This window comes from Miscanthus floridulus, chromosome 1, assembly GCF_019320115.1.
Source record: "Miscanthus floridulus cultivar M001 chromosome 1, ASM1932011v1, whole genome shotgun sequence".
Lineage (NCBI taxonomy): Eukaryota > Viridiplantae > Streptophyta > Magnoliopsida > Poales > Poaceae > Miscanthus > Miscanthus floridulus.
In genome coordinates this window covers 87,156,858-87,228,050 of record NC_089580.1, presented here as the reverse complement: position 1 = coordinate 87,228,050, position 71,193 = coordinate 87,156,858, and the positions used below count along the sequence as shown (strand labels likewise).

The 71,193-nt window shown below is 43.7% G+C and overlaps 4 protein-coding genes across 7 annotated transcripts; 2 read left to right on the top strand and 2 right to left on the bottom strand.

The window, feature by feature from the left end:
- The first annotated feature begins 16,723 nt into the window (after nt 1–16,723).
- LOC136489119 (IQ domain-containing protein IQM2-like) lies at nt 16,724–20,403 on the top strand. Its single transcript, XM_066485843.1, has 10 exons — nt 16,724–16,844; nt 17,179–17,780; nt 17,899–18,013; nt 18,172–18,237; nt 18,343–18,431; nt 18,524–18,614; nt 18,725–18,871; nt 18,970–19,062; nt 19,150–19,251; nt 19,360–20,403. The coding sequence occupies exons 2-10, from the start codon at nt 17,293–17,295 to the stop codon at nt 20,158–20,160; spliced, it is 1,992 nt and encodes a 663-aa protein (XP_066341940.1). The 5' UTR covers nt 16,724–16,844; nt 17,179–17,292; the 3' UTR covers nt 20,161–20,403.
- A 733-nt stretch (nt 20,404–21,136) lies between these two features.
- On the bottom strand, nt 21,137–25,583 carry LOC136489105 (uncharacterized). 2 transcript variants are annotated; one of them, XM_066485831.1, is made up of 14 exons: nt 25,422–25,583; nt 25,293–25,337; nt 25,115–25,213; nt 24,512–24,622; nt 23,727–23,901; nt 23,540–23,596; nt 23,277–23,413; nt 23,126–23,185; nt 22,977–23,054; nt 22,772–22,842; nt 22,617–22,681; nt 22,228–22,304; nt 22,038–22,124; nt 21,137–21,496 (listed from the first exon to the last, which is right to left on the bottom strand). In XM_066485831.1, exons 1-14 carry the CDS (start codon nt 25,497–25,499, stop codon nt 21,452–21,454), a joined length of 1,185 nt encoding a protein of 394 aa, XP_066341928.1. In that variant the 5' UTR covers nt 25,500–25,583; the 3' UTR covers nt 21,137–21,451. The 2 variants fall into 2 exon arrangements, with proteins under 2 accessions (XP_066341928.1, XP_066341932.1); XM_066485835.1 differs by having other exon boundaries at nt 21,137–21,479.
- A 3,240-nt stretch (nt 25,584–28,823) lies between these two features.
- On the top strand, nt 28,824–30,251 carry LOC136489095 (uncharacterized acetyltransferase At3g50280-like). The gene has a single exon (XM_066485825.1). It carries the CDS (start codon nt 28,824–28,826, stop codon nt 30,249–30,251), a length of 1,428 nt encoding a protein of 475 aa, XP_066341922.1.
- A 23,256-nt stretch (nt 30,252–53,507) lies between these two features.
- On the bottom strand, nt 53,508–70,214 carry LOC136537255 (phospholipid-transporting ATPase 3-like). Of its 3 annotated transcripts, none has more exons than XM_066529293.1 (27): nt 69,681–70,214; nt 68,611–68,676; nt 67,901–67,962; nt 67,706–67,787; nt 67,507–67,617; nt 67,286–67,363; nt 67,075–67,171; nt 66,846–66,952; nt 65,002–65,067; nt 64,781–64,902; nt 63,691–63,775; nt 63,538–63,615; nt 63,338–63,454; nt 61,086–61,241; nt 60,891–60,995; nt 60,599–60,741; nt 58,842–58,943; nt 58,695–58,758; nt 58,405–58,617; nt 57,467–57,632; nt 57,265–57,344; nt 55,919–56,158; nt 55,123–55,344; nt 54,884–55,051; nt 54,455–54,817; nt 54,261–54,367; nt 53,508–54,173 (listed from the first exon to the last, which is right to left on the bottom strand). In XM_066529293.1, exons 1-27 carry the CDS (start codon nt 69,906–69,908, stop codon nt 53,876–53,878), a joined length of 3,726 nt encoding a protein of 1,241 aa, XP_066385390.1. In that variant the 5' UTR covers nt 69,909–70,214; the 3' UTR covers nt 53,508–53,875. The 3 variants fall into 3 exon arrangements, with proteins under 3 accessions (XP_066385390.1, XP_066385400.1, XP_066385394.1); XM_066529303.1 differs by having other exon boundaries at nt 67,901–67,957; nt 69,681–69,754; XM_066529297.1 differs by lacking the exons at nt 63,538–63,615; nt 63,691–63,775 and having other exon boundaries at nt 63,338–63,479.
- Nucleotides 70,215–71,193: the final 979 nt, after the last annotated feature.

Below are 71,193 nucleotides of genomic sequence, written 5' to 3'. Positions count from 1 at the left end.
CCTGCGTGCCAAACTATGATGATCCTATCCACGACTATGTAATTTTCTTCACTGTCTTGCGTTAGTGATAGCTAGTCTTGGTGGACTCATCACTGAAGGATGACATACATGGATCATGGAGATGGAGATCATCATGAGGAACAGTTCGATGGAGATGGAGATCCCCAAAGAAACAATGGGCTATACCATGTCATATCTGTGTTAATGCTGTTCTTACTATGTTCTACATTCACGTGCGATTATATTTTTGTCTACGTGTGATGGTGAAGTAGAATGATCCCTCGGCAATGTTTAAGTTAAAATGCTTCCCCAAACCTTGCACTATCATGTGTCTTGTACAATCAGTGGTGGGTCTATGATATTAGGGTGCCACTGGTTTTCCTTGACTAGACAGGTTCGTATCGGATACTTACAGCAGAAGGATTAGTTACTTGGACAAGGTCATCCTAACGGTTAGGGACCTTGGAGCATGAGTAGTTGGGCACCAAAGCATAGAGATGCTACCCAACAATAAGAGTCATATGTGATATGATTTGCAAAGAGTTGCTTACCAATCTACCATGTCTTCTAGCAGTGATGCTAAAGCTCACTAGTAGACTTGTTAGTTGTGGGTCTTGAATCACTAAGTTTCAAGAGAGGGATATTGATCTTAGTGGGAGTAGATTCTATTAAAGGTTTAATATTGTTTACTCTATCTTGGATACATTATCTTAGTATTTTGCATTACTTTTGTTGTAGATAAATGGCGCCTAGCAATCAACCATTTACTTTGCGTTCAATTCTTGAGAAAGATAAGTTGAATGGAACAAACTATGCGGATTGGATCCGCAACCTAAGAATTGTTCTCAGGGCTGAGAAAAAGGAAGAAATTCTAGACACCCCATTACCAGAAGAGCCTACTGATAATGCACCTGCTATAGAGAAAAATGCATACAAGAGAGCATGTGATGCTGATCTTGAAGTGAGTTGCCTTATGCTTGCTTGTATGGAACTAGATTTGCAGTTGCAGTTTGACAATAACCATGCAGCGCACAATATGATCGTGGCACTCAATGATATATTCTAGACTTAAGCCAGGACTGAAAGGTTCAATGTCTCAAAGGCTTTTGCTGAAACCAAGCTAGCAGAGGGCGCAGCAGTTGGGCCACATGTGATCAAAATGGTTGGTTACACTCAGAGGTTGGAGAAGCTGGGCTTTCCAATTGGCCCTGAATTAGCTACTGATTTTATTCTCGCATTTCTTCCACCCAGCTATGGAAATTTCATCGTGAACTACCATATGCATGGGGCGGAGAAGGGCTTGAATGAATTATGTGGCATACTTAAAACAGCAGAGGCTGATATCAAGAAAGGTGCTGGCAGTAGCCATGTGATGGCAGTCCAAAACAAGCCTAAGTTTAAGAAGAAGGGCAATTCTTGAAAGAAGAAAAAGGGCAAGGCTAAAGATGAGATCTCTAAGCCAAACCCACCTATGCCCAAGGCTGGACCAACTGCAAATGCTGAGTGCTTTCATTGTCATGGGAAAGGTCACTAGAAGAGGAACTACAAGCTATACCTGGAATCCATAAAGGATCACGGCAGTAAAGGTACTCTCGCAGCTTGTACACTTGTTGTTTATGTTATGGACATTTTCCTTGCTAATTCTTATATTAATTCTTGGGTATTTGATATCGGATCGGTTGCTCATATTTGCAATACGATGCAGGGAATGATAAGAAGCAGAAGCGTGGAAAAGGGAGAAGTTGATTTCCGCGTGGGCAATAATGCAAGAGTTGCTGCGTTGAATGTCGGGACAATGCAACTCCACCTCCTGTCAGGATTTATTATGGAGTTGAATAATTGTTATTTTGTTCCTAGTTTAAGTTGAAACATTGTGTCACCTTCATGTTTGATGAAGGATGGTTATTCATTTGCGAGTAAAGACAATGGTTGTGTGATCTCTAAAAATGGCATGTTTGTGGCTTCTGCATCCATTGTGAATGGGTTATTTATTTTAAATCTTGAAGACACTCCTATCTATAATATAAGTGCTAAAAAGGCTCGGCTTAATGAGTTAAGTCCTACCTATATGTGGCATTGTCATTTAGGTTATATAAGTGAGAATCGCATGAAGAGGCTCCATTTTGATGGGCTTTTAACTTTGTTTGATTTTGAATCATACGAGACATGTGAGGCTTGCCTACTGGGCAAGATGACCAAGACGCCCTTCACAGGTTTTCCTAAGAGGGCGGCGGATGTGGCAGAATCTCCTAAACTATAGGACCCACATGCACTTGTCAATAACCCAGTGATGGACTTGGATACTCTAGAGAAATCTAGAATAAAACGACGGTAATACCCCGCCATTCCTAGAAAACTCCAAACCTGATGAACAGTGGTTGGCGGTTTTCAATCAAGCACATCCTTAACTTTGCTCAGATCAACAGCAACTCCTTCAGCTAATAAGACATGTCCAAGAAACTGTACTTCCTTAAGCCAGAAGTCACACTTACTGAATTTGGCATATAATTGATGTTCTCTTAAGTGGGTCTGGACAATTCTGAGATGTTCCGCATATTCCTTCTTGTTCTTGGAATAAACCAGGATATCATCAATAAACACCACCACAAACTTATCTAGCTCAGGCATGAATACTGAATTCATCAGATACAAGAAATAAGCTGGGGCATTTGTCAAACCAAAAGACATTACCAAGTATTCATGTAACCCATATCTTATGGTAAATGCCGTTTTGGGAATATCTTTAGGCTTAATGTTGATTTGGTGATAGCCTGACCTTAAATCAATCTTGAAGAAAACTTTGGCTCTAGCCAGTTGATCAAAAAGCAAGTCTATTCGAGGTAAGGGATACTTATTCTTAATGGTCACTTCATTCAACGGACGATAGTCAACACATAACCTCAGGGTCTCATCTTTCTTTTTCATAAAAATTGCAGGGCATCCCCAAGGTGATGAACTAGGTTGAATAAATCCTTTCTCAATCAACTCTTGCAACTGAGTCTTCAACTCGGCTAATTCCTTGGGAGGCATCCTATAAGCTCTCTGAGAGATCGGAGCTGTTCTAGGCTTTAACTCTATGTTAAACTGAACATCCCTATCTGGTGGTAGACTAGGTAAATCCTTAGGAAAAACATCAGGGAATTCATAAACTACCAGGATATCTCTAACCTCCTTGACAAAAGTTGCACAAACTCTTTCCACTGATCTCCTTAAGGTTGGAAGTTGGATAAGAAGCTGAGAATTACTATTAGGCAAACTCACCCTTAATGTCCTATACCAAGCATCTATAACAACCTTATACTAATACATCCAATTCATTCCCAAGATCACATCTATATCTTGATCCTTAAGAATAATCATGGTAGTGAGAAAAATATGCCCACCTAGGTTTATGGGTACCTGGTATACCATTTCCTTAGTACACAGATGTCCCCCGGGCGACTGTATAAAGAAACTTTCCTTTGTTTCCTCAATTGGAATTGCATGCTTTATGACAAAGGTTCTATTGATGAATGAATGAGATGCACCAGAATAAAAAAGCATAACAGCAGGGTGATCGACGATAGGAAACATACCCATCATCACTGGCTCCCCTTCTAGAATTTCTCCAGCTTAAATATAGAACACCCGTCTTGTCTTCCTTTCATCTTTGCCCTTCTGAGCATTCTGATTATGATTCTTGTTCTATGCTTGACCCTGTTGTTGATTGGCAGGGGTCTGCTGATAATTTTGATTAATCTGCCTAGGATACGGACATTCCGTAGAGAAGTGACCGGTCCTTCCATAATTGTAACACGGATAATTGTGATCCTGGGATGTTTGAGCATTGCCACCAGGAGCATTAGACTGTTGTGAATTCGGGTAGGTTATAGCAGGACGGACATTTGACTGCTGCCCGGCTTGGAACTGCGGCAGACGATAAGGAGGACGATAATGGTTGATTGGATGATAGATTATCTTTTGTCTCTTTTGATTTCCACCAAAAGATCTAGACGGCACATTCTTCTTTTTCTTGATCTCCTTATGCTACTGATACTTTTCCTCAGAAGTAATTGCAATATTCACTGCCTCATGATAAGTAACATTAGCACATGCAATCATCATTGTTTGTAATTTAGTATTCAGTCCCCTCATGAACCATTTCTTTTTCTTGGCATCTGTATTGACATGTTCAGATGCATACTATGACAGGTGGTTGAATCTACCCACATATCGCATAATTGTTTGATCCCCTTGCTTCAAAGCAAGGAACTCATCTAGCTTCATGGCCATCACCCCTTCTGGAATATAATGAGCTCTGAAGGCAGTATGGAACTCAGCCCAAATTATTGGAATGCCAGCTGGTTGCATAGCCACTAAATTTGCCCACTAGGCACCTGCTGCACCTCTAAGTTGCTGGGTAGCAAACACAGGTTTTTGCATCTCCGTGCATGGAATAAGATCAAATTTCTGCTCCATGGTCCGAAGCCAATCATTAGCCTCTAGTGGTTCATCTGCCTTAGTGAACACTAGGGGTCTTGTATCTATAAAATCAACATATGTAGCCTCCTACCTATTATGATTGCGGCCACGGTTTTCTTGCACCATATTCTTATTACTCTGAGCTATCTCTCGAAGCAATTGAGCATTTTCTATGGTCACATGAACCAGTGCTGCTATAGCATCAGCTAAAGTTAGCGGAACTGGTGGTGGATCAAGAACACCACCCTCTTCATGCAAAGAACCAAGAATATCCAAAGCACGAGTATGAGGCATCTATTCATAACAAACCAAACTTTACTCACAAGCTTTTATTGAGATATAAAAGAGCTCACTACAAGCACATTACATTGGGTTTACTTATTTAAACACAAGCCCGCACCTAAACAAAACAACTTAACTTAACTAGATCTCCTATTTTACAACTCTACTCTTCTCCTCGACCACATCAAACCTCGTGATCGGTATCCATTCCGAAAACATTTCTACCTTCATTATCACTTTCATCAACCATCACTAATTCTTCTGGATCTTCTTCTTCAAGTTCATCATCATCAGCAATGATGACACCGGGGTCCATTGCATCAGTTTGAGGTTCATGATTTGGATCCAGGAGGTTGCTCAGCCTATGGACTTCTTCATGCAAAGTAGTATTATGTTCTTCTAAATCTTCTACATAAAATTCTAGCTCATGCGCTCTAGCTCTAGCTACATCTTCCCTATGCCAAGCCTCATTTCTCCCTTCCACCATATGAACTAACATACGCTCGCAGTTCTTATGAGCGGTGGTGCTACACTTCAATTGCTCCTTTAACTTGCCTAGCTGGATGGTATCCAAGGCTCTATCCCTAGTAGCCTATGCTAACTCTGTTGAAAGCCTCTATATCTCTGCCTAGGGATCAGGCCTAGAGCTGCTACTACTATCACCATCATTTCTAGGGGCAAGCTGGTGATGAGGAACTCCTTTAGGTCCAATGGACTTATGGGGTGTTACCTTGGTGCGAGCCATACTATAGGAAGCAAGATTAATCCAATTAAGACCATCAGATCAAAATCTAAAGAGTAACCAGGATGGATTACATAACTCAACCGAAACTCACTACCCAACCCAGACTCAGGGTGAAGGAAGTAACAAGTGAATTAATCATGATGCATGAATTGTTCTTACAAACAAAAACATCAAAGCTTATAAGGTACATAACCATAATTATTTTTATATAGGGCATAATAAGATTACTACTCCACCACACAAACCCTTTTTAATCAATTAAGGAATGGTGAGAATGAAATAAGATAAGCCAGAAGCAATTTGGACCAAATTAACAAGTTATATTTATTTGTCCCAAATCATTTTGAAGTTTTGTAAAACAATACAACAAAGACTTTGTAACGATCGCTCTAATACCATTCTATGGTAGAACCTCCTAAATTATAGGACCCACATGCACTTGTCACTGTCCAATGACCTTTGACAACTATGCATATGTTCCTGGTAACTTAAGAAGTCTGTCGGGTGTCCTCAGGGAACCTCGAATCATCCATGATTTCCGAGCAGGATCACATTACAGAGTCATTGCAGTATTACAACATTTATTTAAATATATACATCAGAGTAAAATAGCGGAAGTCTTATGATAACTTAATTTACAAACCAGTTGTTTCAAACCTTGCAAACTAAGTTCGATAATTATTACAAACCATAGTAGTAGTGGAGTGGCATAATTAACATAAACATAACACACAAAATAAGCATCCTGCCCAAGGATCACACATTCACTTATCGTCATCAACAGGAACAACAGTCATGCAGCAAGGTCCAAAACAGACCTGCTCATGAGGCTCACCTACAACAAGGGTCAACGAACCCTGAGTACAAAAGTACTCAATAAGACTTAACCAAAATAAAAACTAAGAAGACTCAGGAATGCAGGCTTAGGGATTCAAGGTATGGCTTTAACAATACTCAAAGTTCTTTTGCGTAAAAGCTCTTTACAAAATTTTAGTATTTCAACATTTAAACTTCATAAGAACAATATATGAACCTGCCATGATCCGTAATGAGATCATGAACTTCATATCAAACCCTTTCTCAAATCCAGCTCAAGTTTCAGTTATTAACTACGATGATGAACAGTGAGTTGAGTCTCCATAACCGAGGAGCAATGACGATTCGAACCAATTAAACCTAGCTAGGGATTCCAGACCACACGACATATGCAGGTCCCCGACTTACATATATCAACCTACCCTCAGATCTTCTAAAATAAGAATGGGTCCACGCCACCCGAGAATACAATACTCCACCAATCCGGCCCATTGCCATGTGGGTACACGCTATTCCCGCCATCTCTCCACTCCTAGTGCGTGAGTAGCCATTCTCATAATAGAATAGCTGAGTTAAGGCTTACCAGAGTATGTGGTTAGTACTATAAAGTCTCATCTCATGTAATTCAACAATGGACGGACCTTAATCGATATAGGCAGAAAGAAGCCGCTCACAAGACCTCCATGTCTTGTGGCTCTCACACACCGAGTCCGCCCAGTCTAGATTTATTACTTCCATGCTCATATCTCATGATAACATAAGTAACCAAAGATCCATTTAAAATTCTGAGGTGATAGGTAATCACCCGACTAAGCATGACTAAGCATACCTAGATATTTACAAATAAAATAGGTAATCAAGGTAGATATAGAAAAACAAGGTTGGTAATACACCAATTAGGTTTCCACTTGACTCCTAATCACTCGATGCAATATATAAAAGCAAAAGCGATAAAATTTGTAAAACACAAGGTAGGGTTAAATGCATCCGGGGCTTGCCTTCATTGACAGAAAAGTTAGGTTCCTGCGACGTTCCATAATTATTCGATCCGACCTCAACAGACGGATTAACCTCCTCCGCAACTTGATTAACTACCACGTGTTCACCTTCGTTCACTACACGTAGTAACAATGCCATGTTTAACATGATGCGGAATACGAAACATGATGCTTGATGATGGATGCAAAATTAACAATTCAAATACAACTTTCTTTCGCGGTACAGTTGTAAGTCAAACAAAACTAAATCTTTTTCGTAACACATACATCAATTGCCAAGGATCATTACCAACTAATGATTCAAGGTCATCACTCAATCCAAAATTTCAAACAAAACCTAAATTATTAAAGGTTACTATTTGCTTTTATGAATTAATTATTTAATTCAAAATTATGAAATAAATCAACTTATTCCAATTGAGCTCAAAATTTTTACAAATGTTCATCACATGATAACTAAGTGGCAAAACATTTTTTATAATTTTTGGATAATTAATTAAGCCTAGAAAAATCATGGAAACCCATTTATTAATTAATTGAGCAATTTTTATCACATTCAAAAAGTACTGAAAAATAACATTTCATATTTTTCCTAAATAATATTCATCACAGAGAGGTCACACAAAAATGTTCATAATTTTTGGAGCTCTAAATAAATCTACACAAAAATAACAAAAACAGACACTATTCATTCAATTCTAAAAAAGGAAAAATCATTTTCAAACTGCTGAGTCGCTGACATACGGGTCCCACTTGTCATCTTCAACCTCTAGCTTTGACCACAATGGCAACGGCGCTGACCGACGCAAACTCGCCGATGGTGAGTTCAACGGCGACGGCCAAGGTACCAAAACACTCACCAAGACTAGGCGCATCGATTTGAGGCATTACAGAGATTAATTATGACACGAAACAAGTCTGACGCCGGCCATGGCGGATGCGGTGGCTTGGCGACAATACACTGGTGATAGGAGACCGGTAGCAATTAAATAAATGGCTCAGGAAGCATTAGTAGCTCACCCCGAACGCGTTGAAGCAAAGAGCGAGACCGGAGGAGCAATGGTGACGCGGGTCGACGTCCACGGTCATCATAGCAGAGCAAAGCTCGTCGGTGGCGGTGTTTCGGCGACTACAGTGGGCAAAACGACCAAGCAACAAGGGATTAAGCACCACGGCATCGAGACAAAGCTATAGGTACACTGATCAAGGGCAATGGCTCACCGGAGGACGCTGTCCACGGTGAAATAGGATCTCTAGTGAGGTTGCCGGCCACAAGGAAGAAGGGTGCTCACAGCGGTTTCTCGGCGAAATCAGACGACCCAAGCTAGCTGGATGGATGCGCAAGGAGTAGGCAAAGCTAGAACTGGCTTAGCTACGACGGCACAGGCGCTGGTTCGACAATGAGGGCTCGCCGGAGATGAGCAAAGGCGACGGGAAAAATAGAGCAGCGAAATAAAGAACGGCGACGTCGTCTGATCTTTATAGAGCGGCCAAAAGAGCAAGGAGACGACATGCAGTGACTAGCTCATGCCAGCACAAAGCCGAGGGCGGCCACAGACGCGACTGGAAGGCCGGAGAAGGACGTCGGCGGTGGGGCGGTGGTCATGACACTATTCAACTTATTTACAGAATTGCCATCCATTTTAAAATTCAAATTACTCCCAAATTTGTATAACAACTCAAAAATCTCCAAAAATAAAAGTTGCTCAAAATCTAAAGTTCTACAACTTTGCTTTTATAACTACCCCCTAATTCGGTCTACATTTTGAAATGCACTTTTGAATTCAAATAGAGGACATTTAACGAATTACGCCTTTTCAAATTACTTCAAAATTTTCATAACAACTTTGAAAACTCTAAAAACAAACTTTATATAACTTGACAAGATCTACACTTTTACTTTTAGGCTCAACCCCAAAATATGCTTAGATTTTGAAATAAGTTTTCAGGGTAGAATTTAAATACTGAAAATCAGGGTTTTCATGAAAATTCAAATTCAAACCAAATTTTGAACTTGATTCAAACAATATAATTCAACACATACCACATAAAGGTAAACTTGTTTTAGTATATGCATGTCAAAATTTTCACTAAATGCCAAATGCTTTGCAATGCATATGATGACCTGGCAGGTTTTAGTATTTAAACACCCGAGGTGTTACAGCAGACTTGCTAGAACTCATACATACTGATGTGTGCGGATCAATGAGTACGACAGCAAGAGGCGGATTCCAATACTTCATAACCTTCACTAATGACTTTAGTAGATATGGCTATGTCTACTTAATGAGACATAAGTCTGAGACATTTGAAAAGTTCAAGGAGTTTTAGAGTGAAGTAGAGAATCAACGTGGCAAGAAAATTAAGGCTTTGCGATCTGATCATGAAGACGAATATTTGAGCCATGAGTTTAGCAACCATCTAAAGAGTTGCAGAATTATTCCACAGCTTATGCCACCTGGAACGCCTCAAAGAAATAGCGTGTCCGAGCGACGTAGTCGGACTTTGTTGGACATGGTTCGGTCTATGATGAGCCAGTCAAACCTACCGTTATCATTTTGGGGATACGCTCTAGAAACAGCCGCTTTCACATTGAATAGGGTACCGTCTAAGTCCGTAGTAAGACACCACATGAGATGTGGACTGGTAAGAGTCCTAGTTTGTCTTTTCTAAAAATTTGGGGTTGTGAAGTTTATGCCAAACGACTTATGACAGATAAACTAACACCCAAATCAGACAAATGCTTTTTTATGGGATATCCAAAGGAAACTTTAGGGTATTACTTCTACAACCGATCATAGGGCAAAGTGTTTGTTGCTTGAAACGGTATTTTCTTAGAGAAAAGAGTTTCTCAAAAGAGAGAAAAGTGGATAGAAGGTGTATCTTGAAGAAGTTCAAGATGAGCCAGTTGGGAAGGACTCTACGAGTGATGCTAATGTAGCAGAACAAGTTGAGATACCCGTGGTAATAGAAACATCGCCACAACCATGAAGGTCAGCAAGAATCCGTGAGTTGCATGGGGATTTGTTATTGTTAGACGATGATGAACCTACGACTTATGCAGAAGCAATGATGGACCCAGATTCTGAGAAATGGCAAAGTGCCATGAGATCCGAGATAGATTCCATGGGAAACAATCAAGTTTGGAACTTGGTTGACCCGCCTGATGGGGTTAGACCCATAGAGTGCAAATGGATCTATAAAAAGAAAAAGGATATGGATGGAAACGTTCACATCTATAAAGCTCGACTTGTTGCAAAGGGTTTTCGACAAGTTCAAGGAATTGACTACGATGAGACTTTCTCACTGGTAGTGATACTTAAATCTATCTAGATCATTCTAGAAATAGCTGCTTATTTTGATTATGAGATATGGTAGATGGATGTTAAAACAACCTTTCTAAATGGAAATTTGGATGAGGATGTGTATATGATACAACCTGAAGGTTTTGTTGATCCAAACAATGATGGAAAAATTTGCAAGCTTCAGAAATCCATTTATGGGTTAAAGCAAGCATCTCGGAGTTGGAACATTCATTTTGATGAAGTGGTCAAAGGGTTTGGCTTCTGTCAGAATGAAGAAGAACCTTGTGTTTGCAAGAAGGAAAGTGGGAGCGTTGTTGTATTTCTGATCTTGTATGTGGATGACATATTATTGATTGGGAATGACATTCCTATGTTGCAATCCGTAAAGACTTCACTGAATAAAAATTTTTCTATGAAGGATTTAGGAGAAGCAGCATACATTTTGGGCATCAAGATCTATAGAGATAGATCGAAGAGGCTTATAGGATTAAGCCAAGATACGTACATTGACAAGGTGTTGAAATGATTCAACATGGAATAGTCCAAGGGTTCTTGCCTATGTCACATGGTATGCGCTTTAGCGATAAACAGTGTCCTTCGACAGCTAATGAGCGGAAGCGCATGAGTAAGGTTCCATACGCCTCGGCAGTTGGTTCCATCATGTACGCCATGATATGTACTCACCCAGATGTCTCATATGCTCTAAGTGTTGCGAGCAGGTACCAAGCTAATCTAGGAGAGAGTCATTGGACACTTGTTAAAAACATTCTTAAGTACTTGAGAAGGACTAAAGATGTGTTCCTAATCTATGGAGGTGAGGAGGAGCTCATTGTAAATGGTTACACCAATGCTAGCTTCCAAACTGACATGGATGATTCACATTCTTAATCAGGTTTTGTGTTCACAATAAATGGTGGTGCTGTAAGTTGGAAAAGTTCCAAGCAGGAGATGGTGACCGATTCTACAGCAGAGGCTGAGTACATTACAGCTTCTAGAGCTGCGAAGGAAGGTGTTTGGATGAGGAGGTTCCTCATTGAACTTGGTGTGTTTCTGAATGCGTCCGGCCCATTGAATCTACATTGTGACAACAATAGGGCAATTGTGCAGGCTAAGGAGCCAAGGAATCACCAAAAGAACAAACATGTACTACGGAAATTTTACCTTATTCGAGAGTTCGTTAGACGAGATGAGATCTAGATGTGCAAGATACACACGGATTTAAATGTAGCAGATCCTTTGACAAAGGCTCTTCCATAGCCTAAGCATGAGGCGCACATGAGAGCTATGGGTATTAGATATCTTTGAGATTAACTCTAGTGCAAGTGGGAGATTGTTGGGAGTATGCTCTAGAGATAATCATAGAGATGATTATATTGCCTTGTATCCATGATATATTATGAGTTCATTGAATTTCCATTAAAGACAACCTGTATCGATTAGCAATTATGTGAATTGTTTGTGAAACTCTTTTACTTGTATGGTTATTCTAATGTTGTCCCTGGTCAGAGTTCATGTGAGGACACATATGAATAATGGATCAGCACATTATTAGTTGATGACTATGTTTCACAAGTCATAGACATGGAGATGTCAAACTAATAATGTGGGCACATGTATGACATGGGGCTGGACTGACCTAACATGAGATGTTGTTATTATCTCTATTCACATCATGTATGTTATGTCCTTAGACCTAAGATTATTGTATGTATTTGAGATGTGAAACAACCTGCTCAGGGACTATCAAACGCTACTCCATAACAGGGTAGTTATAAAGGTGGTTTTTTGGGTTTATCGGGAAACATGCTATGAGACATAGATAATCAAGAAGGAATTTGCCCCTCTCTATATGAGAGAGATATCACTGGATCACTCTAATCATTAGATCAAGAAATGCATGGCCATGCTTGGGTTAAGTGTTAACCTATGAGTTGGACCAAATATCATGAGGCAAGGGAATAACAAGTATGTGGTTTTGTGGTGGTTCGTCTGATATGATCTTTGTGTACGCATAGGAGTTGACATGCCTTGCTAGAGGCCGCTATCAACTAATGGCCGAGTAGGAGTACTCGGGCCATGTCTATGTGTGCATGAACCCATAGGGTCACACGCTTAAGGGGCTGGAAGCCTAATTCGGATTGGATCTGAGTTAGACAAGGCTTAGGGTTACTAATGGGCCTCCAACTCGGAAGCTCATTAGAGACGCCTATAAATAAGTGGGGTGGGCAACGGGGCTAGGCATCCATGCCATTTTGGCAGCCACCGCCGCCCATCCTATGCCCGTGCTTGCCGCTCCTCACGGACCTAGCAGTCTAGAGGTGCGACGCTTCCTCCCTATACATGTGGATACCTCGGAGGTGCTGCATCTGGAGCACAAGGACGAACCGCACGAAGGGGACGAATGTACGAACGACCTTGCAACTGCACGGCACCGCTACGACGCGTACGACTACATCAAGTCGGTTCCGCTGCACCTACGCGTCTAGTGGTAATCCCGTGATCTATAACTAGCAGTAGATCCTAGTTTATGAGGTCAAATTTTTTTGTTTTTCGGCTAGCATAGCATCCTCATAACCCTACACCTCTCCCGTGCCTAGGCCACAACCTAGGCCTGGGCCGACAAAGTCGCCTGCCTAGGACGTTTTCGGCCCGATGACGTTCCAGTCGTCGGATCAAAACGGCAACGGCAGCTGCTCCCCTAAAACCCTAACACCATTCTATTCTTTCCTCTCTCTCTCTCTCTCTCTTCACCATGCTCCTTTCTTCTCCCCTCAGCGTAGCAACAGCGAGCGATCGAGCGAAGACGAGAGCGAGCAGTGATGGCGCCGTCATCGGTCCCCTCACCGGCATGCACGCTCCCCAGCAGGTGAGCACACCACCATTGAGCGGTCTAGGCGGTGGTGCCCTGATCCCCACATGCGCTGCGGTGAGGAGCTTTTGAAACCCTAGATTTGACCTGACTGCTTCTCCTCCTTCTCTATCTCAGCCCAACGAGCAGCAGCGGCAACCGAGCGAAAGGAGAGACTACGACGCCGTTGCCGGTCCCCTCGCCGCCGCATGCTCTCCCCAGGTGGGTGAGCACACCGCCGTCGAGTGGACTAGCGGCGGCGCCCTTGGCTAGAGCTCGCACTCACCTGACGAGCAATGGCTTGGCCGTCTTCCCGCGCGCTGGTGAAAACAGCAACGCGGTGCAATGATGAGGTAAGCCATCTTCTAAAGCCCTTCCCCTTTCCCCTTCTTCCCTTTGACTGGATTTTTGTTTCTTTTCTTCTCGGATCTATCCAATTTAGGGTTGGGGATGGGGTTAGGATCGAGATTAGGGTTAGGGTTTTCTTACTGTTCATCTTCCCCGAGCGGTTCGCGCGGGTTAGGGTTAGGGTTTGAGTTGATTTTCAAAACCCAAGGCCCTTCTTCACTTCTTTTCTTCCCCAATTTTGGGTTTAGGGTTCGATGAACCCTCTGTTTAGATCCAAAAATGAATGTATCACCTCATTATAAATGCTTCTACTCGGTTTTCTTATCTGATAGGCTAAACCTACACCTAGTTAAGCGTCTGATACCATTGATAGACTTAAAATAGGATCACTAGCTATAGATCTAGCGTGTACATGTATTTGGAGTAAACAACGGGTCCTAAAACATCTACCAATGCATGATTAATAGATAGAGTGAGAAAGAGGCGGTGAAGGGGTGCAAACCATCGGGCGCCTTCGAGGAAGACGGGCTCGGCATTGCTGTGCCTGGGGAAGACCCGGTGGCGGTGCTGAGTCGAAGGGCGTTGGTGCAGTGGCGGCGTTGGTCGGTGGCGGCGTTTCCCATCGCTGGCAGCGCTCCCTCTGTGATCGGTTAGGGTTTAGGACTGTAGGTGGGGTGCTAGGCGGCTCAGGCGAACGTCGTGCTTGGCGCCCCGACCCCCACCTCCTATTTATAGCGCTGTGCGACGAGACCCACCAATCATATTAGGGTTGGACGTCCCTGATCAGGACACAAATCAAGGGCTCAATTGGGCCAATTGGTGAAGATCAACTAACAAGACCCTCTCATGGATACTTTAAGCTAGGTTGTTACAATGGACAGAGATCGACCCAAATTTTTAGTACTATAGCTAATTTTTATTACTAAGGGATCTAAATGCGCTATGCTCTAAAACCCTAGGTGCTATGCATTGCTGCAGGCGATCGAGCTGTATGATCCAGCGTACATTCTTTTTAATGCTAAGAGCGTGTTTAGTTAAAGGAAGTTGGAATTTTGGGCTACTGTAGCACTTTTATTTTTATTTGACAATTAGTGTTCAAATATGGACTAATTAGGCTCAAAACGTTCGTCTCGCAATTTCCCACTAAACTGTGCAATTAGTTTTTTTCGTTTATATTTAATACTCCATGCATGGCCCATAAACATTCGATGTGATAGATACTGTAGTACTTTTTGGGATTTTGTTAAGAAAATCCAAGGACAGCAAAGCGCGTAAACTGGGATGGTTGACCGCAGCATGCTGTACGGCTAGCATGTACGGCCGTGTACGTGCGTGCCGGTGATGGATTGCAGAATCGGATCTGCCTTCCCACGCCTTGCCAGCTTGCCTTGTCTCGCCTTTTGACTCCTGGCCGGCCGGCCATCTCAGTCTGGGCCATTTTTAAATTAATTATTTATTCGTACAAGACTTTGCGAGCTTGTTTGTACAGGAGTGGTTTTCTCTACTTCATTTTTAATAATCTGCCATTACATATGCTCTTTCTTTATATATACGACTTTTCTTCTACGGTGATTACTGCTTACTTTAGCATACGAGCGCCTATATATACTCCCTCCATTTTAAATTATAAATTGTTTTAGCTATTTTTAGATTCATACTAGTATTTACTATGTATCTATACATAATATATAGCTGCTATGAAAAAAATAAAATGACTTATAATTTAAAATGCTAGAGTACTCCAGCACATAACATGTGGATCACTCGTGTGACATAATATATATATCTATGAAAAGCTAGAATGACTTATAATTTAAAATGCTAGAGTATTCCAGGACATAAAGTGTGTGGATCATTCGGTTACTTTGCGGTCTGAGAAGTCGCTGTCCAGTTGTGATGGGCAAAAGTTAACGCCCTGTTTGCTTGCTGAAAGTACTGTTGGCTGATTTGTTGTGGTTGGCTGAAAAAGTACGGCTTATAAGCCATACGAATAGGGCCTAAATTAGCAATGGGCTAAAGTGTTGAGCTGGATCCTTTTTAAAAGGGAATGAGAAAGCTAGGCCTCATGATATTTCAGCCCTGTCATGGAGTTGGTCATGGAGAGCTGGCTGGAGTAGACTTGTGGCCACCTTTTTAATCAGCTTATTATTGTTTTCCCGTGCTAACATTTGGCAAAGGGTTAATGGCTCTCTTCATGAGATTCAACTGCATGCCAACCGAAAGCGACCCCTCTGGTCATTCTGATGTAGACTTGGATAAGAATATGGATCACCAGATCTTGATTTAAATTAACACCATTGGTTAGTCCTAATGTCTGTTGCATGGCATCATGCTATGTGTCGGCAAAATAATGCCTCTGCATGTTTGACTTGGTGTATATATATTTTTTTCAGGTATTATACAGGTATTTATTTGTCAGGTTCTATACAGGTATTTATTTGGACCGAAAATGTACCAGCAAGGTGAAGCAAATGCTAATGTATATCGCCCTGAAATAATGTAGAGACGACTACAGTAGAAGCCTCCACCATTTTCTTTATTATCTACAAGTAAGCAAGCAATAGGATTCATTCACTTGAACCCTTTTTAGTTTTTAGAGAGGAGGAACAAACAGGGCAAAAAAAAAAAAAAAAAACAGAATAGACCGGCCATCTGTTGCCAGCACACTCTTGATCCCCTTTTCAATTCTTTCAGAACGCATTCTTCAAGGCAAGGAGGACCAGCGTGAAAGCTCCTTGTATCAGACAATAACCTGTACTTACATGCATGTTAAGTGTTAACCTGTTTTATGTAGTATTATTTTTTATAACTCATCAAATCTGTCAGTGACAAACTTTTGATCAGGGAACTAGCTAGGATAGGACACCGCAAGTTTTGGTTTGTTATTTATAGAGTGCAGGGGCTTTTGGGCTAGCTCCTGCCACCTACCTTCCCCGTATGGCCACCGCCCCATTTAGATTCTGTTCCTCCTAAATCTGCCCTCTGAGGTGGTTGCAACTTGTTGCTTTGGCACGAGGATTTGGATTTCTCTTGGAGGCAAGGTCTGTTTCTTGATTCTTGGTTTATATATGTTTGTACCATTTAGTTTTCTAGATAGATAATGGGTCCTTCCGATTTTGCAAGGAAGAAACAAAGTTTGAAGGAGATGGAGGTTGTTCTTGTTGAGTTGCATCATGCATGCTCTCTTTCTTCCCTTCTTTGATTGTTGGTTATGCCTTGCATCCTGACCTGCAATCTGTTCCTGAACATGGGAAATTGTTTGCAAAGAGCAGTATGAACGCAACCCCAAAAGGGATTCAAATGTGTTCTTCTGAAACAGTTCTTGCCCATTCACAAAACTTGAACTTGGTGTCAATTCTTTCTTGGCACATGCAGATTGGCTGAGACGGTGAGATCCAACAACCGAATCCAATCTAATCCAATCAGAGAAAAAGGAAAGACGACGAAAGGCCTTTGTCTGTGTGGCACCACATCTTGGCATCAGGGGAAATGGGATTGTCAATCTCATACCCACCGGACGACTACCTGCCAGCAGTGGAGGACAACATGGGGCGGCTCTTCATCCGGTCTCTGAGCTTCGACGACATGGAGGCCGCCGCTGAGTCGCCTTTGTCTTCGCCTTCGACTTCGCCTTCGGCATTGCCCCCCGCCTTTGGCTCCGGGAAGCTCATCATAGAAGGCTCCCTGAGCTTCAAAAGGAGAGAGGCTGACAGCATTCAGATGCAGAATGTGTTGTCCATCAGGAGTCCTAAACCTCCTGATAAAGAAGCTTGCAACATCATCAGTGCCGGTGCTGCTAGTTCTGGGTCATCAAGATTCGGGCCAATCGGGGACCGTCCACCAGATTATGATTACCCTATGGTCGGAATGGACAGCCCCAAGCACCAGGCCGCGGCCGTCAGGCTGCAGAAGGTGTACAAGAGCTTCAGGACAAGGCGGCAGCTTGCGGATTGTGCTGTTCTTGTGGAACAACGATGGTAAGACACTGCCTTGTTCTATGCTAGTATTTATTGGGTTGGGTGAGCTTGTTCTAGTCATCAAGCCATCAAGGTGGTTCTTTTCTGAATTTTATTTATGATCCTATGCAAAATGCAGGTGGAAGTTGCTTGATTTTGCACTGCTCAAGCGGAACTCGGTGTCATTCTTTGACATAGAGAAGCCTGAGACTGCTGTCTCAAAATGGTCCCGGGCAAGAATGAGGGCTGCCAAGGTACCAATTGTATTCTTCTGTTCAGATATACCATCATAACATCAGCAATCAGCATTATGAATCTTGTACAGTGCAATACCAACTTTGTATCAGCAGTTTTTCTTTTCTTGTAATATACTGCATTCCTGACAGAGGTGTAGTGTTGCTGTCGCATTTAGGTTGGCAAAGGTCTCTCCAAGGATGAAAAGGCCCAGAAACTTGCGCTGCAGCACTGGCTCGAGGCGGTATGTTATGTACAAAGAATATAAATGTCTCCATAAATATAATGCTGGTCAGATTATGCCGCTGAGCAATCAAAAACTGCATTTTGATCCATTTCTGCTTGTCAGATTGACCCTCGACATCGGTATGGGCACAACCTGCACTTCTACTACCACCGCTGGCTCCACTGCCAGAGCAAGCAGCCATTCTTCTATTGGTACACACACACACAGCAAAAAGTCATGTGTCTGAACCAATGAACAACATAGCTACTATCGAGTACTGACGGTTCTGTAATTCTTTGGACAGGTTGGATGTAGGAGAAGGGAAAGATGTCAACTTAGAGGAGCATTGCCCTAGATCGAAGTTGCACAAGCAATGTATCAAGTACCTTGGTCCTGTAAGTTCCACTGTTTGTTCCTCCCCAGATTCAAAGTAAAAAAAGAAGAAGAATCATTCAGGCAGAAAGAAAGGGAAAATAACCAAATATGTCGTCTCGTGCTCGTGCAGAAAGAAAGGGAAAATTATGAAGTGATAGTCGAGGATACGAGGCTGATGTACAAGCTGAGCCGTCAGATAGTCGACACGACTGGAAGCGCCACGGGGACCAAGTGGATCTTTGTGCTCAGTACATGCAAGACTCTTTACATAGGCCAGGTGAATGATGATTCCCTGACAAGTTCGGATGGAATTCTTTTGAACACTGAGAGCAATTCAGTGACTGAAGTGAGACCGAAACTTTGACATGTTTGCAGAAGCAGAAGGGCGTATTCCAGCACTCAAGCTTCCTTGCAGGGGGAGCCACATCTGCTGCAGGAAGACTGGTCGTGGAGGATGGAATTCTCAAGGTATGGCATGGAAATTTGTAGGATTCTTCATCCCAACAACACTGTTTTTTTTCTCTCTTGCTCAAGTTAGATATCTGTTCATTTCAGGCTGTGTGGCCTCACAGTGGGCATTACCGGCCGACGGAGCAGAACTTTCAGGAGTTCATGAACTTCCTGAAGGAGAGGAGTGTGGATCTTACCAATGTGATGGTAAGGAACCTGATATACTGTGAATCCTATGTACGTAGATTAGCTAATGATCCCAGACGCTTCAGCTGATACTGGTATCACTTTGCTGGCTTTTCGGTTTTGCTACAGTTGAGCCCATCAGAAGAAGGTGAAGAAGACGGCGACTTCAGCCTCAGGGGCAGCCGCTCTCAGCTGGACCTGACCCAACTCTGCCAGCAAGAAGAGAGCCAAGAACAGGAGGCACAATCTGCGCAACGCCATGGCAAAGACGAAGCCGAGACCTGCAGCCACGAACCCACCGTGCCAACATCTACAGAGACCTGCAGCATGCCGGCGACGACGATCAGGAAGACCTCGTCAGACAACAGGCTGCAAGGGAAGCGGCCGCCCAGGCTGCTGATCAGCTCCAACAACATAGCACCCCTGCCGCCCACCACATTCGGCCACAGCAACGCCAGGGCGCCATCGCCCGGCGTGAAGGACGTGGACCCGGACTCGGCCATGCTGGGCGAGTGCCTCGACTTCTGCAAGCGGAACCTGTTCGCGGAGGACGGGTACGAGGACCACTACCTGGACGATCTCGCGGAGGTGCCGGAGGCGCTGATCCTGAGCCGCATCAACTCCAAGCGGGCCATGCACTCGTACCAGCTCGGCAAGCAGCTGCACTTCCACTGGAGCACCGGTGCCGGGCCCCGGATCGGCTGCGTCCGCGACTACCCCTCCGAGCTCCAGTTCCGGGCGCTGGAGGAGGTCAGCCTGTCGCCCCGCGGTGGCGGCGGCAGGCCGGCGAGGTTCCCGTCGCCCAGGCCGGGCGCGCTCACGCCCAACAGCATCCCTGCCGCCAAGTGTGGCTCCCTTATGGCTGAAGGCGACGGCGTGCACGTTTCGCTCAAGCCTAGGCAGAGGAGTGCCACTTGGACTGCATTTTGATTTGAGATTGCATGCATGCTTCCTTCAGTTTTTTCTTGCTTCTTCACTTTCACGGCAGAATGATAGTGATGCTGAGTGTGCATACTTAACTGAGGGAAATGTGAGACAGCATGCTCCTTCACGTAGACGAGGATAGAAGGATCGGCATTAACATTTGGCAAACACTGGGTAATGCCATTGCAATGGTACTGATAGGTTGATGAGCAAGCTCTTGCTGTTTTATAAGTGCATGGAAAGAGCAAATATGAGGTATCACTTCAGTGAAACCATTCTCAGATTTCACAGAAATCAAAAGCAAATCATGTTAACCAACTGAATGAAAAAAAAGGATTTGTTTTGGCAGTGAAGCAACAATCATGCAGCTAGTCCATTCCAGGGCATAACCAAACAAAATATTTGGATTTGTTGTGACAGTGAAACACATCAATTTGGCTCATGTTGGCAATGCAGCAAGCATTCAAACAACTCATGTAACTAGTTGCCCAATGTGACAGCATATCCTAATTCAGATACAAATGTACCAAAACTGTAACCAGATGAGTACTCACACTACATTTCCATTGCTCTTAACCATACTTCTTAGCCAAATCAAAGATAAAGCAGTGTCGGATAAATTGATAAGCACTACACAACCAAGACCGTTTACATTTTAAAGACAGCAACCTCAGAGGACAGACGGCCAACAGCAGTCTCATGAGACCTCGCTATTTTAGGCCCCTTCGTCTTCTTAATAAAAAGGTTTTAGGCTGAATGTAAACAATTCTATTCCTCTCGAAAGAATCAAAACGAATTTGCCCCCCCCCCCCCCCCCCCTTAAAAAATTCAAGAAAAACTAAATTATCCCGCTCAAAGGAAAATATAATAGTATTGTTCTTATTTTGTTATTTTTTTTCTTTGCAAGGGTTAGAAAGTTGGCAAAAAAAATGTTGCAAAACAAATATTATGCTTGATCTTACAAAATTAAACAAATACTGAACTTATCACCAAATATAAGGTTGACTTAAATTCATATCAATGAAGTTCAACAATTGCAATGTACAATAATACTGTTGACACTTCTCAAGACACCCCAAGTTAACAGAACAAAAACCAAATACACCTTACACTACCTGATCTATCTCTTTAGTGGCTAACTAAACGGGCCATGCAAACAAGGGGGGTGGTCAACTAGGGGTGAGAAAATATGCTCGACGACCAGCCATGGAATCAGTAACTATCCGTATCCGAATTCCAGGTGTGAAGGGATACAAGTTGCATGGTCAGGACTGATTCTCCGTGTCAGGATCAAGATTCAAACAATCTGTCGGTCGTTCAGGACTCTGGGAGATAAACCGCCCTGCAAAAGACCAAGTTCAGTCAACCAGCATAATGTGTTGTATTTTAAAGTTATGACTTATCATGTAAGGAAGATGCTTGGGGGCTTTGGGCTTATAGTGGTTGTTTGGATCTGATGAACAACAAATCTCTTTTGGAATAGTACAATTTAAGAGCAACTTTTGGAAAAGACAGCTTTAGGTGGTTGTTTCGCTGACATGGACACTGTTAGTCACGCCCTAGCCAAGCAGCAGTAGGCCATGCACCTCCCCAGCTCCCCATGTCTCAGTGAAGCAGCAGCACTAATTGAGCGGGCCACCAGCAATATGGCTAAAGCAGTCGTCAGCCTTCAGGAAGAAGCAAAAGTAACCAGTTGTAATCATTTCTCACAAAGTGCACAACTGTTTTTTTTTTTTTTTTTTGGAAAACAGGTTTTCTTTAAATGAGAGTTTCCAAACAACGTTTTTCAGGTAGTTAGGTTAAAATCTGTTTTAGGAATTTTGACTTCCACAAAACCTGTGCTCCAAACAACCCCGCAGTGTAAGGAGCGTAAGATTCCATACCATGTCAATGTCTCCTTTGGGTTCAAGAAGGCTGTCGGCCGTTTCTGTATTCGCAGATACTAGCTCCGGAGATGGCAAGGCACCAGACTACAAGCATGAAGAGAACTCAGTATATGATCACAGAACTATGGAAAATTGGTTTTCTTACCCATGCTAGACTAGACAAACAATGACGTAACAGGCGACTTACCTTGAAGTGCACTGGACTTTGTACTTGCATGCTGCCTGGATCAGTTTCCAACTGGTGGTCTACATTTTGTGTGGTGGCTGTAGAAAATATAGAAATAGATAGTTGACAGTTTGACACACAAGGCACAAAGTAGAAATCAGAAACGTAAAGTGGAAGTAAATTGTCTATGTTAAGATTTGGTCCAACAATGATATGCCAAGTGCAAAACTGGATATGAAGCTGGATAACTTCGATAGTCTATAGTGGAACTTGAACAAAGAAAGATTATTAAGAGTTTTGGAAACCAAGTGTGTGACTGCAGAGTAAATATAAATTATGACAATGACGTCCAGTTCTCGTAAAAGGACGGATTGAAACCAAGCTCTTAAAAGAGGAAAAGGGGGACTTACCTTCTTTGACAACTGCAGTTACTGAGGTATGCTCATTTGCTAGACCACATTGTGAACCTGGAAACCTAATGGTTTCACCACGCACAACATAGAGCATGTTCAGATTTTTTTTCAATTTGTTGACTGGAACAATAAATGTTCAATGAATCACTCACCTTTCAAGCTGCTCATTATTCACATCCTGTACACCCTGACTTTCAGAAATTGCTGAAAAAATCTTCATTCGCTAGTACACAATCAGTTCAAGAACAAATAGTATTTAGCTATAGACATGATGAAGAAATTATAATATAATTCAAGACTCAAAATATGAACAGTAAAGATGTCATTCAACTTTTTACTAAAATATTTGCATCTTACCTCATTCCCAATACTACTGAATAAATCTTGAAATTTCTGTAAAGCATTTTCCATATTATGAAGTTCCAAACGCATTGCCTGCAAAAAAAAGGCATTCAATTTGGATCTTCAAGGCAACTGGAAAGTTGAAATATTGGTAACAGAATCACCTGATTCTCTGAAGTTAATCTCTCAATAATCTCATCCTTCACCAACAAAGTTTTCTTAAGGTAACATCATTAAGGTAGAAAACAACCCACGTGATTTTGATATAAACTGAAGATCAAACTTATGCAATTTATTGACTTAGTTAATGGATATTTCTTCCAGATCAGACTGAAAAACATTGTTAAGCTTCTCAGCCTCAAGGCGATTTTTTAACTCATATATGATCCTTGCCCTACTACAGAGTTCAAGCTGGTATGCACTGATTTTGCTTTCCAGGAAATTAAGTCTCTCTGCATAAATGGAACATGAGAGTTACTGCATAATTGAAGATAAAAAGAAATCATGCATATACAGTAGCGATGATCATCATATAGAAAACACAATCTCATCAAGCAAGACACAAGAAGAGGAAATACCTACAAAATCTTTCTCAAGCACAGAAATCCTTTGGACTTTATCCTTCAAGTCAGCAACTGAAATAACAATACAAGTGAAGGTAAGGAAAGATAATAACCAGAGAAGCAGTGACACATAATAATCAAAATTAAATTGAGCAATCAGATAGCTGGAGAATCCAAGTGTCAAGAGTGATCATAGCCATACCTACATTTTCCTTCTCACCAACCAGACAATGCACATCACCTAGTACTTGTTTCATGGCATCAACTTCCTTTTCTACCGAACTAAACAAAACAAGATGTGAATTCAATTTCTCCGAAATTACAGCAATCTGTTTGTCCTTCATCTGGATTGTCCATTGCATAGAACAAGTAGAGTCCTGCCTATGAACATGGTATATGAGCCAAATGTCAGTTTGTTTCCACGCACACATTGATTCAGAACCAAAGCTAAAATCTCTGAAAAACCGAAATTAAATAATGTGAATTCCATGATAGTAAACAATGTCCGCTTTTCGTCAAATTCTGACCAATAAATGCTTCTACAACACTTATAGTTGGCAATTGCCATTGTACAAAAAAACAAATTGAAGTTGTTATCAAAGATGCAGGCATGTCTGGTTCTCTTGCCTAGCAACTTAGCAAGGTCAGAGAACAAGCAAGCTTGTTCGATCCCTTTGCTTGGTTTGAATTGGGGAAAGGTAGGTGAAATACTCCCTCCTTTCCAAATTATATGATATTTTGACTTTTCTAGATATATTGATTTTACTATGTATCTAGACATAGTGTATTTTGACTTTTCTAGATACATTGATTTTACTATGTATCTAGACATAGTGTATATCTCAGTGCATATCAAAAGCTACATATATAGGAAAACCAAAACGTCTTATAATTTGGAATGGAAGGGGTAATTTATATAAAGAAAGAGAGCGTGCAAATAAACAGTGGCCCAAAATAAACGGGCAAACAAAAAGGGAAGCTACCTGCCTCATAGTGTTTTATGAAAGCCTCCCTTGATTGAAGTAGCACCTCCATGCTTTCTTTCAAGTTGTTTTCGTTTTTCTCCAGCAGCTCATTCTCACTCTCAAGACACTTTATCTGTACAGAAGGGCAATAATTGGAATTACCAACTAGGAGGCCAATAGATCAAAGCGGCATTGGCAACTAGCTTTATCCATATGGTAATGACGACACTGACTTGTAAGCAATGGCACACATATGATGGATACTGTCCAGAATCATGAACTAACGAGGAACACATATCATTGGCGTTTCGCTGAAATTTGGCTTATGCTGATTTGTTGTGAGAGGAAAACGCTGTTTGTTAACTGAAAAGTAGCGCGCGAAGTAGTGCTGTAGAACAGGGTGAAAATGGGCAGCATAACCTAACGAGGAACAGGTCTCCAACAATGCAACCTAAAACTGACAACCATAACACCATATCAAACAAGAAGCTGCAGCCCAGTGACCCAAGTGTGAGTGCACTGCAGGCCTCCGGCAGCTTCACAGGTAAAATCAGTCACAATCCAACAACGACGCCCCCAAGCGGTAAGGACAAAAACTGGAGAGAAATGGTGAGGGAGGACGAACCCTGGCCTCGAGCCTCCGTATCGAGTCGTCCCGCGCGGCCACCTCCGCTCGCAGCTCCCGGGCCTCCCTACGGTGCTCCTCCGCCGCCGCCTCCCACCTCTGCACTAGATTGCCAGAACACACAAACCTCCATCAGCGGACGTGGCACAGGACCCTAAACACCGAGAGAAGCGCTCACCTGGCCGGCGTCGCGGAGCTCCTCGCGGGCGCCGCGCTCCCGCTCCTGCGAACGGGAAACGGGGGCCGATTGTTAGTGCGCGGGTCTGGAAGAGTCTAGAAGGCCAGGCGGGGTGGACGGTTGGCTAACGCGGAGAAGGCGGAACTCAGAGACGAGGGCGAGGAGCTGCAGCTGCAGCTGCGACAGCGCCGCCGCCTCGGGCTCCATTGCCGCCGCGCAGGGCAGTCGCCGGGTTCCCGGCTCCAGATGATCTCCGCTCGGCTCTTGCAGCGCTGATGCCCAGGAAGTTTAGGCCCGCTTAAACGCTGGGCTGGACCGTTAAAAGCAGGCACGACCGCACGAGGGGCGTGTTGAAGCAATTGCAATCCTTCCTAAAAAAATGAAGCAATTGCAAGCCCTGTGGGCCCGGGTTATTCAGCACAACAACCCTCAGCATTTTGCTAATAAGAAAACATTTTTACGCAGATCGGAAAAAACCTCAAAGTTTTGCCTACATTGGTCATTGGCCATTGAACGGGAGAACACCCTTGTATTGTAGGAAACTATAATCGAGCAGCAAGCAAAGGACTTTGCAGTTTAGCCTACAACTGCGAGTAAGTGTGTTCCTAACTCCTATTTTCATTCATCAAGCTTAGGAATAATCTAAAAGGGTTCTTGTAAATGCAGTTATCATTACGTCCTCATTGACACCAATCTGGACAAGAGCAAGATCATGGTTTATACAACTCAAAAAGGTGAAAACATGAACATACTCAACCCCCCGTAGATGTCCCAAGCAAGTAGTTATACACAATCACTCTTTTCCTGATATAGTGGTCCAGTAGGTATTCTTCAATCTGGTTGTACTCACTCTTCGTAATGTCATATAGGGCCTTTGCGAAGTACCATAAGAAAATCAATGTTATCTAGAACTTGCTGTTATACTCCCTTCTCTCTAGAAAAGTGTCATTCTCACTTCTCAAAAAGTCAAATATTTTTATCTTTGATAAAATATATACTCCATCCGTCCTATAAAAAGTGTCATGCTCACTTACCTAGAAGTCAAATATTTTCAACTTTGATTAAATATATATAAGAAAATATTAATATTTATGATACATAATTAGTATCATTATATAGATCATTGAATATATTTCCATATTAAAATTATTTAAAGATATAAATATTACTAATATTTTATATAAACCTAGTGAAACTTAAGAAAGTTTGACCAACACGAATCTCATCAACTTACTCGGTACATATGGCTGCAGTTGTTTAGGCTGCTGCTGTGTAGGTTCATTCTTCCTATTGGCTATTGTAGCTGTTAGGGGAGGCTGTGCAGCAACAGCTACAACGCTCCATGACGACACTTTATGAGACGGAGGGAGTACAATATGTGTGGTGCACAATAAGTATATATCATTAGATTAATGGTTGAATATACTTCATCATAAAATTGAATATACAAATGTTACTAATATTTTGGGGAAATTGGCTGGCGGACACCCACAGTGGTGGTCGTTTGCTGGCGGACACCCAAAGTGGAGCTGTATGCTAGAAGACACTCTGGTTTGTTGTAATTATGCCAGAGGACACCGCGGGCCGGTTTCCCCCGGTTGAGGAGAGAGAAATTTTCAGTTTAGACATCCGGTGCCCCTGAGCCACGTTTGGGTCTGGTTGGACCAGCTAATTACCGACCCGAGCCTGGTCTGCTTAACCGGCCCGTCCCAATCTGCTCGGACTTACTGTGTGACGGTTGTCGCCATGGCCGCCGACCTCGCTGTGCCGAACCGACCTCCTCCTATGTCGTGTCCCGTCGATCGAGCTGGAGCTCGGCCATGGCAAGGAAATATCTACAAGTTGACCTACTATGCCGAACCAGCTTACTCCGGCTACAAAAGGGAGCCGGCGAGCTCGCTGTGGACGCTATGGAGGAAGCGGGGAACCAGATGGATAGGAAGGTGGACGAGGCCGAGCATCGTCGCAACTCGTTCCTTCTCCGTCGCCCTCCTGCCTTCCTTTGCTCCGCACGGGGACGAGAAGACCGAAGTCGGTCCGCCGCTCACCGCCGGAGCACAGACGCTACCTGCGCCGCGGCAGCCCGAGCCCACGCAGGAGCCGCCCTCGGCAGCCCTGCTCTGACTCCTCCCCATCCTCCGCCTTGCCCACCGCCGTGAGCCCTCTGCCCTCTCCGTCTCTCTCTTATCTCCCTCTCTGCTCCACTTTCACCCAACGCCGCCGAAGCCAACCTCCCCACAGTCGGCGTGTCCCTCCCTTTTTGTTCCGCCTCCCTCTCCTCCCTCGCTATCTTCCTCCGCTCTCTCTCTCCTCCGTCGCCGTCCCCTGTGCCCTCCGCCGACCGGTCACCACATCGAAGCCGTGGCCATGAGGCGCCGCCGCCATGTCCTCTCCTCTCTTTCCGTCGCCCTCTCTCTCTTCTTTCTCTCTCTCTCCCTTCCTCTCCTTTCTGACCTCACGGCTTGGCAGCGGATGAGGACGACCAGCGCAAGGCAGCACTCGGCCACATCACTCGGCCCAATAGGGGCAGGCCACGCCTGGCCGCGGGGCCCGCCTGTCATAGGCTCCACTCCCTTTCCCTCCTCTTCTGTAGACAAGGTTCACAAAGACCACTGATACTGAAGGGGCAAGTCCACAGATCGGTGTATAGGTCCACGAGCTCACAGTGCCCCAGTCAGCCCTGACCCATGCGTCAACCACAGGATAAATTGCTACGCATACACGAGGGATGTACACAGAATAGTAAAGAACGACCCAAACATGGCTCAGGGGCACCGGATGTCCAAACTGAAAATTTCTCTCTCCTCAACCGGGGGAAACCGGCCCGCGGTGTTATCTGGCATAATTACAACAAACCAGAGTGTCTTCTAGCATACAGCTCCACTTTGGGTGTCCGGCAGCAAACGACCACCACTGTGGGTGTCCGCCAGCCAATTTCCCCTAATATTTTATACCAACTTAGTTAAATTTATGAAAGTTTGACTAGCATAAAATCCCATGCATGACACTTATTTTTGGGGAAGAAAGGAGTATGAGTTATTGTCACTTCAAAAGGAGCTTGTCAGGTTCATTATGGATGAGGTAGTGATAAGGGGTGACTCGGTAGTGACAAAGGCTGACGAATTTTGCATTGTATGCAACCGATGTATATGACTATTCTAGGAGTACCAAGCAAATCCGGTCATAGTATTTTCTTTTTAATGAAATCCTATCTGAATTGAAGACCACCTCCTGCGCCTTTCTTAAAAAAGAAATACTAGGTTTACCGATGGACACTTGCCATTGGGCACGGCAGTTTCCATGAGCATTCCATGGCGGCCTGCAGGAACTAACCACAATGTGGATCATGATATGGGTTGGCAGAGCCGACGGGCTGACGATGCGTGCATGAACCTGCATCTTAACATATGCTGTTGCTATATATATGACTCCATGGATGTTATCTGTTGCGCCACCGAAGAAAACGAATCAGCAAGAAGCAGCCTGCAGCTGCAATCCACTGCTCGTGCAACCTCCGAGGTCGAGAAGAGAATGCAGCAGTCACCGGTGCAAGTGGTGTCGAGGCGCATCGTGAAGCCGCCGCCTCGGCCTCGCGAGCGCGTCCCGCTCACCACCTGGGACCTCTCCTTGCTCTCCGCCGACTACATCCAGAAGGGCCTGCTCTTCGCGCCGCCGCCCTGCTTCTCCACCTTCACCCACCTCGTCGACCACCTCCAGGCCGCCCTCGCCGACGCGATCGCCACCTACTACCCCGTCGCCGGCCGCCTCGCCATCGACCGACACCATGACGACGAGGGCCACGTCGTCGGCTGCTCCGTGTCCGTGGACTGCGCCGGCCAGGGCGTCGAGGTCCTCGAGGCTGTCGCGGACGGCGTCGTGGTCGCCGACGTCGTCCCTCCCGACGCCGATGTCCCGAGCGTCGTCCGATCCTTGTTCCCGCTCAACGAGGCCGTCAACTACGACGGCCACGAGCGCCCGCTCTTCGTCGTCCAGGTCACCCAGCTCGCCGACGGCGTCTTCGTCGGGTTCGTGTACAACCACGCGCTCTCCGACGGCACGGCCTTCTGGAACTTCATCAACGCGTGGGCGGAGATCGCGCGGGCCAGGCTGTCGTCCCCGGCCCCTGGCGGCGGCGCATGCGTGCTCGCGTCGCGCACGCCGCCCCTTTTCGAGCGCTGGTCGCCCGACGGTAGTGGCGCGGCGGCGCCGGTCGTGCTCCCGTACGCCGACATCGAGGGGCTCATCGTGAGGCCGACGCTGCCGCCGCCGCCGCAGAGGGACCGGATGCTGCACTTCTCGGCGGAGTCTCTAGCGGCGCTCAAGGAGCGTGCACGGCAGGAGCTCCTGGCAGCCGGGGACACTGCCGGGGCGGCCGCCGTGACAAGTTTCCAGGCGCTGAGCTCGCTGCTATGGAGGTGCTTCGTCCGCGCGCGGCGCACGGCGCCGGACCAGGAGATGGTGTTCCGCGCGTCCGCCAACAACCGCGGGCGGCTCCGGCCGCCGCTGCCGGCGGAGTACTTCGGGAACGCCATCAACGCCGTCTCGACGGAGGCGGTGCGCGCGTCGGAGCTGCTGGCGCGCGGGCACGGGTGGGCGGCGGCCGCCGTGGGCCGCGCGGTGGCGGCGCACACGGACGCGGGCATCCGAGCGCTCGCGGCGGCCTGGGCGGCGAAGCCGGGGCTGTTGGCGTTCAGGCTGTTCGACCCGAACGCGATGTTCATCAGCAGCTCGCCCCGGTTCGACATGTACGGCTGCGACTTCGGGTGGGGAAAGGCGCTGGCGGTGCGGGGCGGCAAGGCCAACAAGTACGACGGCAAGGTGTCGTTGTTCCCGGGGCGGGAGGGCGGAGGCAGCATCGACGCGGAGGTGGTGCTGACGCCGGAGCACATGGTAGCGCTGGAGCAGGACGACGAGTTCTGGGCTGCCGTGTCGCCGGACGTGCAGCCGGCGACGAAATAAATATTGAAGCTTTTGAGTCGTTATTACTACTGCCACTGCTACGACAGTACGGCTACGGCAGCACGGTTGTATGGGAATGTCTATGAATATCTTTTCTTGTGTTATTTATTATTATGTATTCAGTCACTAGAGGAGGAGCCTTCGCCTTTGAGGTAACAATAGTTGGTTAACTTGCAATAAGACTATATAGGTTGGTTCCTACTTCCTAGTCCTAGCCGCACCCTGCATGAACTTCCGCAATGATACGTGGCGTGCCAAACACCCAGACAGGTCTGATGAGGAACATGCATTCTGTTCTACGGCATACAGTACATGGTACTATGTAGACATATAGGCCCTGTTCAGTTCACCCAAAATTCAAAATTTGGCACTATGCAAAAAAAAGATTCTCTGTCACATCAAACTTGCGGTACATGCATGGAGTACTAAATGTTGACGAAATCAAAAACTAATTGCACAGTTTGGTTGTACTTTACGAGACGAACGTTTTGAGCCTAATTAGTCAATGTTTGGACAATTATTACCAAATAAAAACGAAAAGCTACTGTACCTACAGTAACTCCATGAAATCTAGCGGCGCCGGATTGGGGACCAACTAAACGTGGCCATAGATTGCGTTGCCATAATGCTACGATGAGGACATCTGTCCTTCAAAAAAAATCTCGTACCCTCGTTCCACTCCTCGCGGCGCCTCCATCCCGTGCATTGCCCGCGGGGCCTCCACCCGCCGCTGCGCTTACCACTGGCCTCTTCTTCCCGTCCCCCACCCAGCCAGAGCTCCTAGCCGGCCCCTTCTTCCCACACCCGCCTGGTTAGAGCTTGCTGGCAGCAGCCTGCGCCTGCGACCGGCCCCTTCCTCCCGGCCCTCGCCTGGCCAGAGCCCGCCGACGGCCTGCGCCATCGCTAGCCTATCCCCGCCTTCCCCTCCGCTTGCCTACGATGGCGGCAACCCGCATCCCGACCAAAGCTCGCCAGCAGCCTTTCCTCGCCGCCCCCTCCGCTCGCCTCCAGAAGGGGCCGCGACGGCGTTGCCCTCCACCTGCCCATCCCCCGCTTGTGTTGCATCGTACGGAAGAAGAGGGTTGAAAAACGCATGTTGCAAGCCTAAGTTTGAGGTGTTTTAGATGTTTCATAGGTATGTTACAAGTGCTTCATAAGGATGTTGCAAAAGTAGATCGGGATGTTGCAATGGTTGTACACGTATGTTGCAAGCTTCTGTTCCTAATGTTTCATCAGTTTTTTCAGATGTATGTTGCAAGTGTGTTTATTTGGATGTTGCATATGTTCCACACATATGTTGCAAGTGTTTTATCTCGATGTTGCGTTTTTACAACGTTTTTGAGGTGTTTTTGCAAGTGTTTCAAATACATGTTTTCAAGTGTTTCATCTGTCTTTAGACATATGTTGCAAATGTTGCATCTGGATGTTGTAAAAGTAAATGGGGTGTTGCATCTCGCTCCCTCCTCGTCTTTGGCTGTCTCGCCTCAGTGTCTCCATCTTCTCTCGGCGGCGGTTGGGCATCCGAACCAGAGGCGTAGGCAGGCGCCGCCCCCTCCCCTTTCTTCTCGATGCTGGCGACGCAGCGTGGGATGGCAGCACATCAGGGCGAGTGGCTGAAAGGTCCTTGTTTAGTTTTGGTAATTGAGTGACAACCTTAGGTGCACTAATATGTGTTTGAGTGAGATACACAAGTGATTAGTCCATAAGTACATGTGTGTGAGCAACATATGCCATAGAGGTAAAAATGGCTCAGAGATGTTGCAAAGCTCACACATGTGATGAATGATCTTATTGCATATGAGACATGATATTGAGTCATGTGACTAAGGTGGAAAAGATCAAGTCATGACTTGGCTCAACGGACTGGTTGCAAGTGTGAAGGGCAAGTTGAGTGATGAGTTGGCGCCGATGGACCGAAGCAACGGTGAAGAGCAAGTGAAGTCATGATCGATGAAACAATATGGTCATGTGATGATATGGAGTGGATCATATCATTGTTGATCATGTTGGTGCATGTGTTGCATCAACATCGGAGAAGTTGGAATGGAATGTGCAAGGCAAAGGTATAACCTAGGGCATTTCATTTCATCGGTCATAGGTGTGTAGAGAAGTTGATGACCAGGTTTAGGATAGATGGTTGTACTATCAAGAGAGGCAAACTTGTTTGCAAATCAGTTATCTAGTGCCACTCGAGTGATCTAACTTTGCATCGTTGCTAGGATTGAGTGGCGTGGCAAGTTGAGTGGCTAATCCTTTGAAAAATAATTGTGAAAATGCTAACACACATACACATGGTGTACACTTGGTGGTGTTGGCACATTTGCAAAGGAGAAAAAGTTGGTGAAGAAAAAGAGTTGAAAGCACTGGTCACGGGGTGACCAGACGCGTTCGACATGTGGACCGGATGCGTCCGATATCTGACTCAGGCTGTAGAGTTCCTGACATGACCGAACGCGTCCGATATCTAAATCGGACATGTCCAGTATTCTAGCTGGGCGTGGGCAGAGTTGTCGAGGTGACCAGACTCTGGTTCATAGCAGTGATCGGACGCTGAGCAATCATTATTTAGCGTCAGGTCATGGTGACGTGGGGCGTAGGGTTGACCTAGAAAGGAACAAACGCAGGGGCACGTCTGGTTGGGAGTACCGAATGCGTCCGGTCTGTCCTCAGCGGCTCTGGGAGCTCTCTGGACTCAACCTGGCGCTGCCTCGCCTGTGTCCGGTTATTTTCAAGTTGTGCATCCAATTAGGTGGTGTTCGCGCATGTTAGAACTAGCCGTTGGGCGCCAACTGCTACTTCATTTGAAGAGGGACACGTGGAGGTCGAGCAACGACTGGACGTAGCGCGTCCGGTCACCACACCGGACGCGTCCGGTGTGCATGAGCTGCGCGTCCGGTCAGTGCACAGAATGCCTAGTGAAGAGGTAACAGCAAGTTTAGCCTGTGGGGCCATAAATAGAAGTGGTGACTAGCCTTTGGCCGGTTGCTGAGCACCCTTAAGCCTTGGTGGCTTGTGTAGGTATGCTTGGGAGCCCTCTAACTCACTTGTGCTTGATAGTGATCATCTGATCGAGTGAGTGAGTGAAAGGACCTAGGATGCCGCCTAGAGGGGGAGTGAATAGGTGTTTCTAAAAATTAACACCTTTAAATGCGGAAACAATTAGTAAAGGGAGTTTCCAAAATGGAAACTCCAAATAAGAGTAATACCACCCCTCACAAGTTAGCCACAGAGTATGTAAAAGATACTAAATAAATCTAGGAGCCACAATCCTGCAACACAATGATTAGCGCAAGGATCAAATAATTTCAGCACTGAGCTCTAATACCGGATGTGTCCAGTAGGTATACCGGACATATCCGGTATACACGATTTCTGTAGAGCAGCCCTAAACTTGCTCCTTTCGATTTCTATCTTCAAACCAAACTACAGGTACCTACTCAAGATGACAGTAAATGCAGAGAACCTGCACAAGAGCTAGAGCAACACAAATATCGAATGAAATGCAAATTGAGACACGATATTTATTTTACCGAAGTTCGGACTCGTTTGAGTCCTACTCTCCATTGAGAGGGCTACGGGTGACCCAGCGAAGGTCAGCCCTAGAGGGTACCACAAAGATCACTCTAGCTAGAGTCTTTTCCAACGCCTTTTCCTCCTTCTACTAGATGATTCTGAGGCGGCGGAATTGACCATTACAAACTTTCTGAGGCACACCACAATCTCTCAGGTGCTCTCCGGCGATGCCTAACTGTCTAGGACCGAAGAGTCCAAGAGTAACAAATGCGAATCACGAGATTGACAATATGCACAAGTGCTCAAGTGGTTGGATTGCTCTCTTTTTGAATTTCACTTAACCCACAATTTGATTTGACAAATTTGATCAATCACTCACTAAGAGAGGGTTGGGAGAGTTGGCAAGGCTAAAAAACGTGTGTGTATATCAGCAGCCTCCAAAGGTGGAGGCTTAGGGGTATTTATAGCCCCCTTAGAAAAACTAGCTGTTTTATAGCCATTGCAATACCGGACACGTCTGGTATGCATACCAGACACATCCGGTATGACTTACACTGCCCCAATGGTAACTAAGTTACAGTGAAGTTGTGAGGCGTCGGAACTCCCGACCCTCAGTATATTTGAAAACCATGTAACTGAGTCAAAGTAAGCGAGGTGTCAGAACTCCCGACATATGCCAGGACTTCCGACCATCGGAATTCCTGACTCACATTGGAACTCCCGACCCTCAAGGCATTTGAAAACTAGTCATTGGCCTCTGGCCATCCATACCAGACACGTCCGGTATGAATACCGGATATGTCCGGTATGACCAGGACAGTGAACCCTCCAAGTCAGTTAAAGTGTGAGACGTCGGAACTCCCGACCATTGCTAGGACTCCCGACCGTCGGAACTCCCGACCATTGCCGGGACTCCCGACCATCGGAACTCCCAACTTACGTTGGAACTCCCGACGAACCAACCCGAGAACAATAATTTGACCACTGCTGGGTAAATACCGGACACGTCCGGTATCCAGACCAACAAAAATAAAGTTAGCTCTTTTGTCGCTCAAATACTCAAAACTCACATGGGTTGGCTTGAGCACTTATGAAACATTATCTATCAATATGATGCATCCCTCTTAATAGTATGGCATACCTATTAAACTCAAGATCAAAGGAAAAATGAATTTATACCACTTGAGTTGATCTCTTTTGAATTGATGCCATCCCTTCCAATCTTCATCAAGTAAGGGTGATAACATGTTGATGTTGATCTTTTCACTTGAGCATAACCATCTTGAGCATGTGACTTGATTCTATTCATCAAATTTAAATAATCCCAAATGTATCAAGTCACTTCCATCAAATACTCCAATAGTGATTTGATCCTCCACATAAACATGGCCATCATAGCTTGATTAGTACATCAACTAAATGCAAGTACTTCCTTCTTCACCCTAGCTAGGTTCTTCGGCCGCCAAGCCGTCGCTTGCCCTTCACCCTTGCTTAGTACCTCAAAGCCTTTCCTTGCTATCTTCACCATCTCAAGCCATCAAGTCACATCTTGTGTTGAATCATCCATTCATGTATTGTTATCTTTTTCATTTCAATTTAGCAAGCTTCAAATATGAGACCAATCCATATGCAATCCCTTATGTCTCATTAATTAATTCTTGCAAGCTTGCTTTCACATAGTACATAGAAATCCCACAATAATTAAGCCTTTGCATGAATTCCATTTGCATTGTTGTCTTGTGCTTGAACTAGATTGTTTACACAACAACATATCATTTTGGCTTTCATTAAATACCCATGAGATAACCTATTATCTGTCCACACTTAGCAAATAGGTTAGTCCTTTAATCACGTTGTCATTCAATCATCCAAAACCCACTAAAGGGCTAGATGCACTTTCAATCTCCCCCTTTTTGGTGATTGATGACAACTTGATTAAAGCTTATAAAAGAATATAAACATTTAAACTTTTGGGTTCAATGATTTATGAGAGGCTCCCCCTTAATATGTGTTTATGATTAGAATTCACAAAATGACCTCAAATGTCAATTGCACATACTAAAACATATAGGAGACTCCCCCTAAATCATTGCATCCATGGGGTGCATGTGTGTGTGTGACAAAGTGAAACCGTGATGCATATGACAAGATATGTCACACAAGAATAAATAGAAATGCATCACATCAAATATTTTCATTCTAGCATGTATAGTCCTTATGAAAATAAATATAACACATGTAATTCACACATAGCACTTATTACAAATTTTCTCAAGTCCACAAGCCACTAATATATAAATAAAGATCATGACTCAAGAGATACATAGATAAAGCATAAGTAAGTCTTGTCTCTCACATGATACAATCTATCTCAAATCCAAGATACAACAATAAAGCTCAAAAATAAGAAACTAAAGCCTACAGTACATATCTTCAGGTACAAAGATAAGCAAATGAAACTATCCTAAAGCTTTAATCAGTCTCTCTCCCCCTTTGTCATCTATCACCATAAAGGTCCAATAATGACATACTAAGGACAAAGGGGCTACAAGCTGTCACTAAAAGCTAAGATCACTCATCATCATCATCTCTACCAGCCTCCTCGTCATCGGAGCGTGTAACACCGGCTGGACGAGAACCACCCGCCCTAGACAGGTCATAGCCACCAGACCCATAGTAGCCACCACCACCTGTGAGGTCACTCCACCAATCTATAGCATAGCCGTCTGCAGTACTGGGACATGGCTGAGAGTGAGTAGGCACATGAGCCTAAAGTGGTAGAGTGTCAGGGTGCTCAGGTGCCTGCTGCTGCTATCTCTGTATGAACTCAACATACTCTCTATCATATCTGGCCTGCTGCTGCTCCTCAGTCTTAGGCTCACTAGCTGCCTCATCTAATAGTGGAGACCTAGGAGGATCAAGCTCAAGCCTAGAAGTAATTTGCTTCAAGGTTCAAGTATCCTTCCTCCTAGCCTCCCTCTCCTTCTGCTGCCTGGTCTGGATGTCCCAGCACATCCCAAATATGGAGCTGAAAAGCTTGTGGATAGGTGAGGGAGGACTGCCATGGCGTGAAGTAGAACATGAAGGAGCATGTGGTAGAGGTGAAGCTCCTGCTGCTGCACCACTCTCAGATGCATCTGCCTCAGCTATACCTGCTGCTCCTCTTGGACCTGCTGGAGGTAACCCTGTCTTAGGCAAGTCTGCAACAATCTTCAGGGCCTTGTGAATCATATCATACTCGAATGTGTGCACTGTCACATGCTCAATCATATACATGATATAAGGAGCAAAACCATAGCCCTTGAGGGGCCTCTCTCCCACACTCCTAATCTCGGACCAAATAAAGTCAAACACGCTGAAGGGCCGAGCATTAGGTGCCATCCTGTGGAGTAGGTTCCTGGAATAATCTACAATGTTGCCCTTGTCTCCACCCTTGCAGTCAATAGTCTTCCTGAACATCCTATCCAGGTATCTATAGGTAGGGTGAAGACCTAGAACCTTCCCCACTGCTCCTCTCTCACCTCCTAGTGGATACATATAGGCGAGCTGCTCATGGGGTAAAACCTGCTCGGTGTGGATTCGGTCTCTCTAGAGGTCATCCTCTGAAAAGCCAAGGTGAGTGGCGAAAACATCATAATCAACATTGTACCACTGGCCCTCAAGTATCCAGTGCATCCGCCTCTCATCCTCCTCAATGAACAGAGTAGCATAGAACTGAGCTACTACTTCTGTGTTCCAGTCATGCTAGAACTCCATGATCTCATAAACTCTAGTGCACTGGCAAATAGCAATGGCATGATCAACTAAGGCCTTTTGCAACTCTCTAACGTACTGCCAGTCAATCCACTGAGACCTGGCAATAACTGGGTTTCTGGTGAGAATCACACTAGAGTAGAAGTCAAGGTGAAAAGCTATCTAGAAGCGGTGATCATACTGAACCTTAGGTAAGCCTCTCAGATCAACCCTTCGCTCATCTCTAGCTTTCCTGGTCATACCCTTTCCCCTGTAGTCAACCCTAGGAACATAAGAGGGCACATTGGGCAAACGTGTCTCAAGGAGACCATAATGCATACCCTGACTAGGATGGTGCTGAGCTGGAGGTACTGCCTGCTCCTCATCTGAGCTATCACCATCTGATCCTCTGTCAGTGCTCTTCCTCTTTCTTTCTTCTCTAGACTCCACTCTGAACTCATTAGTGTTAGTGTCAGAAGAAGAGCTCCCTGATCCCTCTGCATACTGAGGTGCTACACTAGAGGCAGCTTTGGTAGACCTCCTGCTGGTTGGCTTGAATCCAGGATGCATTTCCTGTCTTGCCTTCTTGTACTTTTCAAGTGCGGGATCATGCCTGTGCTTGGACCTCGGCTCCTATCGTCCACTTATGGATGTTGTCCTATATCCAAAGATTTTCAAGAAATTTTAGATACATGCCCAATATTTAATCTCGAATTGCAATTTAGACGTAGAATCTTTGATCCATGGTTTTACATCCATCTTTGACACACAACTGTCAATAGGTTTGCAAAACGAAGATACAAAAGAAGCTAAGCCTAACATACAATTCTAATATTGGATTGAATCAAAAGGAAGCAGAGGAGCTGCTCTGCTGGGCCATACCAGACACATCCGGTAGCATACCGGACACATCCGATATGGGTGCCCAACAACCCTAACTAGGGTTCCTCGATTCAAACCATCACGGATCAATTCCAAACTTTGGACATTGCTTCTATATCACCAATGCAGCATATTGACCAAAGGAATTTCAAAATCATGCATTGACCACGTAGATTGGACGAGGTCCGTGATTAGGGTACCTTGAGAGGAGAGATGAGAAGGCGATGAGAAATCCAAGACCCTAGGCCTTCAATCTTGATGCAAGCCTTCTCCAATGCGATCTCCTTCTCTCCTTTTTCTTGGTGAAGTCCTCGGTCGCCCTAGGTGAGGAAGAAGTCGGCGGCTGGGTTGGTTGGAAGGAGACAAGCCTATCTGGGCCAAAGGGGTATGCTCGGTTTTATAGCCTCGCTCATACCGGACACGTCCGGTAGCATACCGGACACGTCCGGTATACGCGGGCTGGCCCAAGTTATTCCAAAATGTGTTTTCTCTCTTCCAATCCCCTTTTTTGCTATTTCTCAGTCCAAAAAGGTATATAATCTTGATCCAAACTGAGTATCATCACTTTTCTTATCCAATGCCATAAAATGATTTTCTCTTATCCAAATATTTGGCATATACAAGATTTTGCTTGCTTGAGAGAGATAGAGTGAGACATAGTAGATTGTGGACTTAAGAAAGCCATGTCATGTGTGATTAGCCAATCAAACAATCAAGGAGAGCTATAATCATCACATGACAAGGCTAGGTCACAAAGACCAAGATTCAAATAGTTTTTCAAATTCACACCACCTACACATGCTAGTTATGGGTTTTGAAAAACATCTCTCCTATGTCACACAAATGCACATTCTAACATATAAAGGGCCTTAGATGCACTTACAATGTATGTATATAAACACATACCTTTGCCTTGAGCCCACAAGAATACCACTAAGAAGATAAATAGCATGATGATCTTTATGTTGACCTCAATTGCCAAATAATCATGCTAGATACATTTTCATCCAAAGAACTACAAAGAATGCTAGATAAATTTGTTAGTCCACAATGGTGAAAAAATAGAAACTTAGCTCCCCCTAAATAAGTGCCTCATGTAATTTGAATGACTTTCAACAAGCACTTTATTCTATTAAGAATTTGGGAGTCAATTTTCTATTTTGAACTACAACCAAATAATTTGCCATAAGTAAATTTGAGTATAAGAGATGCTCATAATATACTTAGATTTGGTAAACCATAAGCTTCTGAGTAAATTGAGGATATATGAAAATATATGGGTCAAAAACTCAACTGCTTATTCAATTAGTGTTCTGGTTCCTACAATACCGGACATGTCCGGTAGGTATACCAGACATGTTCGGAATACTCATAACAAAAACACTTACTTTCTGTCCCTGACCATATCGGATACGTCCGATAGTAATACCGGACATGTCCGATAGGTGCAGGACAGAACCAATTAATTCGCTGCATGTGATTCTTCATTTAACTCTAGTATTTATTGTAAACTTGCATCTCAACAAATGAATTAGTTTACTAGAGAGCCGTTAAAAGCATCATATGGCAAAGTAAAATTCTTTTTAATTGAATCTAATTAGCCACTTTCATTATTTCACAAATGTACCTATTTGTGAACTATAGAACACAAAACGAACAAAGTGACTATCCTAAAAGGTTTAGGTACTTGTTACCAATGGTGAGGATGAAATATATGATATGTTCATTGAATTATCTTCGGGTCAACCATATAAGGGATTATGATAAGAATTGGTTGATAGATTGAGTGAATATTGTCAAATTGCTTGCTCAACCACCTCGAAGCGTTCATCTCATCACCGAGTACCTACATCATTAACCTAAGCACACTTTGATACCCAACTCTTGTTGGGTCCTTTTGAGTTAGTCAACAAGTGCTTAGGCACCCAAATGACTTTAGCACTAGTTTGTGGTGAACACATCACCTTGCTAATGCTAACTCCATTTGTGGTCTTCCTAAGCATATCATTATAAACAAATGTGTTCAGCTTAGGTGAGTTACCATTTGGGCATACATAGCTTAGATGCCCCTTTCTTCTACAAGCATAGCATATGCGGTCTTTGTTTGCTCTATGCTTGTTTTGCTTGTGTGGACATCTATTAACCTTATGGCCCATCTTATTGCATTCATAGCATCTTCTTGTTGCAACTTGGGCTTCTTTTCTTGCCTCTTTGTACATTGGGTATTTCTTGGTAGGATGCCCCAATTTCTTGCTCATGAGACAAGCACTTTGTCCAACACTCTTCATTTGCTTGGCCTCCTTGGTAGAAGCCTTTTGATTGGCGGCTTCAACCTTGTCGGCCCAACTCTTGTGTGGACACATAGCCCACTCATGTCCATACAATCCACAACCATAGCACATCCTATTTTCATGTTTCTTGCTCTTGGTTGTGTTGGCCTTGCTTGAGATGTGATTCTTTTGTTGGGCTTTGGAGGAAGCAAGGTTTGAACCCTTCTAAAGCTTCTTCACCATGTTATCACGGTTATCTTGAGAAGATTGTGCTTTCTCCTTACCCTTCAACCGAATCACATCTTTCTTTAATCTTTGCACTTCTTCTTTGAGCTCTATGTTTTCTATAAGATTTAGCTCAATCGAAGATTGGCTTGCTTGAGGAGCACACTCATTAGTACAAGAAATATTTAATTGAGATGGTGTACTAGTGAGTGAATGTGTAAGAGGTTGAGAAAATTTTACCGAGGTGATCATAACCTCATGAGCTACCTCAAGCATGAAGCTTGATTCTACTACTTTCTCATGAGAGCACTTTAGATGAACATAGTTTGCTTGTAGCACATTATACTTGCTTGATAGTTCATCTAGCCTTGCCTTGAGCTCAAAGTTTTCCTTCTCTAGTTGTGAAACACTAGAAGAGGAGTTAGTAACTAAAGCATGCTCAATTGACAATTTTGCATACCTTTCACTTAGAGCCTTTAGTTCTTCCATCTTGGAGATGAGAAACAATTCTTGCTTTTGAAGTGATTGCTCTTGCTTCTCAATCTCTTCTTCAAGCTCATCATTCTTTTCAACTATCTTCATGATGATGAATTTGTCTTTGCGGTTGAGATGATCAAGGTTGTAGTTGTCTTCAACTTCAACATCACTCTCATCTTGATCATCCACTTGTGCTTTCTCCTTTTCTTGATCTTTCTTGTTACTCTTTTTCTTGCTTTTCTTGGCTATGAGACACAAGTGATGAGTATCATGAGATACTGAGGTTGACTCATCACTTGGTCGCCATTGGGCTTGAGCATCGTTGCAAACAACGGCTCGCTGGTCTGCTGCCTCAGCCATACCGAACACGTCCGGTAGGCATACCGCAGGCAGACAGCTAGTCATGCGCTGCTTGCACTTCTTGCTCCAGCTCGACGCTCTTGAGGTCTTGTGAGGCTTCTTTGCTGTATGATGACACAATGGACATACTTTCCATTGACTCGATCTCAAGTGCATCATCACATTTGGATTTTCCATATAAATCAAAAAGTCTAGTCCAAATGAGATGAGCACTCTCCGGAGGTGGTTGTCCATTGAAGATTACCTCATCTTGAACCTCTACACTCAATGTACTCAAAATAATATTAATAGCTTGAGAATTGAGTTGCACGCATATCTCTTCCTCTTTTGACAAATTTTTGTAGTTGCTCCAATCAACTATAGAAAGAGGTATGCTTGCATCCACAATATGCTCAACAAGAGGACTAATGTCTCTAAAAGCATTGAGTACATGTATTGACCAAGGTAGAAAGTTTGAACCATCATTTTGGAGAAGCACCGGCTCTAACTTGATAGGCGTCGACATCCTTTTCTCACGGTGGTGAAGCTTTAGGTGAGAACCTTGCTTTGATACCAATTGAAAGGACCTAGGATGCCACCTAGAGGGGGGTGAATAGGCGTTTCTAAAAATTAACACCTTTAAATGCGGAAACAATTAGTAAAGAGAGTTTCCAAAATGGAACCTCCAAATAAGAGTAATACCACCCCTCACAAGTTAGCCACAGAGTATGTAAAAGATACTAAATAAATCTAGGAGCCACAATCCTGCAACACAACGATTAGCGCAAGGATCAAATAAATTCAACACTGAGCTCTAATACCGGATGTGTCCGGTATACACGATTTCTGTAGAGCAGCCCCGAACTTGCTCCTTTTGATTTCTATCTTCAAACCAAACTGCAGGTATCTACTCAAGATGACAGTAAACACAGAGAACCTGCACAAGAGCTAGAGCAACACAAATATCGAATGAAATGCAAATTGAGACACGATATTTATTTTACCGAAGTTCGGACTCGTTTGAGTCCTATTCTCCATTGAGGGGGCTACGGGTGACCCAGCGAAGGTCAGCCCTAGAGGGTACCATGAAGGTTACTCTAGCCGAAGTCTTTTCCAACTTCTTTTCCTCCTTCCACTAGATGATTCTGAGGCGGCGGAATCGACCGTTACAAACTTTTCGAGGCACACCACAATTTCTCGGGTGCTCTCCGACGACGCCAAACCGTCTAGGACCAAAGAGTCCAAGAGTAACAAATGCGAATCATGAGATTGACAATATGCACAAGTGCTCAAGTAGTTAGATTGCTCTCTTTTTGAATTTCACTCAACCCACAATTTGATTTGATAAATTTGATCAATCACTCACTAAGAGAGGGTTGGAAAAGTTGGCAAGGCTAAAAAACGTGTGTATATCAGCAGAATCAGCAGCCTCCAAAGGTGGAGGCTTGGGGTATTTATAGCCCCCTTAGAAAAACTAGCCATTTTATAGCCGTTGCAATACCAGACACGTCCGGTATGCATACCGGACATGTCCGGTGTGACTTACACTGCCCTAACGGTAACTAAGTTATAGTGAAGTTGTGAGGCGTCGGAACTCCCGACTCATGTCAGAACTCCCAACCCTCAGTATATTTGAAAACCATGTAACTGAGTCAAAGTAAGCGAGGTGTCAGAACTCCCGACATATGCTGGGACTTCCGACCGTCGGAACTCCCGACCCTCAAGGCATTTGAAAACTAGCCATTGGCCTCTGGCCATCCATACCAGACACGTCTGGTATGACCAGGACAGCGAACCCTCCAAGTCAATTAAAGTGCAAGACGTCAGAACTCCCGACCATTGCCGGGACTCCCTACCATCGGAACTCCCAACTTACGTCGAAACTCCCGACGAACTAACCCAAGAATAATAATTTGACCACTGCTGGGTAAATACCGGACACGTTCGGTATTAATACCGGACACGTCCGGTATTGCCAGACCAACAAAAATAAAGTTAGCTCTTTTGTCGCTCAAATACTCAAAACTCACATGGGTTGGTTTGAGCACTTATGAAACATTATCTATCAACATGATGCATCCCTCTTAATAGTACGGCATACCTATTAAACTCAAGATCAAAGGAAAAATGAATTTATACCACTTGAGTTGATCTCTTTTAAATTGATGCCGTCCCTTCCAATCTTCATCAAGTAAGGGTGCTAACATGTTGATGTTGATCTTTTCACTTGAGCATAGCCATCTTGAGCATGTGACTTGATTCCATTCATCAAATTTGAATAATCCCAAATGTATCAAGTCACTTCCATCAAACACTCCAATAGTGATTTGATCCTCCACATAAACGTGGCCATCATAGCTTGATTAGTACCTCAACTAAATGTAAGTACTTCCTTCTTCACCCTAGCTAGGTTCTTCGGCCGCCAAGCCGTCGCTTGCCCTTCATCCTTGCTTAGTACCTCGAAGTCTTTCCTTGCTATCTTTACCATCTCAAGCCATCAAGTCACATCTTATGTTGAATCATCCATTCATGTATTGTTATCTTTTTCATTTCAATTTAGCAAGCTTCAAATATGAGACCAATCTATATGCAATCCCTTATGTCTCATTAATTAATTCTTACAAGCTTGCTTTCACATAGTACATGGAAATCCCACAATAATTAAGCCTTTACATGAATTCCATTTGCATTGTTGTCTTATGCTTGAACTAGATTGTTTACACAACAACACATCATTTTGGCTTTCATTAAGTACCCATGAGATAACTTATTACCTGTCCACACTTAGCAAACGGGTTAGTCCTTTAATCACATTGTCATTCAATCATCCAAAACCCACTAAAGGGCTAGATGCACTTTCAGTGAGCGATGCTAGTACGATTGCATCGTGAGGTTACATCGAGTGACACTAGGTGTTCGAGTTACAAGCCGGTGATGCTTGTTACTCTTGGAGGTTACCACCTCCTAGATGGCTTGGTGACTTGTGACCCCATTGAAGCGCGCGAGAAGATTGTGTGGTGCTCCAGAGGAGGATTTGTGAGGGGGATTGTGCTCACCCCATGGGGATCACAAAGAGCAACTCTAGTTGAATATGTTATTGAGCTACCCTCACTTTTAGGGTAGGTTCTTGCGGTGCCCAACATGTGGGCTTAGCGGGTGATGCCAATTAGCCGCCAAACCACCAAGTGAGTGGTCGACACAACGGGGACTAGCGTGCTGACAAGCATGTGAACCTCAGGATAAAATCATTGTGTCATCCTTGTCTTCCCGTTGGTTTGCATCCTCGTTACACAAGCTTGTATTTACTTTTATATACTTGTGCTTATGTAGTTGCTCTAGTAATTAGTTGACTTGTGTAGTTGGCTAGTTACCTTCTTGCTTGTGTAGCATAGAAATAGTTCCCTTGCGTGGCTTATTTGGTTTTAGTAATCTTATTAGTCATATTGCTTAGTTTGTGTAGCTAAGTAATTTGTGCTCTCTAATTTGGCTTGTGTAGCCTTGTTGTTGAGCATTGCTAGTGAGCTTAGGAGCTTTGTGCTTTTGCTTACTAGATTGTGTAGGAGCTCCCTCAGTTGTGCAAAGTACTAGTGCATAGGTTTGTGTGACCTTGCTCTAGAATTGTTTAGGTGAGCTCTAGCTAGCTAGGCACCTTTGTTGCTTCATTAGGATCTTTGTAAGGTGTTTGTGAACTTAGATAGAGGGGTGTAGTCTTGGCTAGACCAATAGTTTTAATTCAGCATTTGTTTCGGTTAGCCAACGCGTTTAATTTTTAGAAAGGACTATTCACCCCCCCTCTAGTATGCCATCTTAACCCTACATCTAGTATCGGAGCTAGGTCTCTCATTTATGGTCTTCACCGACCCAAGAGGATGGCAAACTTCGTGCTAGATGTTGTTTGTGACACACATTTTTGATGGCACACACTTTGCACGGTGAAAACATCATATGCTTGATCATTTTTGTGCAATGGGTCCAAAGGAGTGGTGGATCATTGTTGTTGGCTTTTCTTGTGATGCTTTGGATAAGAGAAATCTAACCCAAGCTCAAAAGGATTGCTTGCAACTTGATACACGTGCTCAATATTATCTAACGTGTGCTTTGCATGAAGATATTTTTAGACGTGTGTGGGACTTGGATAGTGCTCATGATATGTGGATGCACTCCAAACCTTCTTCGGTGACTCCTCCACAAGTGATGATGGAAAGTTCAAGAAGGAGGATGATCACAAGGAGGAGACGTATGAGTGTGTTGAGCATGACCATAATTTAGTGATTGTGGAAGATTACTCCACCTCATGGTCAAGTGATGATGATGATGATACTACCACAAGTTCACTTGACAAGATTGATGATGATGATGCCTCAAGTGATGTCGATGATGATGCTACTCCATGCACACTTGATGGTGATGATTATGGATCATGCCCGGATGACATTGCTACTACAAGCTCTCCAACTACATCACATTGCTTCATGTCACAAGGTGACACTAAGGTATCTAATGCTAATGTGATTGATCATGTTGATTTATATGATGATCTTGTTAGTAGACTTGCTAGCATGACCATGTCTTTAGAAAATGAGAAAGCAAAAACATTGAAATTGGAAAATGAAAACTCATTTCTAAAGAACTCATGTGAAGAACGTAAGCACTTACTTGATGTTCTTAAATCTTCACATGGTGAGCTCAAATTGACTCATGAGACACTACTTGCATCTCATGAAGAATTATTAGATCAACATGTTTCTCTCATTAAATTGTTTTCAAAGAAAATTAAAAGGAATGAGAGCTCATCACATGGGTCAATTGACCAATCACATATTGTTGCTAACATTTGTGATGTAGGCAAGAAGCATGTATCCACCTCTTGTGATGATTTATTAGCTATGCCATGTTCTTCACATATAGATGCTTGTTCTACTTCTATGTCTTATGAGACTAACATTTTAAAGGAGAACATTGAGCTCAAAAGTGAAGTGAAGAATTTGAGCAACAAGTTAGAGAGGTGCTACAACTCAAAGGTCACCTTTGAGCACATGTTGAAGACTCAAAGAAACTTCGGTGATAAGAGTGGCTTTGGCTTCAAGAAGAAGATGACAAAGGGTGAAAGAAAGAGAGAAAAGAAGATAAAGAAGCAAGAGAAAGAGAAGCTTTCTCATTTCATGTGCTATCGGTGCCATAAAGTGGGACATCTGGCAAATACTTGCCCAAACAAAGAGAAGCTCAAGGAGATGAAGAAAGAAGAGAGGTTCAAGCATGTCAAGTGCTTTAAGTGCCGCATATGGGGTCACCTCACCTCTATGTGCCCAACCAAGCAAGTGGTAGAGCAACAAGTTGAGTCACAATCAAAGCCATAAGTTGAGCAAGAAAAGAAGCCCCAAGACCAAATTAAGATCAACCATGATGATGGTAGTGACTTGATGATGAAGAAGAAGACAAGAAGGGTGGAAGAGCAAGGCATCCAACGCTTATTCAAGATGCCAAGATGGTGAGCAAGAATCAAGACAAGAAAAGAGATTGTGCTCACATCAAGTGTTTCAAGTGTGGAGATATGGGACACTTCGCCTCGGGGAGTCCTACCAAGCTTGAGAAGAAGGCTCAAGTAACTCATAAGAGGCAAGGCAATGAGGAGCACCACATGAGCAAGGAAGAAAAGGCTCAATCAAAGAGAAAGTGCTACTCATGCCGGGAAAGGAGACACATGGCACATTCATGTCCCCTAGGTAACACTCCTAAGTCTATTTTAATTAATTATGATTCTATGCTTAGGAAGGATAGCAATGGTACCTCATTGGTTACAATTGTAAAACATCTCGCTACTCATACTAAGGTTATGCCTAAGTATGTTGCACCTAACTTGAGAGGACCCAAACTAGTTTGGGTACCATCAAAGAGTGGATGATTGTTTATAGGTACCATGGCATTGGAGACTTGACTCAATTGATTTCATATTGATCATCATATGTTGAGTCAAGTATTGAAGCTTAATGCAATCCTATCCCAATACCAAGATAAGAATTAGTGAAGTCCAAATGTGCTTCAACATACAAGTGTCATTTTCAAGTAGTGGGTGATTTATTGGAATTATTTGGTGGCTTGCAAATAATTGAGTGAAAGCTTGCTATGGATGATAATGAGCTAACCAAGGTATGTCTCTAGTTGATCTCATTCATTTGGGTGCATATGAGTTGATTGAATTAGAAATATATGCAATGTTGCTTGCTATAAGATGGTTGAATGGATAAAATGCTTAGTAATCAAGTTTGGATTGATTTGAGTTGGATAAATTTATGAGATGACTTTGAGTAAGTGGATTGGATGGATATATGTCTTGGGAAAGTATTCATGCAAGTTGATTTCAAGTTTGATTCACATTTGATGAAGAATAGTTCAAGTATTGAAATTTGTCCTATAATTGAAGATCTAAATGAGCTGTGATCTTAGCCATGTTTGAGTGATCAAATCTATTTGGATTAGCTTGAAATTTGGTATGAATGCTCTAGACTTATGGTATTAGTTTCTATACAAATTTCATGAGAATTGGATAAAAATGCTTTGGTTTTAGAGTATATCTTGTCAGCTATAGTGCAGCAGTTTTCAGCATATAGCAGTGGTGGAAGATTTGAAATCTGATAGCAATCTATAAGTCAAATGAAACTCAAATTTTTACAGTTGCTATACAACTTAGTGAACCACATCTCCACCAAAATTCATGGCTTTTGGATCTGTATATTGGGAGATATGCATTTTTCTTTGAAGGGTACAGAATCTGCCAAGAAAAGTGATAATAATTGGATTAATGAAGAGTCACTTTGATTGAAAGGTCATTAAGTTGGAAACATGTTTACAAGTGTTTGAGGTACCTAAGTTTTGTTTTGGATTGATCTAGAAGCATGAGAAGCAAAGAGTATAAGGCCATTTAATCGTGGAGTGTACTTGGCACACATTTAGTACTCAAATTAAAAGATCAAGACTAAACTCAAGATGAAGATGAGATTTGAGTTCTAGTGACTATTGGAGATCATTTGGTAGAAAGAAAAGGACTTAAACAAGTAGAAAGAAAATGACTTAAAAAGGATTCAAGGATATTCATTAAGTTAGGTCCATCACTTGGATCAATCAATCAAGTTATTTCAAGTGAGTATCAAGAATGATTCTTTGGAGAAAGGTCACTTCTCCCTAGTGTAGGGGCTTACCGCCTATATGTAGGTAAACCAAGTGTGGTGCTTGGAATGCTAATATAGAAGTGGTGATCCGATGAACATTTGAGATGCTTAGTTGAAGCAATCAAAAGGATTGATCAAGAAAAGCAACACCCAAAATAGAGCTAGTCATGATATTTCAAATGGTATTCTCACATTAATGCTCTCATGCAAGCAAAGATGAAATGAAGAAGCAAGCCAACCATATCATGATAGTGCACTTGATCATTAGTGGTTCTCGTGTCATATGGGTGAAGAGTGGATTTCATATTGATGATTGGTCTTTACCAAGCTTATAATTGGACTTTACATTGCTATTAGGGTAATGAATTAGAATCTATATGGCTATCCTCTACTCCAACATAACAAAGGTATCAGTGTAATGTGCATAATCATTTCATCCCTTACTAGTATGCAGTTAGTGCATATAGTTCATACTTCATAGGATCATGCATAACAAATAAAAATTTTAAATTCCTAGCCTACCACTATTGCTTGGATGATTAATTGATCTAGTGGTTAGTATATGAATTTGTTCATGAGCTAGTGAACTCAAGTACTTAATCTATTTCAGATTGCTAACAAGTGACAAGTACAACATTGGTAAGATAACCCTTGTAAGAGGTGTGAAGAAGCTTGTCATTGGTTCAAACCAGACTTGAAAGCTTAGGCGGATCAATTTAGTTTAAGTCAACTTAGAAGCTCATGATAAGTAACAAGAGTACAAGCACAAGACAACAATACAAATGGATATCTAGTTTGATTGTTTCAAGCGGTATCTAGACTCAAAGTATCATAAAAAAATTCCCATGTAGTGTCTAGATCAACTTACAAGTGATATCCTACAAATGGTACTCATGAAGATAGCAAATATTCAAGAAATGTTTTTTTATTGATGAATCAATTATACATGTGGTATCACATCTCTACACATGGTATCAATTATACAAAAAGATGGTTCCACAAGTGATCTCAACTTTAAGTGATCATCAAATGAAGAATGCATCCCTTACTACAAGAGCTCAAGTTTATCAAATGGATGACCCATGCAATGACTTTGGGGGAGGTGTCCCACCAATTGGTATCAAGGTAAAAGACCATATGTGTGGTATCTCAAGAACTATACAAGTGGTGTCATTCCAATAATCAAGTGATGTCCATAAAAATGCAATATTCAAGTGTCAACCATCTACCCCAATGCAATCCTTTGTATCAATAAGATGCACACCTTTTATGAAAATTGATGACAAAAGGGGAGAGATTGGTACAAAGATATGAAATATGCAAGAGGCATTAGGGAGAAGTTAGATTTGGATATGGATATGGACAAAAAGGGAGCAACATTGAGGAATGAAGAAGGATCAAAATTCTTGGACAAGAGAAGCACACAAGTGGGGGGAGTAAGCTCATGAACTTTTGATTGATTGCATTTGATTTGTGCATAGTCATGTGCTTGCTTGCATTGCATAAGGTTTTAAATTTGATATGCATGCTTGTGTGGTGTATGCTTGTTGTAGAATTTGATTGATGATTTGATAACTAGCATACATAGGATTGTAGCTAGACTTGTATTTTTACATGTGGTACTATAACCTTGCTTATAATGTTGATCTTATGGGGTTTCTAGTATTTTTGTTGTCTAGCTACTCATGGTGCTAAGGATGGTGTTAAAAGTGCAACTCCGATTAGTATCACGCATCAAAGGTTTATTCTTTACACCTTAGCATCATTTGATAGTAATTACTCTCCCATAATTCCAATCTATGCATATGTGCGAGCTTCAAACCAAACACTCTAGCACATATGTAGGGGAGCTAATACTACCAATTTGGGTGTGTGGTACTTGTCCAAAATCATTTACACATGGTAAAATTGCTTGGACAAGCAACATGAATCCATTTGTGCTTAATTTACATATCTTTGTAGAGTTATCATCAATTACCAAAAAAAGAGAGATTGAAAGCTCATTGTTTGGTTTTGGTAATTGAGTGATAACCTTAGGTGGACTAATATATGTTTGAGTGAGATACACAGATGATTAGTCTACAAATATATGTGTGTGAGCAACATATTCTATAGAGGTGAAAATGGCTTGGAGATGTTGCAAAGCTCACACATGTGATGAAGAAGCTTATTGCACATGAGACATGACATTGAGTCATGTGACTAAGGTGGAGAAGATCAAGACATGACTTGGCTCGACGGACCGGTTGTAAGTATGAAAGGCAAGTTGAGTGATGACTTGGCGTCGATGAACCGAAGCGACGGTGAAGAGCAAGTGAAGTCAAGATCGATGAAACAATACGATCATGTGATGATATGGAGTGGATCATATCATTGTTGATCATGTTGGTGCATGTGTTGCATCAACATCGAAGGAGTTGGAATGGAATACGCAAGGCAAAGGTATAACCTAGGGTATTTCATTTCACCGGTCATAGGTGTGTAGAGAAGTTGATGACCGGATTTAGGATAGATGGTCATACTACCAAGAGGGGCAAACTTATTTGCATATCGGTTATCTAGTGCCACTCGAGTGATCTAACTTTGTATCGTTGCTAGGATCGAGTGGTGTGGCAAATTAAGTGGCTAATTCTTTGAAAAATGATTGTGAAAATGCTAACACGCATACACATGGTGGTGTACACTTGGGGGGTGTTGGCACATTTGCAAAGGAGAAGAAGTTGGTGAAGAAAATGAGTTGAAAGCGCTGGTCACTGGGTGACTGGACGCGTCCGGTATCTGACTCAGGCGACAGAGTTCCCAACGTGACCGGACGCATCCGATATCTATACCGGACGCGTCCGGTATTCTAGCCAGGCGTGGGCAGAGTCACTGAGGTGATCGGACTCTGGCTTATAGCAGTGATCGGACGCTGAGCAATCACTATTTAGCGTCAGGTCGTGGTGACGTGGGGCGCAGGTGTTGACCTAGAAAGGAAAAAACGCAGGGGCGCGTCCGGTCGATCGTACCGGACGCGTCCGTTCGGGCGCACCGGACACGTCCGGTCTGTCCTCAACGGCTCCAGGAGCTCTCTGGACTCGAACTGATGCTGCCTCGCCTGTGTCCGGTCGTTTTCAAGCTATGCGTGTAGTCAGGTGGTGTTCACGCGTGTCAGAGCTAGCCGTTGGGCGCCAACGGCTACTTCGTTTGAAGAGGGACACGTGGAGGTCGAGCAGCGACCGGACGCGTCTGGTGTCATGAGTTACGCATCCGGTCAGTGCGCAGAATGCCCAGTGAAGAAGTAACGGCTAGTTTAGCCCGTAGGGCTACAAATAGAAGTGGTGGCTGGCCTTTGGCCGGTTGCTGAGTACCCTTAAGCCTTGGTGGCTTGTGTAGGTGTGCTTGGGAGCCCTCTAACTCACTTGTGCTTGATAGTGATCATCTGATCGAGTGAGTGAGCGATTCTATTGCAATTGCATCGTGAGGTTACATCGAGTGGCACTAGGTGTTCGAGTTGCAAGCCGGTGGTGCTTGTTACTCTTGGAGGTTGCCACCTCTTAGATGGCTTGGTGACTTGTGACCCCATTGAAGCGCGCGAGAAAATTATGCGGTGCTCCAGAGGAGGATTTGTGGGGGGGATTGTGCTCACCCCGCGGGGATCACGAAGAGCAACTCTAGTTGAGCGTGTCATCGAGCTACTCTCACTTTCGGGGTAGGTTCTTACGGTGCCCGACGTGCGGGCTTGGCGGGTGATGCCAATTAGCCGTCGAACCACCAAGTAAACGGTCGACACAACGGGGACTAGCGTGTTGGCAAACACGTGAACCTCGGGATAAAATCATCGTGTCATCCTTGTCTTTCCATTGGCTTGCATGCTCGTTACACAAGCTTGTATTTACTTTCATATACTTGTGCTTGTGTAGTTGCTCTAGTAATTAGTTGACTTATGTAGTTGGCTAGTTACCTTCTTACTTGTGTAGCATAGAAGTAGTTATCTTGCGTGGTTTATTTGGTTTTAGTAATCTTGTTAGTCACATTGCTTAATTTTTATAGCTAAGTAATTTATGCTCTCTAATTTGGTTTATGTAGCATTGTTATTGAGCATTGCTAATGAGCTTAGAAGCTTTATGCTATTGTTTACTAGATTGTGTAGGAACTCCCTCGGATATGCAAAGTACTAGTGCATAGCTTTGTGTGACCTTGCTCTAGAATTGTTTAAGTGAGCTCTAGCTAGCCTGACACCTTTGTTGCTTCATTAGAATTTGTATAAGGTGCTTGTGAATTTAGATAGAGGGGTGTAGTCTTGGTTAGATCGATAGTTTTAATTCAGTATTTGTTTCGATTAGCCGACGTGTTTATTTTTTTAAGAAAAAAACTATTCAGTCTCCCTTTGGCGTGGACGGACGCTCCTTCCATTACACTATTTTGTGGTTCCGTAGCTGAGATTGGACGGACAGGTCGTAGATACGTCCGAACGCGTCCTTGGGTCGAGCACCCAGACACTAGTCGTCCCGATTTCGTTGCACCAAGAGTCAGAAGCCACTGATCCTTCGTCAGAAAGGTAGTGCGCCATATACACAAGGCAATCTCCCAAATACTCAGGGAGGATAGTTGCCATGCCTCGCGACCAACCGAACAAAAGGTCAAAAGCTGCTCTAGACAAGGAATTGGAGTAGGATGTCAAGTTCTTATATTAAAATAAAATGGGCTATGATCAATGCACAGGCCTCCAATAAAAACATGTTTCAAGTTGCATGCGCCGACCAATCAACTCGAAAAGTTGAAAAGCAGAATGCACCACGCAATGAACGCCAGAAAAAGCTTTCCTAACTGCATTTCCAATTTCACCTTGGTTTATCTACCAAGTATCCCTATTCTTGAACACCGATGCCTACTTTTCATCCCAAAACAACATATGGGCGAACCACTGACAAACACGAAAAAGGGCTACAGGGCTACCTATACAAACTCCTGTGGTCTGCGACTGCGATCAAGAAACCAGATATACAAAATTTTACACAGCGGAGAGGTTTTCGGGCGATTAGGATTTTCCTGCTCGTTGCTGCTTCATGCTCGCTCTCCGGGCTACATCCCAGGGCTTGTGTGGCACGCCGACGCCTTGCTGCGAGGCGAAGAACGACTCGTATCCTGGGGAGTCAAAGGCAAAGCCAGTGTGCTTTGATGACTCCCGAGGGAGCATCGAGATCATGTAGCTTCTCGCTTCCTCTGGGCTTAAGTGGCTGGTCTCTGGTAGCTGCACCCTGCTGTATTCGTGGGGCTCGTCCTTGTGCTGCTCCTGGATTATTTGGTAGTCGTAGGGGAATAGCCACCTTTGAATCCTGACAACACCACAGGATCAGAGATGGTTGACATGGTCAAGTAAAAAGCTGAAGTTGTCATAATTTCACAGGAATCAGGTATCTTACGATAAATATAGGAAATCACCAAACAGGGCGATGATCGGAACAAGCAAGATAGTCAGATAGAAGAAAAAGGTGCTCATTAGAACATAAATCACAAAATACACATTTTCCTGCAAAAGCAATAAATCGTGTGAGGAAGCAAGAAAGCCACCACAGGAATAATAGATTATTCAGATCAGATCAGTAAACAAATTTACCTGTCTGTCAAATGACGTCATTATTGCAGAGTATATGAAAATAAACATAAACCAGGCCACTATACTGCCCGCCACACTTATGTAATGCCACCTTGTTATAGAGTTGCATGCCATGAGAAGGCGGAGATTCACAGTCACCACGACACAAGTAAAGGCCATAGTGCTAACATCCCATAGGCCAAGAATCTTGCCAGAAGAACCGTGACCATGCCGACTTGCAGCTGCAGTGAAGTAGAAGAACACTATTGACTGATAGAAGGCAAAGAAACCCCACACAGCAATCACTCTCCACGTGAAGAATGAATTCCTGATTCCCTCCTTGTAAAGCTGTGGGTATTTTTTTGACAGTGACGCACTAACATCCTGAAAGGAGTCAGTTTAGTGTGATGCAGGAGACATAACTCCATAAACAAGTAAGTATAATCATACCTTATCAAACAATCCAACTATAATTACAGGTAGTGCCGTGAAAATAACATTATATAGAGACTGAAACCAGTCATCATAAAACCGCTGACCAGAAAAGCCAGTTTGGAAAGTGAACCAGAACTGAGTGAGTGTAAATGTCAGATTCTTGTAGAAGAAGTATGTGATAACCTGCAACAGAACATCTCATACTCAGTACTTGAAATATATGCAGAGTTAAAGGTGAGCAATTATAGCCATACCTTACACAGTCTCAAGTAAGACCACCGTCCATGTACAAGAAGCAAATCAGTAAGAAAACGAAACTGTGCAATGGCAAAGTCACTAGCCATAACAGCTTGCATTCCTTCTTGGCCACTGATGCCAATCCCAACATGAGCAGCTTGAATCATACTCACATCATTAGCACCGTCGCCAATGCTGAGAGTTATTTTCTGAGCACCCTTCCTAACTAAGCTTGTAACCTACATATACACATTAAATGTCAGCATTTTAAATTTTCGCATAATAACATAACTAGATTGTGCAATGAAACCATACAATCAATCAGAGACTATTGCCACGTTTGCTTTGAGAATGGACCCGCCAGTCCTCTCTTCCTACTGGTTTGGTTTGAGGAATGGAATGGCCTAGCCAATCAACACCTCATCCCAAGTATGCACACATCCAGTACGAACATGAGGACTGGTATCACAACAGAACCATGGTGCACCACCCTATACAAGATTAGCTGATACCTCAAACTAAAGACCCTCGATAAGGATAATTACAGCTGATAACAGAACGATCACACATCAGAAAATGCAACTCAGAACTCAGAAGTACATGAGTGTACACAGTATGCTAAAGAGTAAAGACCAACCAAAGTAGTTAAAGCATCCATTGTATAATGTATATTGATTAGAATATATCTAGTGTAGTAAAAAAACATTCATTCCGTTTCTGGCCTCTGTGTGTGGGTTTGTTCCCGACAAAATGCCATATTGTTAATTCTTCAGTGGGTAAGAGGAAAGTCGTACTTCAAGAAATGTTATTTACCTGTGCCTTCTGCAGCGGAGAAACTCGGCAGCATACAACTGAGTGGCAACTTAGACTCAATCCAAGAAGATCAACACGAAGAGTTGGGTCCAGTGCATACATCAGGCATCTACCATCAATAATGAGAGCCAACTTCCTTTCAGGGGTGCTAGTTAAAGAATGTTGGGCTTCCTCATGAAAGCTTTTCAGACTCTGTTTTACTGAATCTTTAATAACATGTGCAATCTCCACAGGGTCACCCTGAAAGGACAAGTTATGAATGGCACGTGTAGGAGTAGGTATGCAAAAAAGTATATGCTACTGGTGGTAAGTCAGTTTACACCAGGCTGCAATAATATAGCTGGTTATTCTTGAACCAAGTACAAACAAATAAGAAAAATGTAGGCACGAGATCTGTCCAAGATAACCATCAACAATATAGTGAGGCTTAAGCATTAAGGAAGAACAATCCACACAAAACTATGAAAATATAATGAGGCTTTTTTTTTCTCGAACACACAAGAGTTGTGCATCATTTCATTGAGAGCAAAAAAATAAAGTACAAAGGAGGGAGAAGAATCCCCCTCCCCAAGGGAACACTAGACCAGAGCAACTAGTCTTCCACAACTAACATGACCTGTGACTGAGACCCAAGGCCAAACAAACTAGTCTAGTACAGGCAGAGCGACAAAGAGCACCAACAAAAACTTGGGAGAAATCAACCCAAGCACTAAGGAAGAACAGTCCACACATAACTATGAAAATATAATGCATGCTACCATATAAAAAAACCGATGGTAGCAGAAAAATATAATGCATTTCCCCCAAAACAAGCTCATAATATCCCCCAAAACAAGCTCATAATATCCCCCAAAAGTACAAACTACTGGTCACAAGTTGATCATACTAACAGGAAACAATCATACAACTGATTATGTAAGAAAATAAGTATAATAAGATATGTAAAAGAAAACAACGTCAAAGAAATAGAGAGGCCAAAGCACTAAAGCAATAAACACCACTGTCCATATCAACTAAATAAAGAAGACTACTTTCTTATATGTATTCCACAAAAAAAGAGCATTACTGGGAGGCCTTAAAATTAAAATATCCAGAAACACGAGTCAAAATCATGGTTAATATCCCATATGAACAGACACCCATAAATGCATAATACCACAGCAGCACAAGTAGTCAAGTACCAAATGAACTCAACAACTTATTAGTCCTACTTTGCAAGAACTTTTTGCAGTTAATTTATCCCATTATTTTAATTTTTAAATTTTACAGGAGAAACCTTTAGCAATAGAAATAAACCAGCTAAAAGCATTATATATGTTGTCCAAAGTGCAGTATGTGCAGCTTACCCGGTCTTCAGCCTCCCTAATAGCGTCTGTCTCTGAACTAATGATGAACTGTTTGGTGTCATTGTTTACCAAGCTGCATGCTGCGTATGTTAGATGAAAGAGAGATCAGGAAAAGAACACCCAGAATCCAAAACTGACAGAAATAATAGTTTAAGGAGAAGAACAAGCAACACAAACTAATCAAGATAGATGGAAGCTTCACCATATGCAATGTTAATCGCTGTTTCCATCTTATCTCCAGTTAACACCCAAATTTTTATGCCAGCTGCAGAGAGAGTTTCAATGCAGGTTGGCACCCCTTCTTGCAGTTTGTCCTCTATAGCTGTGCACCCAACTAATACAAGGTCTTTTTCAATCAATTCAGCCACCTACAGGGTAAAGAAGGAAAATTCAATCACAATGTTGCCAGCAATAGCAGAACAATTTAGCTTCAACTTGAAGGATCACCTATTCTTTATAGAATGCAGATAGTCAGTGATTTGCATGATAAAATTCACATATATACCAATGAAAAACGTATATTCTAAAATAGGAAATGAACAGATTAACACTCAGATATCATCACTCCCATAACAGTAACGTGTTCACCAAAATGGTTTTGATATAACTACTGTGGTTTATTTTAAAATATTCTTTAATATCTAATTGGGGTCACCATTACAGGATGTTCAAACCACTTAGCATTGGTATTGCAGCAAATGACAACAAACTAGACAAAACTGCAATAATTGCACATGGCTGCTTTCATAGGGAGCAAGTCCCATGTAGCTTTGTTATAAAAGGAATGCCCAGATAAATCTCATTAAATATACAAAGGAAGTAAGAAAACTCTAATATGTTACAGAGTGCACAATAGCAAAGCGCTAATGAATGTCACAAATAAACTTTTCAGGGAAAAAATTAATAACAATGTCTAGAGCTCGAAATGTTTCATGCTACTGAATCATGCTTCCTTCTAACAATGCATGAGGTGCACCCACTTAAATAAGAAACCATCCAAGCAAGTGAAGACGTGGTACTAAACAAATTATAGATCCAGTAGCATAAGTTCTAACAGAAAGGACCACGGTTCAAGCAAATACATTGTCAGAATTCATGTCAATCGTCATAGTAATAACCAAAAGATGGTAACCCATTAACCTCATCGAGCTTCTTATCACGATCTCGTAAAGATGACTTTGCTTGTACAAACTTCTCATTCCAGCTTTCGTATTGCTCCCTGCTAAGATCCCGATAGGCAAGACAAAGTGTACGCAAGCCAGCAGAACCAAATTGCTCTAGATGCTCTCTGCTGATCTTTTTCATATCATGATTTCCATTAGCCAATCGTTCATATACGACATTATCAGCACCCTATTTACACAAAGATTATGTCAGCTAGTGCGACGAACATAAAAGAAGTCAAACCAAGGTCGTCTTCCTTGTATTACCTTGCAATAGAGAACTAATCTTCCATTTAGGAAACGACAAACCACCGATTGTCGCTTTCTCGTACTGTTAGTACAATAATAAAATATAAACAAAACAATAATTTCATCTCATTGAATTTACACTACAAAGACAACAAATGAACTCACCTGTTGAATTCCAGAACATTCAGAATTTCATATGGAACATCTTGTATACTCCCCATCCTTTCAACATGTGACTCACGAACCATAACTGTTGTGGGTGTACGCCTACAAAACAAGCACAATGTGACCCTCAAAACAATACCATTCACTAATATCTGAAAATTGGTTATTCTTTTTGCAACTACAGAAATAAAGGAACAATTCCAGTAGAAACATAAACCTGAAGGATATAAATAGACCTAGTTATGGGAAATGTTCACAATGGGGCAGTGGTACAAGTATCTTACTCCAAATCTCAAATGCCACTACGACATACGACATACCATTGTTATATTATTACTTTTTTTTTTGTTCGTGAGGCTATTGTTGGGTTTTATCTCTAGCCGTCATGTGCACTTGCCTAGGAATACAACTGTGAACCTTCAGTATTTTCATCCAGAAGGATAGGACCTGTCACTTTTAGATGCACCTTACAGTGAAGATGGGGTATGGGAGACTATATGCAGTTTACCATCTGATCAAGCTCCTGGGCCTGACAGGTATACTGGCAGATTTTACAAGGGTTGCTGCTCAGTAATTAAACCTGATATTATGGCAGCATTGTTGACTTTACAGCAAGGCAATTCCCTCCACTTACTGGTTGACTTTACAGCAAGGCAATCATGGGCGCCTTCCAAATGCAAGGTCTTCTATGGCTTGCTATTAGAAACAACAAACAAGTGTTTGACGGCTGATCATTTAGCAAAAAGGGGGACTGCACATCCTGATAATTGGAGACAGTGGAGCACATCCTCACAAATTGTCTTTGCTCGTCAGTTCTGACTCAATCTGTTTAGCCTTCTTGGGCTGGAGCGTACAGTGCATCAGTGCCTCGTCAACATGACAAGTGCTATGCAGACTAGTGAGAAAAACAAGTAAAAAGATTGGAAAGGCCAAAAGAAAAGGGTGTAACAGTACTATCTACTTGGCACTGGGATACTGTGGAACCACAGGAACAGTTGTGATATTGATGGAGCTTCTCCCTTCCTGAAGACAGCCTAGCACTCCTTCAAAGAAGAGATGATACTGGTATTTGGCTTGAGCCTGAAAGCTCCAGAAGTTACTATTTGGTCGTGTTCAGGGCACATGTGGTTTTTGAGGTGTAATGTTTGCAACCTTCTCTTATCTCCTAGCTGGGTCAAGCGGGTTGTCTTGTATGGGATTCTTTCCCCTCTTTTTCCTCTCTTAATACAAAGATATGCAGCTCTCCTGCTTGTTTGAGAAAAAAGAGAACAGGCAGTAGAATCAGATCAGAGATCAGAACTGGGGGTGAGAGGCAGCACAAAGGAGAACCAGAGAAGGTGAGAACAGGCAGTAGAATCAGATCAGAGATCAGAACAAAGGAGAACCGAAGAAGGTGACTCTGAAGCTTTCCATTCTGCTCTTTGATGCCCCTGACCAGCGGCTGTTCAGTTTCTCTTATTGCGTACCCCTGCAATGGCTTACACCTGTCCAGTTTGGTAGCACACTCCACAGGCTCATATACATGATACTAGCGTACGCATACGCCAACTTGTTTGGGACTAAAGCTTTGTTCACAATGGTGCTGATGTGGAGCCAATTTTCCCAATTAGATAGCCATATGAGCAAAACATGGGTATTTTCATGTGCAGTGCATTAAGACAGTGAGGGTTTTTTCAGAAAATGTTGACTGTTTGGATATTACATAGAAGAATGGAAATGTCTGAGGAATCTAAGACTATTTGCAGGAATATAATTACCTATAAAAGAAGAAGCCAAAATTCTTAGCAGCAGCCACAAGTGCAGCCTCATCAGGTGAGGCAGCCTGGTATCTTATCTTTTCTAGAGTCTCCTCACCCTCTGGAAGAACTGTATGACAGATTGCAAGGCATCTAAAGAATTCCTAAAAATAACATCAGAAAAGAAAAAGGTTGGTATTCAGAACAAACTAGAATTTTATATCATCGTATCTGAGTTAACAAGAGACGAATAAAAATGACTTTTGATGCAGAAGACTCCAAACTTATTTTAAAAAAATCTCCAAACACCTACCTTGCAAGCCTCAGGATTAGGTTCATTTCTCCACGCACCGCGCATGATTCTAGCATCATCAAAATTGAATCCTTTTTCATGGACCGCATTGGCAGACCTTTTACCCTATGAAAGTAAATAAAGAAATGTAAACATTGTTAGATTTGCAGACATAATGATACAATTTATTGACTTCAACAACAATAAACATTGCACCTCATCGTCATCGATTTTAATTCCAGCCCGCTCTGCTCCTCCTTTCTCAATCTCTGTGATGCCAGTTCCATACATTTCTCCACCAATCGAGCACTTAAAGAATTCCATCAGGTTTCTTGTAAGCGTTCCAGTTTTGTCAGAAAATATATATTCAACCTGAACCATAAGATGATTAGTTAGATCTAAAGTAAGGCGAAATGTACAAAATGTTTATATCTCATATCTACAATCGTCAAAATCTGACACCAAAGATCCCAAGCATTCAGTTAAAATGTACAGATTATATGGAATATCCCCATGATATAGACGGAAAGAGGAGTGCCCCCGCGTCGCCCACCCACACAGGCGGCTCGGCGGCGAGCAAACCCCAGCCGCCGCCGCCGTCAACCACCACCTCCCCTTCCCTCGCCGCCACCGGAGGGAACTGCCGGGAGGCCCGTGCAGCTCCCTAGGACGGCAGCGGCGAGGTTCTCGCCCAGGAGGGTCGCGAGCACCTCCGTGCGGGGACGGAACTCGGCGGCCGGGACGGCACTGTGGCTAGGCGCGGCGGGAGTGGCGCATGGAGGCTGCCGGAGGGGGCGCGTCGCTCGGCGGCTGGGGCGGCGGGAGTGGCGCACAGCAGAGGGATCCGCAGGGGGGGCGCTGCCCGGGCATTCTAGCGGCGGCTTCGGCACCCCTCCCACTAGATCTGGCCCTCCCGCGGCTAGGACCGCTGCCTCCCGTGCGGATCCAATCGGAGACTGCCAGTGCGGGCGGCGCCGGTCAGTGCCTGTGCAGGGGCAGTGCAGGGGCGCAGGGCTTCTTTCTTCTTCTCCTAAGCCTGCCCCCTTCCTCAATGGCCATGGCAGCGGTGACCCGTCGACTGGTGGCTCGTGGGTGGCCTGCCATGGGAAGTCGGAGTTGCTGGCAGCTTTGCTTCCATGCTAGGCAACGATGACCCATGGCAGTGTGTCGTGTTTATGCTCAACCGCATCACGTGGGTTGGTTAGCCCCTCAGATGCCTCCTTTTGGCATCTAGTTGGGCTAACCTTTCTTGTACATAAATTCTTTCGTCATAATTGAGCGGCAGAGCTACTGCCATTGTTTCAAAAAAAAAAGGACGGAAAGAAGCCAAAAGACATTTCCATATTTATGCTCAGTGGGCAACAACACTCCTCCCCCCACCCCCAAACCCCTCCCTTCTCCACAAATGGTACAAATTATCTAACTTGTGGAATGAATCATGCTAGAAAGATGTAATCTACGCCAATACAAACACAACCACGTACTCCCTCCGTCCCACAAAAAATGTGATTCTAGGACCGGGCGCAAATACCAAGACTGAGGTAAAATTACAATAATGCCCCTGTAAAGTTTAGTCCAAATCCAACTCTCTCGCCTCAGTCTAGAAGGTTCCTGGTCCCGGCTGCTTCTTGGTCCTTCTCTCCTCCCCACGCCGCCAACCACCGCCAGGCTCCTCCCCCGCACTCCGCGCGCCGCCGACACAGCCACATCCCCGCGTCTCTCCCCGCCCTTTGTAAGCGCTGCCAGCCTCAAGCGTCGTAGCCGCGGCGCCAGACTCTCCGCCCTTCACCGCTTCCATTGTCGCAGCTGAGGCGCCGGGCTACGCAGCGGTCAGATCCAGGGCCACGACGTCGACACATGCAGCGGCCGCATCCAGACGCCGTCCACGCACCTCTCCGCCGACCTCCTTGCTCCTCCTCGTTCCGTCAGCCTCCACCATTGTAGTCGCGCCGCCGGGCCATGTGGCAGCTGAATCAAGGCGTCGTCGCCCCATCGGCCTCCCCGCTTCTCTCTGCGGACTCCACTTTGGAAGCCAACACCGGATAACCCTCCACGGGCACGGGCAGATCGTCCCCAGCAGTCTCGTTGGTGGCCACCACTACAGGCCCTTCAACGGAGAGATTGTCGCCGCTGTCGCCTTAAGGCCTGGAGGCTGGAGCGAAGAGTACAGATGCGGTAGAGAGGAAGGAGTGGACGAGAAGGTTGCGGATTTTTTCTTTTTTTATTTACCGAGCGGCACTTCTAGGAGTTCTCGTGCACGAGCATAGAAGATGGAAAACGACTTTTTTTTTACAAGTGGGTCCATGTATCCTAACTTTAGCATTCTTTTTGGGAAAAATTTTGAACCGCAGGATTGCAGTCTTTTTGGGACGGAGTGAGTAGCATTGATCAGATAGTCCCAATTGAGTGACCAAATAGGAGTTTTCTTCAAATTGAAAACAATATAAGGGGCAAAAGGAAGAGATTACCTGTCCAAGCTCCTCATTAAGATTAGAAGTCCGTGCCAAAGCAGGGGTGTTACTCTCAGCATGGTACATATGAAGATCGTTATTAATGAATTGTGTGCACTGTATGAATTTGATCATCTGGCAGCCAAAGGAAGCATAAGCTCTGATAGTCCAAGCATAGGTTAGGTCATTCTAAATAAATAACAAGTTGAACAAAATACCTCAATGGACACATAAAGCGAAATTGGGATGATTGTTGAGTATAAAGTTATTAGAGTAAACATGGTTAAAATGGTCACCTGTGGAAGAAATAGTGTTTTAGAGCTACATGTATGAATTTAGATACAACTAAAATTGTCTAAAACTGTATATACCACAAATCTGTTTTTGGGATTGAACTGGTCCTCAACATGCCCACGCAATCCAAGATAAAAGTATTTTTCATTAATAAACACACCACTGTTGAAAAAAAGAAGGAAAAATAGGTCCATCAGTACTAGTACAGATATAGCTTTAATAACCAAGAGCAAATTCTATGTAAGGACAACTATAACTGCATAATGCTTTTATTAGATAAAATAATTTCATTTTGATGTTACAAAGGAATTTAAATTTAACAGCTAGCCTATGAGCATGTCTATGTCTCTCCCAAGTCCCAACAGAGATGATGCCACATTCCGCAACCCTGGATCATCGTCCCAATTTGAGAGTCGGGATCAAACTGGGCTGCTGTCCCGTTGCTGCAGGGTCACAAGCTCCAAATCAAGACTCCCATGTGAGAGAAGGGCTGAAGGGCGGAAGGAGGGAACTTACAGCAGAGCTGGCCCAAGGTGGCCCAGCTCTTCAGGGGCAACGGAGTAGGCACTGCGACAAAGGTTTGAACGTAGTAGTGGTGGCTTCTGGTGACAGAGGCAGTGTACCGTGGGAGGAGAGAGACCAAAGGGGCAAGAAACGGCTGTTGCTTGTGCATAGCGTGCCTAGATGAGTTCGTGGAGGGTTAGGTCAAGCTGGAGGCGTCTGGATGTGCCAAGAATTGGCAGCCCATCTATTTTCTTTTCTTTTATTAGTTTCCCTTATATTTCTTTTTGTTCCAGCGTCATCGATCTGGATATCTTGGGGTCACGAACCAGATTCGGAATTCAACGTTCCAAAGAGATGCCTACACTAGTGTCGATTGTAGACCTGACCGACCCAGATTTTTTGTGATTATGGTCCCTCCCATCTCCATCTGCCTCGGTCGCCAATTTACTGTAATATTTTTGTCAAGTTTAAGAACTTAAAAAATGTGAAAATATTGTTTGCGATAAATCTAATAGTCAGTTTATGTTCTTAAAAGTCAAAATAGTTTGACTACACATATTCTAGGACAATAAATGACATTGACATTCATAAATGAAGCAGACATTTGTTTTGACATATAAAGTAGGTATGTTAAATAAAGACATCGATTGTAAAAGAACTGACCTTCCAATGGCACCAATAACACACATTGTGAAGAGGGTTGCAAAAAGAGCAAGGATAAGCTTGTCTAGCTTTTTTTCCAATGTACTTCTTTTGGAGGGAACATTCATGGAATTCATCATAACCTGCAACAGTTTTCTACAGGAGTAAATTTCGAAACTTGAAGAAAATCAGAACTTCAAATTTCCACATCGAATAGATAGGGAATAGAAAGATGTCCATACTTTTGTCTCGTGCCCAGTGAATATGACAATGCCAACAATGTATTCTGTATTACGAAGGCTGCATCCCTGCAGCAAGAAGGCAATGATAAGTCAATGCTCACTCAAGCATAGAGCGCATTTAAAGTTCTCTGGTGCATGAAAAGAGTAGACCGAGGGGGCACAACCACACAAGGCATAAATCAATCTGATGAAGCAAAGGATAGAAAGAGAAAAACGAATATTTTAAGCATTTCAAATGTTGTATGGCAGGATGGTGGACTAGAAAGGAGAGCGTGACTCTTAACCACAGATCTATCCTGGACTTGAAATATCCAAATGCATGTAGCTTGTCATGGGTTCAAAGATGAACTCAAATTTCACTGAAGAACTAAAAGGATGTTCTCTTAGCCAAAGGCACCAAATATCAGGTATAGGTACCTTCTCTTATCACGGAAAATAAACTAAACCTAAGCACCCTCTAACAAAGACCAGAGGAGATGCTTTACCATCCCCCCAAACTATGGTTATAAGTAAGGTCAGCTACTTTTCAATTTTAAGAGATATAGCTTTTTCAGTATTGGTTTTTAGTATAGTGTATATATATATATATATATATATATATATATTCAACATAAAGCATGGTACAAATCTTTTATCATGCACCTTACAAATACCTTCCCCACCATCAACTATTCATCATTCAAGCAAAACTAGGTAAGACGCCAAGAGGGGGCAGATCTAACAGGCAGCACGGGGAATGGCCTGATTAAGCACGGCACGGCCCAGTGCCATCCATGCCCGTGCCAGCACGGACAAATGGCTAGTGTCGTGCCTGGGCCACACCATCGGCCCATAGTGCCAGTCCAAGCATGGCATGATTAGTAGGCAGCCCCATTAACGGGCCATCCTAAGCCATCACCATCCCCGCCCCACATATAAATTGCACCCCAAACCCTAGCCACTCACCGCACTCTCCTGCGGTGCAGTCACATGCCTGCACTCTCCTTTCCTGCCGTGTCGCGCTCCACTCCAGCCCTCCCCTCCACCACCCCTCCCATACTCTCCTCTCCCCTCCAACACAGCAACGCCAGTGCTGCTCCCCTCCCCTCCCCTCCCTTCTCCGGTTCTCCCCTTCAAGACCAGCGCCGCTCCCTTCCCCTCCCTTCTCCATCCGTCCACAGTTTGTGTAGGAGTAACAGCCAAACACAGACGAGGTGGTCAGCGCTGCTCTCCTCTGTCCTTTCTCATCTACTGCCAGTGTTGACCAGGTGAGTTGTGACGGCCACCTCATGCAGCACTCAAATACTCCACCGGCAGCATGGATCTGGCTCAGTAGATGGACTTGGATTGATTTGTGTATATATGGATTTGTGCCCATATGGATGATTGGATGTAAAGATGTTGCTGCCGTCGTTAATCTCCGATCTCTGAACTTCTGATAGATTTGTGTTTGGGAGTTCACCAGGCTCGTCAGGCCGGCACGGCACGGCACGACTAAGCCGCTGTCGTGCCATGCCTGGGCCGCCGGCGGAGCTCGTGTGCTGGCACGGCATGGCATGGCTAGCTAATCATGCCTTGCCATGCCATGCCTAAGCAGGGCCAGGCCAGGCTGTGCCATGCCACCTGCTTGGTCATCTATAAAACTAGGAAAAAGGTATAAAATTGTTAAAAGTGAGGAAAGGCTAATCTACAGAAGCTATCCCAGTTCTACAAATCATTGTTAGAAGCATTTCATGAAGGATATAGAGCAGACACTGACATGTGGCCAATCTAGGGAACTCCAAAGATGTTGCTTGTCTAGGGACAAGGAAAAAACAATAAGGCTAATCATAGAAGAAAGAAAAAGATTGGAAAACATATCTTACCCTTAGGAGTAACTGGTTCGGTGAGAGAGGTATAGTCTGCTTGTCCATGATAAGATTGCCAGTAAACGTGTAAAGGGAATTGTTTGGTTGTTCACACTGCACTTCACCTGTAAGCCGTTTATCTAAGTTAAATATGAAGAATTCCAAGGCACATAAAACAGGACAAACCAATGTGGAGTTAAGCAAAAAAGACACAGCTTCCTTAACCAGAAAATAAGAGGCACAAAACCTTGGAACTCAGAAGCCTTTTCAGGAAGTACATAGTCCCAAGTCTTCTCCAAAGCCTTCCTTATTTTCAGATTTGTTTCCCCGTCAAGATTTGCTGTCTGCAATTATTTTTTCATCCAAAATCAATGAATATTTTCGCCAAAGCATATTTATTAGGGCTTCAGTTTCAAATTGAGCCAATAAATGAATAAAAAGTATAAATGAATATGGACCTCTATGTAGCAGACACCATCAGGGTTTGTACTTGATAGAAAAAGCAAGTCAGCAGGGAAATAACCATCTTGCTTGATCTGCTCTAAAGAAGTGTCATCACTATTAGTTTTTTATGCCATTAAACCTCAACATTACACAACAAACAGATCAGGACAATTACTTTCAGTATGGAATATGTTGATTAACTCACAAGATACTAAATAGGCATTTAAGACATTACCCTCACAATATCTCCAACCTGCAATCGTTTCCATGGAGTACTTTCCCAACATTGACCTTGCAATACATCGACATGTGCATTGTTAATTGACATATCATTCTGGAAACGCTTCTGTACAAAGAGCAGAAAAGGAAAAGGAGCAACATCAGGTCTCTTAACTTAAGCATGGCAGAACAAAATAGTGAATAGCAATACTAACCCAATCCTCAAAAGCTTCCTTGATGAGAGACACCAGAAGCACAATACTTAGGGGAACAACATTAGTGACAGGATGAACTGGACTGTAAGCACAAGTGCAAAGTTAAAATTAAGGCTGGCAAAAAGCAAAGAATGACAAGTTGACTCAAAACTAGGAAGATGCACATGAGAGTGCACATGAGAGTGAGAGAGAGACCTAATAGGTGTAGTCGACAAGATTGAGATCATGAGAAAGTAAAGATTTGCAACCCGCCTGAACTGTCAAAGCAAAAGACAAATGAATTACAAAAGGTTCTTCTGGTCCAATACTGTTGCATGATTTGGTGATGATAAAACATTCAAATTTATGTTGCATTAGTGAGTGATTGGTTGGGCATGGGAAACATGAATGATAACACTCATATTTGAGTCAGTGATGACAACTGTCTATGATATGAACAACATGCACTAACATAAACCAAGATAGTGTTTTCAAAAAAAAACATAAACCAAGATAGTACAATTTTAACAGCACATGCATAATATGCAAAGACAACAGAATCACATTTTAAATACACTGTGGCATTTGAAAACCCAGCAGACATATCATCAATCCGTTATTAAGCCAATTAAGAGATACCATGATCAGGAAAGGAACAATTCTAGGAGATCAGTTTGCAGAAAAGGCACATGAACAGTTTCATTCAATTAAGTATAAGTCCACATTCCTTGTCAAAACAAATTAGTATTTGGGGAACAGAAAAGGGGAGCAAAGCAAATTCAATCGATTGCACATATGAAAATTTGATAAGACACAAATAATCCTTTCCATCAAAAATGAAGGGAAAATTGCTATAAAAGATGCTGAATCTAAGGAACTTGCTTAATTGATAACATGCGTGATGAACAAAAATAATGTATTAATACCTGCTCAAATAATCCTTTAGGTAGGAAAGTCAGGATGTTGTACTTTGTAGTCGACACAGAATTTCCCTGAGATATACGAATAAAGCATACAAAAGAATTTTAAACGCGGAACTAACATCAGATGGCAACAGGGAAAAGGAAAAGTAATATCCTGCCAATTTACTCTGCAGAATTGACAGCTTTCGTGGAGATTGCATCATATCATAAAAGGAAAAAAAACAGACGAATCGTCATAGTCAAACAAACTATTCCCTCCATTCCAAATTATAAGACATTTTGGCTTTTCTAGATATGTTGATTTTACTATGTATCTAGACTATGCATCTAGAAAAGACAAAATGTCTTATAATTTGGAATGGAGGGGGTAAAGTTTAGTGCCAACATGGGCAAAACAAAGTTTGATGTTTAGGTGTCAGCTTCGAATAACTCTATAATCAATAACTGATACAAACCAACAATTGAAGGGGGGCTGTCATTAGTGTGATGCACCAAAGTTCTTGCAAATACACTTAAATATACTACAGCTGCAACATTTGTATAGGAACTAGGAAGAGAATGGGGAAAATACTACCAATAGGACCCATTCAAATACAAACTGCAATGGCAAAGGGGTGAGATCAAACAAGTTTCAGAACAACCTCATGTGTTTGCGTTCCACTGACAATAAACCACAGTTACCAGGCCATAGTATGAACCCCAAGATACAATTAAAGCATGAAGAGTCTTCAGGCAATCCTTTGGAGGTCTAAACTGCACCGGTCCCTGGCAATATAGCACGGTACCACTTACCGCAATAACATATCAAACATCTGTCATTCCCATCTCCCAAAACCAACTGTATATAAGCTGCAGGGAAAATTCCAATCCAACCCAGGGCACTCGCAGCTGAGCAGCAACACAATCCTCATGAAGCGAAATCCTAAACGCCCAGGGCGGAGGACGAGCCGGCTAGCTTATCGCGCCAGACGATCCAGCTCGAACACAACCATACGATACGAGACATCGCCGAGATCCAACAGGCGGACCGACCACACCGAATGTCAGAATGAGGGGGGGCAAGCGCGGCGTACCTTGTACCCGACAGGGGCGTTGGCCTCGCGGTCGTTGCAGTAGACGGTGCGCACGGTGGGCGCCATCGGCTGCGGCTGCCTCCGGAGACTGGTGCCCCCGCCGCCGAGCCGCGCCGTGGACTCCCGGCGCGTGAAGCCCGAGGAGGAGGAGGCCCCGCCACCCCCCGCCTGCCCACCGCCCAGCCGCGCCGTGGCCACACGCACCATTTCCTTTATCCGCGCGCTCATCCCGCCTCCTCTCCCTTCCACCACCGAATCGAAACCGCACGAGCGACGCTGAGATCTGGCGGGAGGCTGGAGGACCGACCTCCCGGTGGGCTGGGGATCGAGCGCGTGATCGGGAGCGCGAATCCGGCCGGATTCGCGAGGCTTTGTGTAGATTTTTAGCGCGGGGGCTGGGGAGGAGGGGATTGGTGCTCGAATCTGATCACGCGTCGCGGATGGTGCTCCTGGGCGCGTGGGCGTCAGCTTTCTTTCGCGTGGGCGTGGCTCCTTTCCTTCCTTCGCCGGGAGAGGAGACGTTGGAAGAGAGGCTTTTACACGTGTGCCATTATAATTTAGAGTTATTAAAAAAAGTGAAGCTATCGTAGATGTAAGTTCTAATTTTTTTTTCTTCTTCTATACTATTTTGTTCACCTTTCCTCGTGTTTTTACTATTTAGCAGATCTGACATGTGGGCCCGATAAATAAAAATCTCTAAAATACCATTCGCTCATCCCTATCCTCTCCCTCTCTGACACTCTTTCGTTCTCCATCTCGACGCATGCTCATGGGTGGCGCAATGGAGAAGCGCTGCTGGCGCACGCACGCTGCCAAGGAGAACCCTGTTGGAACCGGTGGTGACCACCGAGTTCACGATCTCGGAACTGGCTTACAGCCGGTCCGGCTTGTTTGCGCTCCCATAGGTCCCAGGTCCACCGTTGCTACAACATATATGACTAGTCTTTTAGGTTGGGAAGACCTAAGGTCATCAGCCTGTTTGGTTGGCTGGTTCGTATCGTTGCTGGTTCGTGAAGAAGTACTGCTGGTTGGTTTGTGTGAGAGGAAAATACTGTTCCAGCTGGAAATTTACGATCGTTTACGACAAGCCACTGCCAAACGAACAGGCTGCATATACGTTGTAGCTCCAGTGGACCTGAAACCTGTAAGAGCACAGGGCCGGCTGTAAGCCAGCTCCGAGATCGTAAAGTCGGTGAACCCCACCGTGCACCTCGCTTCGCTGCTCGTACTGTCACTCGGCTGGTGCTGCTCGTTCGCGGATGTCTTAGAGAGCCCCGAGCACCACCGTGTGCTCCTGGCGTCGTCCGCCACCGAAGTCTTCGCCGACGCCGTCCTCACACAACTCACCGTCGTCGAAGCTGGCGCCGCCAAGGAGGCGGGCCAATGGCAGCCTACAGTAGGACAGGATGTTTGCACGCGAATGGAGCCTCGATGCCGTCCCAAGCGCGCGCTCGCCGGCCTGTGTGCGCGGCCCATCCGCCACAGGCCCTTGCTGGTACAGCCAAACGCTCCC

Coding starts and splice junctions, on each gene's coding strand:
- LOC136537255 (XM_066529293.1), bottom strand. CDS start 69,908: ATGAGCGCGCGGATAAAGGAAATGGTGCGTGTGGCCACGGCGCGGCTG. Junction 61,242..63,337: donor TTAATGAGGAGCTTGGACAG/GTAATCTCTTCC, acceptor CTTATGGTTCAG/GTTGAATATATATTTTCTGA. Junction 57,633..58,404: donor GTGATAAGAAGCTCGATGAG/GTTAATGGGTTA, acceptor TTTACCCTGTAG/GTGGCTGAATTGATTGAAAA.
- LOC136489119 (XM_066485843.1), top strand. CDS start 17,293: ATGGGATTGTCAATCTCATACCCACCGGACGACTACCTGCCAGCAGTG. Junction 17,781..17,898: donor GTTCTTGTGGAACAACGATG/GTAAGACACTGC, acceptor TGCAAAATGCAG/GTGGAAGTTGCTTGATTTTG. Junction 18,432..18,523: donor AAGCAGCCATTCTTCTATTG/GTACACACACAC, acceptor TTCTTTGGACAG/GTTGGATGTAGGAGAAGGGA.
- LOC136489095 (XM_066485825.1), top strand. CDS start 28,824: ATGCAGCAGTCACCGGTGCAAGTGGTGTCGAGGCGCATCGTGAAGCCG.
- LOC136489105 (XM_066485835.1), bottom strand. CDS start 25,499: ATGGAGCCCGAGGCGGCGGCGCTGTCGCAGCTGCAGCTGCAGCTCCTC. Junction 23,597..23,726: donor TGGTGAGAAGGAAAATGTAG/GTATGGCTATGA, acceptor TTGTTATTTCAG/TTGCTGACTTGAAGGATAAA. Junction 23,055..23,125: donor GATTAACTTCAGAGAATCAG/GTGATTCTGTTA, acceptor TTTTTTTTGCAG/GCAATGCGTTTGGAACTTCA.